Source organism: Apteryx mantelli, chromosome 1 (assembly GCF_036417845.1).
Source record: "Apteryx mantelli isolate bAptMan1 chromosome 1, bAptMan1.hap1, whole genome shotgun sequence".
NCBI lineage: Eukaryota > Metazoa > Chordata > Aves > Apterygiformes > Apterygidae > Apteryx > Apteryx mantelli.
Genome location: NC_089978.1, coordinates 4,248,840 through 4,319,258, shown reverse-complemented (window position 1 = coordinate 4,319,258; position 70,419 = coordinate 4,248,840). Strand labels below are relative to the sequence as shown.

Below are 70,419 nucleotides of genomic sequence, written 5' to 3'. Positions count from 1 at the left end.
AATAGGTCCCAGGCAGAGGAGGTTTAAAACAAATGAAGTCTAGCCTCCAATATGCCCAGGGGCTTGGAAATAAATGATAGAGTCAATCTGAGAGGAGATCTCATGACTAAAAATTAACATCTGACGCCGGCTGCATGCAGAGTTCCCAGGGAGCAAAACCTCCCATCGTTGCAAAACTGGGGGCTCTCCGGGTTGTGCCTCCCACAAGCCCGTGGTCTGAGCTGAGCTGGAGGCTGAACTACCGCATCCTCAGGACGGTCAGCAGTGGCTTTGGCAGGCATCGCTTAGGGGAGCGCAAGCTTCTACAGATCCCGCTGTCATGTCCTCTGCAGCAACCGCACTGTGTGCGTCGGGTTTCGCGCGTCACGGTGGTCCCCGTATAACGATGGAGACGCGGGAGCTGGTAGTCTGACCCTGGCAGAAGGCTAAGCCACGCTAACGCCAAGAGGCATCACTAAGTTTGGCCTCTCGTTTGTAGGTTTAGGTATTCAGGCTGATTTCACGGTAGCATGTGGTTTTGTTTTTGACTGTTTATTATGGTGTCTTGTGTGTTCTGTTATGAAAGAGAGCTGGGTCTAAAGCTGATGGATGTGGTCCCAAAATGCCTGAGAAACAAGTCTTAGTTTCTTTTAAAAAAAGAGAGGTCTGATTACTCTTTAACTTTATTTTGATGTTATGCAATCTTCCAGTTGGCATCGTTAGGGAAACAGTCTCAAATGGCTCTTAGATACAGGGTTTTCTTGGGATAGCAAAGATGAGCCGGTTCCATGAGAAACTTAAGGACACGTTGGGTCTAATTTAAAGGGACTAAACAGGAAAGAACGAGAATATGCCGCTCTTCGCTGACACCTTCCGACTGGAGACAGTGCCATTACAAACAGCTCCAACCCACCCACTGAAACTGCAAAGTAGCGTCGTTGCCGTTTCAAAAGTGCCTGAGCTAAGGAAGAGAAATCAATGTCATTTAAACTTCATCTTGCTTCTATAGCTGTGTGTTGCAAAAGTTGCAAGGACTTCAGGAGCTCAGGATCGGACCCAGAGAGAACATGGGAGTCCAGCGCAGTGGTCCTTCACATCTTCTCCTTTCCCCACTCCCGTCTTAGTGAGCCACTTGACACAACAGGGTTGTCCAGGCAGGACAGACCGGGTTTGAAAACTAGGTGTCAGAGTAAATGTAAATGTAAAGACTGGGGAATTGTTGGAAGATTGGAAAGGTCCCAGACAAACTTTCCCCCTCAACATCTGAGGCAGCGTGGGATCAAGGACGTACCCCCAGCTCGGGAGAATGAGATTTATTGTGGCTGTTGGAGGTGAGAGCCAGCGACTTGTCTGTGGCTTTCATCTAGTCCCACGAGGCTGTCTGTCCTCAGACCAAAAGCTGTCACCGCAATTTTTTTTTTTTTTTTTGTCACAGTACTTCTGTCTCAGCCTAGAAGCTCCATGAATAGCGGGGTGTGTTCAGCCTCCGCACTGCAAGTCATCGACCTGGAGAGCAGCCCCCATCCTGCCTGTGCTAGACGTGGCTTCACGTCACGCCCTGAGAATATCCAGAAGAACGACATTTCATCCACAAAAATAAAAATAAAATTAATGACCCCTACTCACATTAATTTGGGAAAGAAATCCATGTGCACCCAAACCTTCTGAGAATGTTCTGTTTTCCATCTAGCTCTTCATCCAGTCATAACTGACTAAACTATTTTATATGCCCTTGGATTCTGGCCCAGAAAATGTGTGGTTTCTTAAAATATATATGTATATGCTACTTTAATACCAGCCAATACCTTCTGAAATGTAGGTGGCCAGAAAGGCATTGGCCGGTCTTTTCCTATTACATATTTTAAAAATGAGTTGACATTCGTATATAAATTCTGCATAAGCTTCATGGAGTTTTAGTAGCAATATTGAAAGGGAATGTCAACAACTGCTTAGCTACTAATATGGGCTGGAGATAATAAGTAAGGTAGCTGGGCAAATTGTATTTCCAGGAAATTTTGTCATTTATGCAAAAATGGAACAGCTTGAAAAAAAATAATAAACTTGATTTTTTTTTCATGAAAGAAGTAAGTGCTGTGAGGTCGAAAGGAAATTTGAAAATGGATGTATAGGGTCCTAATTTACTTTAATATTTCCTGTGTAAAGTCTTAAAGTTAAAGATTGATTTTTCCAATAAACATTACAAGCATAATGACCTGGAGGTATGATCACAGATCACGTACCAGATGGAGAGCAATGGAAAAATGGCTACTGCCATTAGAATATTTTTTTGTCTTCTTTTTTTTCAGGGAAACCTGCAGTAGTTAGAAAGAATCAGACTCTGAAGTGTTTAGTAAGAAAATCTCCACTTACTAATGGGAAAGCATGTTGAAAGCACATATATCAAATTTAATTGAAATTTCAAGGGGATTTCTGATACACAAATTACAATTATAATTTGGTCCCAGGATCATAAATAGAGTAATCATTAAGTTTTGGTCAAAACTTTTATTTTCCCAACCAAAGGAAATGTAGTTTTCACTGAAATTAAAACTTCTTTTAAAGTTCTGACTTCAGCAAAATCCCACATTAAAACTGAACAGGCACATTCAGACAGTGTCTAGGGACCATGTATCTACTTTCTCAGAATGGAACGCTTTGACTTTTTTTCACAATTCTTCATGGAGCAGATGCTGCTCTTACATAAGAAAACATTAAAGATTTTAAAAAGGCTGGATGTGGAATTAAATTGAGTGGTTTTCTTAACCTCCTTGATCTTTTTGTTTGTTTGCTTGCTTTGAGTTTTTTTTTTTCTGGTGCATTTTTATGTGTGTGGTTATTTGAAGGGGGGTATTTGGATTTGGAGGGACGGGGCGGGGATGGGGGGGGGGGAGTGGAAGCAACCAAATCCAAGGAATCTAGAACAAAAAAGCCAGTTCTCATTCAGTCCCAATTTCCATTCTAAACTCATTGATAAATGCATTAGAGAGAGCCTATTTTCTGGCTGCCTCCTCTCTTTAGGGGAGAGCAGTTTGGGATGGAGCAAGAAAACCGAGGGCAGGAAAGCACAGCCTTTGGCATGGGTTAGCAGCCACGTCAGAGCCGTCACTCAACAGACCAGAACCACCATCTTCTTAAGGCAAAGCTCGCTTGGTCACTACGGGGAACGGGAGTTCAGGATCTGTCCTTGATTTGACTCTCTCTCTTGGCTGAGCGTGCTTTCAGATACATCCCTGTTTCTTCATGTTTATTTCTTGCTAGCTTCTGCCATAATGTGTCTTCCCTACAGGAATAATTACCAGTGCTCCTGGGTGCATACAGCAGGATGTACTCTTGCATCTGCCGTCCACCAAGCCTCCGATCCCACCCTCCCCCCTTACAGCTGCTGCCTGTGACTTTAACACTTTCTTTTGGGGGTTTGCAGGAGGACAACCTTGTCCCCAGACGCATCCAGCTTGGCGAGCCGACCTGCTCGCTTCCGGGACCGAAGAGCCCTCTGGAGAAAGTTGGTGTGTCCACGTGTTAGCGCTCAATGCTCCTCCACCACGTCAGCAGCTGTGCCAAGGAAACTGAGCTACTTTGGTTATGTTACACGTGTTGCTGTCCCGCCTGTGTCCTGCTGGGCTCCGGGGCCCTTTGCCCAAGACGTTTTATGGTGCATCTGACAGATGGTCCTTCCTAACGTGACCCAGGTGCATGCACCCAAGAGAGCTACAAAGGCACCTGCTCCCCTGCCTGTCGCATTTGGAGCGCTCCTAGAACATCTCCTTAGGTCTGTTTCGGCTTTTATTGGGATAGTGCATAAAATGACATCTTTCCTCATCTCATCTGACCCCCGAGCATGGCATAACGATCAACAACAGTTGTTGGACAACCAAAGATTGTGAACCCCATCACGAGAGGGAAGGATGCAGAGGGAAAAATCGGTGAAAATGTATAGTGTTTCCAGTGAGCTTAGAGAACATTTAAAATGTAACAATGGAACCTGACTCCCTCTGAAAACCTCCAAAGCACTTAAAAATGGGAATCCGGTCTCTCGCCCCCTCTCCGCCCCACATACTCTGAAGCGTATAACAATAGGAACTCTGTTCCTACAGGTTCCCCTACAAATGACCCCTGGAAAGCATCAACTGCTTCCTGTAGGCTTCTGCCATCATCCATTCCCCAGCAATATCTGCATCTGCTTCCAGATCTGTAATCATATTTCCTTAATTGAGCTGTGAAGTAGGATTTACGTGACTCCATTTAGATTTCGTCGCTTGCCAATAAGGAGATAGTTATTTCAAATTAGATGCAAGGAATATGAGATTCTGATCTACGGGAGAATCTAATATCTGTTAATATGTGCCTGGCTATAGGTGATAATTTAAGATGAGTTTACGGAGCCCCTGTAATTACATTTTCTATGTGTGCTTTGTTGTGGTTACCAGGTAACTGCAAAGTAATTACATGAATATTTATGCTTGGCAGGGTAGACACTGCTGATACGTAGGATTAGCATCATTTTTTCCCTTGTAATTCTTTGTGCTAATATCTGGGACTCATATCGGGACAAAGGCGCCTCATCAGCAAAAAAACCCCACTAACGCCATGCTCCTTATCTCAGGCATAAATTGGCTTTTCCCTGAAGCATAGGTGCACTTGTGTTTTGAAATACAAATTGGTCTTTCCTTCCTTCATGATACATCCAGGGCTGCCTTTTAACCAGGCTGGAAATCTCTGATCTTGCCTTTCATAGAGGTTGCTCAACCTGCCATGCGTGATCAGTTCAGCCCAACCAACACAGCTCTGCACGTGCATGTGTGTGCATACGTGTTCCCGTGCGCGGAGGGACACTGGCAGCGGTTTAGCCAGCAGAGCTGAAGTATATAAATGCAAAAAGGGTACGGACACAGGAACAGTCACCGTGCGGGAAGCTAGGGTGTGGGTCACGCTGCCCACGTCCATGCTCTTACCCTGTGGTAAGCGTGAGGTAATGGGAGGTGAAATCATGCCCCTTAATTAGAGGGAGCAGAGCTGGCTCGCATCCGCCGCGGCAGCAGAACGTGTGCACAGCACCTTCCCGCAGATCACCAGCGCGCTGTGAGCGCACGCCCTCGCTGGCTTCGCGGGAGCTTGTCCTCACGGGGCCTCCAGCCTAAACCAGCATGATATCATGCCTTCTGACAACTGGCACGAAGCGATGTGTAACGTGGGCCTCTGCAGCCATCATGGATGGTTCCTGCTCCTAGCAGTTGTCCTCCTAGCAGCGCTGGTGGCAAAGAACAGCAAGGAGCAAGGGGTGTTTGGGGAGAGAAGCTGTGTGAGGCCCTTCTGTCTGGTTCCCACCTAATCCCCAGCCTTGGGATCATTAAATGGCCGTGGGATGTAGATCTTCAAAGCATGAACTCGAAGTCCTAAGGCAGTCCTGCTCCCTGCCACTATATTAATGGGCAGCAAGAAAAAAACCTATCTGCCTCTGACCCAGAGCTCAGGGTTTTCCTCTGCAGACCCTTCTTTTGGGAATGTGTGTCACCAGCGTAAAAATGGGAAACATTTGCCGGGCAGCTCAGCTTGAGGCCTGTGCTGCTCCTCTCAGCCCCTTCCCTACTCAGTATCTTCTAACACTCACAGCAGGCAGGAGAGGATACGGAAAAGGGTCTACAGAAGCAACGTGCCCACAAAACTACAACTGACAATGGAGAAATGACATTTTTCCCTTTGCCCCTAATGTCTACATCTCTGGGCTATTGCACGGCCCAATGCAACTATCCAGTTATCAAGTGCATAAGGCTAAAGTCTTCCTTCCCCTAAAACAGAGCCGCCCCTTCCAAACTACTTACTGGAAAAGGGTTTAGTTGCAAAAAAACCCTTTATTTTCTGCAGAGAGGGAAAAATTGAAAAGAACAACGTAAGGGAACCATCGGGTTTAATGCTTGTGGCACAAATAGCTTTTCCTTCGGGTAATCTGGTCTTTTCTCTTGTGTAAGTGTTGCCCAGTTACTGTACCTGATCTCAGTGATAACTGCTATTAGTCACGGACCTGCTTTTCTTCTCGGCATCCTTCTAGTGTATTTGTGCAAGCTCCCTAAGTCAGGAAGAACAGCCCAGTTGCGCTCCCAGGTTGGGAGAGAGGGAACAGTGCTGAAAAGGAGCTTGGGCAGCAAGAAAGTTCAGATGTGACACTAGCCGCAGAACCGATAAAGGCATTACACAGGGCGTCAGGCACTTTCCCGTTGTTGTTATAACCCAGATTTAATCACGCCGAGCTTAAGCAGGGATTTGGTGGCCCGTGGTTTTAGAAATTACTTTTATTTTGCAGGTGTTTGTAGGCAGGCTGCTATTTGCACATGAAAATGATCTCGCAAAACACGGGTCTGAAGAATGAGCAGTGGGGCTGAATGCTTGGGATCCAATTTACTTCTGAGGGCTCTGGATGGAGCTTTTGGAGTGTGGAAACCTGCACCAAAGAAGGAGGTAGTGATTTGAAGGCAGTCTGCTTTAAAGTTGAAAAGAAGTCATTTGTCAAATTTTTAGATACTGTTGATGTTCTCAAATTTACAGCATGAAAAGAAATCATTTTTAGTGGCAAGGCTGTGAGCAGGAACCATGTCTTTGATCTTTATCTGCACACAGTGGGGTGGGGTCCATGAATTGCAAGGAAAATAATGCGTTGTCATTCTTAAACAAAAACACACTTGCTAATTAAATTGAGGCCCAGTGACCAAGTGACTGGTCTGTGATTTTGGAAATCTCTATTCTATGCAGCTCTGTAGCCTGGGGTAAGTCACTTAACCTCTCTGTTTCTCAGCTCTCCTCCCTATAGCCTCCCTGTCTACAGATGAAAAATTAAGTTGTGTGAACTCCAAGCTGTGTGAACGTATTTCCCTTATCCTTCAGGACTTGGATTCTGATATTAATCAGATGTGCACCCCCTGACGTAGTGTATGGTTGGCCTCCACAGGGTCTCCGTCAGTGAGGCTGCTGTCTGGACTGGCTGCTCCTTGAGGTCACTGCTGGTCATCACAGATTCAAAGATTTGGAGACCCAGGCTTTGGAGGACAGGGGCCAGGCAGGGAACGTGATCCCACAAGACCATGGGAAACACTTCGTCCAGCATTCCTCAACTCCCACACTGAGACATTCCAGCCAGAACTTCCCCAAATGGCGTCTTGACTTGGCTGGGATCTTCATATAAGCAATATTTACACCATCTAACATTAACCTAACTCATCCTGGATAGATCAGATTGATGGCATATGTGTATCTGGCTTGTATCTCTATAGTGGCCATCTGATGGCCAGCAATCCTCTGTAAGCCATGGCTTTCGGTGGGCTGCTGAATAACTGGAAATCCAACAGATCATTTATAAAAGCGGTATATCAGCTTTAAAAACAGAAAGAACAAAATCTGGCTCATAAAATCAGTAAATTACCTCAAAAAGCAATAGAATAACAGATTATCCCCACAGCAATAAAATGACAGATTATCAGTGAGACAACAGATACCAAGTAAAGCAGACAGCAGTAGATCACTTTAAAAGCAGTAGTTTGCCAACCAGTTCATGCGGGGGGAGCAGGGGGGGCGGTTGGCCAATATTGCTTTTTGCTATTGTAGTAGAGTGACTGGCTGATAAAAGGCCAGACAGAGAAAATGCCTCTTAGTCTGTGGGAAGGTTTCCCCACCACATGGAGAACTGCAGTTTCACCACAGAAGGAGGTGCCTTCAAGCCTTGGTCATTACCAGATGGTAAAATCAACTTTTGATGTCCTCCTAAAAGCTGTCTGCTAGATGTTCTCAGTCCATGTCCAAATCGTAGATTTTCAGGGGCTAGTATCTCCTCTTTTCCTTCCTGGAGTGCCCAGGAAGGCTAAGGCACTGAAATAATAACTCATGACTTTCAATCACATGAAGGAGATAACAGTTTAATGGTGAGAGGCTTCTGTTCAGCTGCAGTGCTTGGTGGCCCAGAGGTAGGACTCAATTTCAAATGCAGATGCCTATGTTGAAATGTCCAGCTGCGCTGGGTGTTTCTACTCCCATTTCAGCCACTGGGGACCCAGTCAGAACAGTCAGCGGAGCATGGAGAGCAATTTACCTCCCTAAGTGTAGGCATCTGCTTTAGGGCGAGCTGAATGGCTTTCTGGGTTCTTCTGTACTGATTAGGTCTCTTCTGCCTGCAACAGGACCTCGGCCACCCAATGCAGGTAGAGACACCCATGTAGACCCCCCAGTGTAGTTGTCTGAAGCCCATAGCCAAGCAAAAGCATGCTGTCCATGAATCTCCTGGGAATCACAGACTCAAGATAGACTTTCCAATGTTTTCCAAAGCATCTTCAGCTTTAGGCTAGCAGAAACCTGTCAAGGGCTTATGAGCAGCCATCAGGGGATGGTAAGGTCGTGGTCCAATGTAAGTTTGTGTTTTTACTGGGATATCATTCTCAGGAGCACATGACACATTTTAGCATCAGGAATGGGAGTCTCTAAGGTGAACTCACACCATTAAACAGTAATGAGCTTGAGCCCTGGACCCACTGATAACCCATACCACTTCACTGTCAGCTCACTCTCTGACTTTCTTTCAGCCTCCTCCATCCTGTCTTTTCCAAGACAAACCTGCACTGAGGTGGACTGTTCCTTAGCAGCAGGGACACAAAACAGTTTATGCTCCTCAGCCTTGGGGCCAGTGATCAGGACCTCACTCTCTTCTATTTAGCAGTTACTGCACAAGACTCTGATGCCTGGATTCATCGCTCCTAAGTACGATGGGACTTCCTTGGTTAGGACTGTGGCTGCTCTAGGATCTCTCTGTGGTCATCAAAGAAACCTTCAGCAAGTGATTCAGGCTGTGCCACTGCAGAAGTCTATCTTTTCCCATCGGTTAGGGAGGAGCCCCAGAGCAGCTGCAATTCTAAATTTGGTTCCTTGTTTAGATCAGATGCATCTGTGTGGAAGTGAATAAGGAGCACCGATTTCCAACAGATTTTCAAAAGGCTCTTTATAGCCTCACCGGGTGCCTTGCAAAACTGCAGTGCCAAATGCTCATTAGAAATGAATGGGACACGGGTAGTTCAGAAAACTGCATTTCTTAGTTTGATCACGGCTTTGTCCTCCTAAAAAAAAAAAAAAAAAAAAGAGTTTGAATGCCTTCCTCGCCCACACACCCAGACATGTACATGCCCCTGGAGAGGAAGCACATGGGGGCCAATATGCACACTGCAGATATGTGGAGACACACGTACACATGCAAACGCATGTCTACATGTACGAATACGTGTCTCTGCTTTCCTGTCAAACAGGGTGCACAGCTGCATGCTAGGATTTCTTTAAAGAGTCACAGAACACTGTAGGTTGGAAAGGATCTCTGGGGCCTCTGGTCCGACTTCCTTCTCAAAGCAAAGTCAGCTGGATCAGGCTGCTCAGGGCCATGTCTGGTGGATTTAGGGACACCTAATTGGATTTTCCCATATTTCAGCTTGGGTCATTGCCTGTTGGCCTATCACTGTATGTCTCCGAGGAGAGTCTGGCTCTGGCTCCTCTGCACCATCCCAGCAGGGAGTCGCAGGTGGCAGTGAGATCCCCCTTGGCCTTCTCTCCTGCTGCACAACCTCAGCTCTCAGCCTCCCCTCGTACGTCCCGGGCTCCAGCCCTGATCAGCTTGGGGCTGCGCTAGGCTTGCTCCAGCTTGTCACCAGCTGCCTGGGACCAGAGAGCCACAAATTGGGACCAGACATGGTCTTGCCAGTGCTGAGCAGAGGGGAAATGGATCAGGTCAAATCTGGCTGCTCCCCAGGCCCTGTCCTTGAGCCACACACGAGGAGTGAAGCTGCCCCCATTCGCAGTTCCCATCTCGGCTATGTGCAATGCAAGGATTTGCTTCTTCAGCGGCATCCCCGGCCAGCCCCAGCTGCGTGCAGGTTTGTGTCTCCCTCTTATGAAGGCCTCCTCTTCTACCTCTCCATCCCTGAAGGTGGAGACCTGGGTAACACCGTTCGCCTTGGGCTATTCTGGCAGTGTTGACGCCTGCTGTGCCACCGTGGCCATGTCACACTGGAATGAGTGACAGGGGTCCCCAGTGCTGAAGAGGCAATCATGGTGCTGGGCTGTATCTGAGCAACGCGCTCTTTTCCTGGGTGCATTTGAGGTCCTCCTCCCTGGTCATCACCCCATGGCAGAGCTTTGTGGACTGACCTGGTGGCTGTTTCTTCCACAAAAACTGCATCAAACCTTTCCACATCCCACTGGAATGATGTGCACAGCAAAAAAAAAAAAACACTCCACAATTTCTAGCTCCGAGAAAGCAGCAGAGACCAGTCCAGGTTTCTTCTCTCCATCCAAAGCCAGAGACACCCTGGCAGAGCTAACTGCACCCGTGTAAATGAGATCCGGGTCTGGCATGCAGTGAAGGGAGCTGGTTTGTATTATCAAGTCTCCTTGCACATAGCTTGATTTATTCATTTTGGGAGCAATCTGTGCAGGAGTGTATTCACTGAGCTAATTTTAAGTGCCTTTTTTAAAGCAAACAAACACAGGCGTTCAGATATTCCTCCTCCGCTGTCTCATCTCCAGCCGACAACTTGCTCCAGCAAGAAAATATGACCCCACAAGGAGGGTGTTTTACCACCGTGTATCAAAACAAACATGCACACACACACACACACACACACACACACACACACACACACACAAAAAGGGACCCAACCGCTAACCTCAAGCAGTTTCATTTATTACACACAGTGCCGTCTTTTAAAGGAAACTGCCTACCCTGCTGTGGCCAGCTCTTTCTTCCCCATCAGAGCAAAACCGGTGAGGACCCTGCAAGCAGCCGGGCGCAAGGCTCAGCTCGGCTCGCGCCTCTTGCACAAGGCGACTTTGTTCTGCTCGCGAGCGTCCCGGCTCCTAGCTTCCCGCGACCTCAGCAAAGCAGCAGACATCCCACAACACTCCTCGGGGCACAGCGACGGGCTGACCGGGTTGGGACGGTGACGGGACACCCCATGGTGTCCAGAGGCCTGAACGCTGCTGAGAAGACACGTCCAGGGGTGCTCTGTGGCACCACGTGGGTTGGATCCATCTTGGCTTTCCTGAGGAATGGGCTACATTGCCTGGAGTAGAGCAATGGCTGCTGTTGGCACAGGGATCTCCAAACACGAGGCCTTGCTAGAAGGCACCCAGCTGTCCTTGTGGCCCAAAGTTTTGAGAAGTTTAAGCCAGTGAAGGTCAAGTTGCTCCAAACTTGCATGAAATTACAGTGCTCCTCCAACCCTAACAAGCTGAGAACATCTCAGAGGTGAGCCTCCATCAGCGAGGCCCTCACAGCTATCTCCTGCTGAGGACCATGTCATGGCTAGCTCCTCAGTGAGTCCAAGGATGGACTTAGATGCTTGGGCTCTAAAAGCATCATCTCTGGAGCTAAATGAGAGGGTTAGCTGGTAACTGCACGGGGCTCGTGTTAGGAACCGAAGCACTTGCTGTTCCCCTGTGTTGCTAGAGGACCAAGGGGTTTAGTAGGGCCTCCAAAATCAGACCATTGATTTCCATGCTAAATGTGACCCTGCCAAGCCCCATTGCAATGGGGCTGTTTCTAGCACCCAAGCCCAACACAGGGGCAAGTCTCTGCAGGAGCAGGGCCTGACTTAATGGCACCAGGTAAGCGCCTAATTGGCATCTGCCAGGATGTTTTTTTTAACGTCAGCAGATGTCCCTTTTATCTTATCTGCTCCTGGTGCTGCATAAATAGTAACAGGTGTGGATGGATGGCAGCTTTGTTTGGCTTGGTGACAATGCAGGGTTGTTTCCTGGAGTGGGCAGGTAGTTGTAATGGGAAACAATGGCAGCTATGTGGGGTAATCTGACATCTGCAAAATTTCATTTTCACGAAATTGATGTTTATTCCAGAGCAGCTTTAGAAACAGAGCCTTTTCACAGAAAATGTGCACTGTTTTCAACGTAAAAATATATTAAACCTTTCACGTGTAAACAGAACCTCTCTGAGATCCAGCATCCTTTCTTCCTTTGTTTCCTCCTTCCTTCCTCATGAAATGCAAAAATACACCAATTTTGATCTTTTCTGAAGTCCCTTGCAAACATTTCACGCAAATCTTTCATGCAAATAGTTGCAATGAAAACGAACCTCGCGGTCTCCTCTTCATCATCAGCGCCGCACTGAAAAGGCTCTGGGGGCTCCTGCGAAATCTGGACGTGGCTCTCTGTTTTCTCAGACTCTCCGTGGATGTTTTTAGCTGTGGTTTTACCCCGAGGCTGTCAGCGGGGCACATCGTTGAAGGAGGAACAAGTAGCCCGTGCTGCGGGGACAGTCAGGAGGAGGCCACACACACGCTGATTTATAAGGGCCCATTGAAATGTGTGCCCTGAACAAAATATCATATTCCTGCCTCCGCAGACACAAAAACACCCACAAAGACAGGGGATTTTTTTTTTTCTGTCATTTTTATAACTGAAGGGTTTTAGATAACACCACGGAGGTGCAAGTCAGGACTCACAGCCCGCGGCAAATGCTCAGCCCTGCAGAGACACAACACAGCTCCCATGTCTCTTGTAGGACGTCCCCTGTCACTGAAAGACATCAAAACCAGGGGAAAAGACCCAGTTGCTTAGAGACCCAAGCTCTGGGCTGAGGGGAGGGAGAGGGAAGAAAAAAGAAAGAGGAAAGGAAAGGAAAGGAAAGGAAAGGAAAGGAAAGGAAAGGAAAGGAAAGGAAAGGAAAGGAAAGGGAAAAGGGTAAAAGAAGGGAAGGGAAGTGAAGCAAAAAGTGAGGGGAAGGGAAAAGGGGAGGGAAAAGGGAAAAGAAGGGAAGGGAAAGAGGAAGGAAAGGGAAAAGAAGGGAAGGGAAAAGAAGGGAAGGGAAGGGCAAAGGACGAGGGCAAAGGACAGGAGAGCAATTCCGTGGCAGGTGGTGCGGGTGTCTGTCCGAGCGGTGATTTCAGACCCTCCGAAGAGGCGCCGGTCCGCAGCCCCAGGGGGAGGCCCCGGTGCCGGTGCCAGTCGCGGCCCCTCCGGGCCCCGCAGTTCCCCTCCCCGCCCCGCCGGCGCTGCAGCGGCCTATAGGGTTGTCGCGCACAAACTAAGCAGGCGGCTCGTTGGTCTAGGGGTATGATTCTCGGTTTGGGTCCGAGAGGTCCCGGGTTCAAATCCCGGACGAGCCCTTTTTGCTTTAATGCAAAAATCTTTCTTTCTTCTCCCCGCCCCCGCTTCCCCGCTCCGCACTGGGGCTCCGCGGCGGCGGCGGCGAGCCCCCAAGCCCGCCGCAAAGCCCGGCCTGGCCCCTGCCCGCGCCGCGCAGCGCCTCCGGGCGGTGCAATCCCCTGCTCCGAAGCGGGGCTGTTTGTTTCCCCTTGCGGGGGAGCAAGGGGTGGATCTCCAAGGGAGGATTCAAAACCGGAAGGAGAAAAAAAAAATCTGCCCACTCTTTTTGGGAAGGGGGGAGAAAACAGGGCTCGTCCGGGATTTGAACCCGGGACCTCTCGCACCCTAAGCGAGAATCATACCCCTAGACCAACGAGCCGATACATATGGTTCGCCCCCGCCACTATTCTATGCATACGAATGTGACGTCAGCGGGACCTGCGCGGCCCGTGTCCGCCGCCACCGCCGCCGCCGTGCAGCGCGCGGCCCCGCGCCCCGAGCGTCCGCTCCGCGACACCCACATTGCGCCCAGCCCTGCCAACACTTGCACCCGCTCTGCAACCACCTGCTTCCTCTGCACCCACCTCTGCAAACACGTGCTCCCCCTCGCGCCCCCCCTGTAACCACTTGCTCTCTTGCACCCACTTTTGCACCCACTTGCTCCCTTTGCCGTCTGCAGTAACCCCCTGCTCCCCTTGCACCCACCCCCACAGCCACCTTCTCACCTTGCACCCCTCCACAACCGCTCGTGCCCCTTGAACTCACCCCTGCACCCACTTGCTCCCTTGCACGACCCACTGCGGAGACCGGCCACAATCTCTGCCCTAAATCTCCATTTTGCTTTAACTCAACGGTGTAAAACTTGGGTGAGAAACTCTGCCTTTTGGAGCACCTGTGAAGCAAGGGGAGAGGCGGCATTCGAGGCTGCTGCTCAACTGTCCCCCCGCATTGCATCTCCCGCGGGTGCCTTCGCGCTCGGCCCGTTCTCGCTTCAAACACACTGGTTATGCGCACGCTTCCTGAGTAAATAGTGTCACGTAAATATTTACGCCTCGTATGTGGTCTCCTAACTCGGGGGTGCACATACAGCCCTGACCCACGGCGGAAGAGTTTGATTGACCCCGGCGGCGCGATGTGATTTGTGGCAGGGAGGGGATGGGCGGGCAATTTCAGCCACATGAAAAGGATGCTAAAATAGGCTTTTGGAAAGAGGCTGGGGATTCTTTAAAAAAAAAAAAAAGACAAAACAAAACCGAACCTGACGGCAGCACCAGAAAAATAAAAACTCGAGCTCAAAAGTGGTATTTTAAAACTAAGATACGCTTCAAAGCCCCCTGGGCGTGGGGTCCCAGGGTAGCTCCCGCTGCTTGATCCTTCTCTGAAGCGCAGTCGCGCCTTTATTTTATGCTTAGACAAGAATGCGTCAAACGGTGCCGTTCGGACGTTGCTGGCGCTCGATGCACACGTGACTCCTGCTTGCGCAGAGGCCGTCGTTTGCCTTCCCTGCCCTTTCCGCAGGGAGCCGTTTTGCACGTGGCGTGTGCGTGCGCGTGCGCGACTACCCCTCCCCACACGGGAGAAACCCAGTCACACCATTTTAGTACTTGTCCTTTTTAAAAATACTCCTCCAGGGCTGTTGAAAAGCCTTGGCCGGCCCTGGAAAATGGACTCATCTTGTAGCCGCGGGCCAATTTTTGTCACGCTGCCCCGTTTTCTGGCATGGCGCTGCAGGAAAAGGGAATTGGCTGCAGGCTGCTGACATTTGGGGCGAGCACCTAAATCCCCCGGGGACGTCGTGGGCGCCTCGGCCAGCTCTTGGCTTCGGAAATAAATGCAACGGGAATAAACTTTGCAGCAGGCCTTTGGCTGCGTGGATGTTTGACCTGCTCCTGGAATTTGTCCCCGGGGCCTCAAAACTGGAGAGTTTCCCACGTCTGCCACTGCCCTGTGCTGCTAAGGACTGTCCGTCCCCGTGCTCGGAGAAACAACCCCGGGACGGGGCTGTCACCTCTCCGGAGCAAGAGGCAGGAGAGCAATTCCCACGAGGGCATCCGCCGCCGAGGGAAGAGGCGTTTCCTTTGGCGGCAGCGGGAAGGATGCGCCCCAGCTCGTCTTCCTAAATGCCAGCCCCTTCCCTTGCTCCCCATCCAGGGGCTTCTCTCCTCTTGGGACCTCGCGGGAACAGGGAATGTCCCACAGAGGGAGAAGCACAACCGTCTTAAAATCCTTCCCGGTCAATCCATGCCCGCACTTCCTAGCAAAAATCAACCGGTGCGATGTCCAGCCTCAGCTGGGGGCGAATCCGGGAGATTGCCTCCTTCCTGCAATCGTCGGCTTTGCTCCCCGTTAAAAATCCCATCTCTGCTCAGTAGCCACCGCTGGACAGATGTTGCGGTGCCCCTCACTGCTGGATTTGCTCTCTTCTAGCTCAGGCGGATGCTTACCCGGCACCGATACAGCGTTACACCTTCTCTTACATAAACCAAAAGCCAAGTTTTCCTCCTGGAAGGAGACTTTTCCAGCCCTTCAAATCACACCCGTCCCATTTGGCCTCTCCTGCCTTTATCCCCCGGCGGAGGCTTTCGGCGAAGCGCCCGTCCGCCGCCTTCCCGCGCCTTCGGCAGGGCGAGCGCTGCCGTGCGCCTCGGCGGGTATCCGGGGATCCCGCGGAAATAATCACCCGGCTGCCGGCCGTGAAGAAATGAAGTTATGGGCTGTATGTGGCCGGCGGGCCGCGGGTCCCCCGCCCCCGGGGTAATACGTTTCGGGATGTGGATTTCTGTCGACAGAGCGAGACGGCCGGCTCTCTCCTCCTGATGAACACATCCCGCGGGGATAATGATACAGTTCCTGCTAAATTTTTACCATTGACCTTTTCTCTGCCGAGGAGTGGGAACGCTGCGCCGAGAGAAGTCTGGGGACAGCAGAGACCGTGTTATAATGCTGGAAAATGTGACTCGGCCTTTGAGGAATGTCATTTTTTCCCCCCTCTTTCCTTCCCTTTCCCCCCCCCCCCCACTTCTCCCCATGTTAGAAAAACGCAGCGCTGAAAACTCAAAAATTCAAAGCAAAAATCTCAGCGAGCGGCAGTCTGCTCCCCCTCCCGCCGCTGCCGCCTTCTTCTTCCCAGCTCCGTCTGAACAAGCAGCCAAGCTGTTAAATGCTTTTACCTGCTGTGTCCGAGTCAGAAGTTAAATAATGTGTGAATGAATGCGCAAGGAAAACAAGTGGCAGAGCGGGAGCGCGGGAGGGAGCGGATGATCGCTGCATTGCGAGAAGCAAGCAACGCGCGTCTCTTCCCCGCGCCCGTGTCGGTGGCATCGTGACGGGTCCATCTGACACTACTCAGGCGCCTCGCGTTGCGTTGCATTGCGTTGCGCTCCCGCTCGGGGTCCGCATCCTGCCAACGCTCCCCGGGTTTGCAGCGGGGCCAGGGGTGCGGAGAGATGCGGCACGAGAGCAACGGGGCTCCGGTTTGCTCCCGGAGGTCAGGCACGGCCGCAGAAACGTCTTCTCCGAGAGGCTGGGAAATAGCGACCGCACACGCGCGGCGGGCTGGATCCCGGTATCCCAGGACTTCCCTTTCACACGTGCACGGAAAGAAAAGCCGGCGGGAAGGTAGCAGCCCTCTGCAGGCCTGCCAACAGGAGAGAGCGCTATTAGTCCCGCTAACTAAATAGTGTAATTGCCACATCCTTTCTTCCTGGGCCTTCTTTGCTGCTCCTTGACATGGGGAAACATTTAGAAGATGTATACCATAAAGCACCATAAAGCATCTCAGTCTATGGACTACAATTTGAACGTGACTAGCTCGGATGGAGGTGAACATGCTGATGAATGCGTTTGGTCAGATGGCACCTGCCCCGTGCGTAGAAATGTGTGGTGCGCTCATCAAGGATGCTAATTAAGTCTCCACCTTGTTTCGGTGTTGCTGTTATAGTGCTTAATGTTCAAAGAGGTGAGGAGTGGAGAGGTTATATGGATTTTCTTTCAGGCTTTTCCCCTGAGACCTAGATTTGTCATGCTGAGTCTGCGCTTCTTAAATGAAGGGACCAAAGATGGGAGACCATAAACATACTGTACAAAAGTGCTCTACATGGGGCCACCAGTCCATCCCCTTTGGCCTTGGGGCCAGAGATCACTTGCTAGCCCTCTGTTACCTAGCAGTATAGACATAACCTATGAATCCCAACTTCCAGCCTCACTTCCAAGTGCTTATGTGCCTCTTTGCATGGTCTTTGCCCATATCCCGATGTTAACCAGCACTCCTCGGGGGAAGAAGTCTGGCTGCAACCACATCACCCAACTGTGCAACTGATAAGAGTGGAGGTGCGGGGTGAAGCAGTGCCGAAGCCTTCCCATCTGCACTTCAGGGGAGTTTTATTCTGGACTACCTCTAGCTTGGTCCCATGGTCCCATTACTGCTTGGTGCACAGTAGGTGACCTCCTGGAGTGAGTCTTCTGGTTTAGGTTTGTTCTGAACTGAAGCATCAACACAGATGCACTCTCTCCTCTTAGAGAGATGCGATAGTGAGAAAGACCATGAAATGCTTTTTCCCCCCCAATTCCAGTATGTATTCTTTGACTTTTGCTTCAAGTTTGAAGTTCAAATAAAACCAGACTTACATCTTGAAAGAAAACCTCGTCCCAAAGTTTCCCAGAGGCAGTTTCACCCTTGCAGCAGCAGTGGGACCACAAGCTGCTCACTCAGGGCTGGTGTATCTTGCCCTGCTCTTTCAAGACCCCCAGTGGTTTGACTTTCATCTCAAACACCGAGTCTGGATGAGCCTTGTCTGCCCAGCATTTGGCTAGTTATTTGCACTGCTCTAACAACGACGTTACTCTTCCCCTGGGCGACTTTGTCACTACAAATGAAGGTCTCCTAGGAGTTTTTCTCCAAGGATGAGTTTCAATGGGGCCCTTGGGGCATATTGCTGCATCCTCGTGTAAATGAGGCCTCAGCCACCAAAAAGTGGAGTTACTCCGATGTCAGACAAAACGTGAGCAGGATCTTTGCCGTTTCAGCTGTTACTTCAAGGTACACCATGGATTAACTACGATCACGCTTTCTGACTTTCTAACTGGTTTGAAAACTCCCACAAAGAAAATAATCAGTCACAAGTAAATAAGCAGTGCCACACACTCCACAACAAATTTATGATCTGGATACCTTCAAGGCTTCTAAGTAAAGACCACATATATTTTTTTTTTTCAAACATTTTATTTGGCAGGTGTTCCTGGAAGACCAGGGCCTGGTGGTGGGGGTGGGAACGGACTGATCAAGACCGCTCATAAGCCACGGTTATGAGAGTGCACACATCTTTAAGGTTCTTGGAGAAAAAACAAAACAAAATAGTATGGAATTAGGTTGAAGGTAATTTCTCAAGTTTTTTTTTCCCCCCCAGAGTAAAAATACATCACACAAGACTTGTCTTTCTATAGCTCGCAAGTAGAAAGGAAGGTAACTTGTTTGATGTTCCCTCATCTGAATGGATCTGCTGCGAGCCTATCCTGCATTTTTAATATCAGTCCTAAAAACATTCCAGGTACAGTTCTAGATGCTGGAGGGATTTGAGAAATGCTTTTGTGCTGCTGCCAAAATGCTAAAAGCAGTGTGTCATCAGTTTTCAATCAAGCATCTCTATGCCTTTTTTTTGTAAGTTGCTAAAAAAAGGTACACATAAAATGGAGAACAAAGACTTTTCATATAGCTTAAAAATTAGGTTCCTGATCACAGCTGTTGCAGGTGGTTGGTTGGAGGTGTTCTACAGGAGGACCTGGTCTTATGTGGGTACGTAGGGCAGTGGCAACGAGAAGAAAATGCCGTTGCTCGGCTTACTTTGCACGGTTGCGCTGTTTTGTACCAAATTTGATCACCATATTTTCCAAATCAGTTCCCAAGCAGGAAATCTAGACTATGGATCAGTGGCTGCCCTAATTTTTATTGGCAAATGAGGATCTTTATTGGTGGAATTATGAGCTAGCTGGACTTTACAGTCTTTGTGCAATGAAGCCAATATATTTACTACCAGTGTGATATTTTAAATCTAATCTAGCAAAGAACAAAGCTACCTTTCTTTCTGTCTCCTTTTTTCTTTTTCTTTTTCTTTATCTTCCTTCCTCCTCCTTTCTCTCTCTCTCTTCCTTCCTTCCTCTCTTTCTTCCTTCCTTTCTTCCTTTCTTTCTCTTTTTCTTTTCTTTCTCTTTTCTTTTCTTTCCTTCTCTTTCTTTCTTTTTTCTTTCACTCTTTCTTTCTCTCTTTCTCTTTTCTCTTTTCTCTTTCTTCTTTCTTTCTCTTTCTTTCTCTTTCCTTTCTCTTCCTTCCTCCCTTCCTTTCTGTTTTTCTTTTTCTCTTTTTTCTCTCTTTCATTCTTTCATTCTCTCTCTTTCTCTTTCTTTCTCTCTCTCTCTTTGTCTTTCTCTTTCTCCCTTTCTCTCTCTCTTTCTCTTTTCCTTCCTTCCTTCCTTCTTCGTATGTTGAAAGCAGAGCAGCCATTCTAATAAGGATACACTTACATTGGTAAAAGTAGCTTGACGCTAGAAGAAGAAAAAGCTAACTTTATTGAGATATTATGTTTATGCTGCATTTCTCTCCAATACATCATACCGATACATGAGACAGAGTCCTAAATCAGCACGACAGATCACAGATACAAAAGTCATTCCAGACTCCTTTAGTTTTCCAAATCAGAGATCCACCTTTCCAAAAGCACACTCCAGCATCGGTGATTATGTCTGTTAGTCCAAGATAGCAAATGCCTATTGAATTCAAACCCCCTGCGGAGGAAGGTTTGGTAGGGACCGACTGCGCTGTCCGTCACCTTCGGGGGACGTGGAGCTGGCTAGATCAGTCACTCACCTTCAAGAAGGCTGGAGATGAATCCAACCCTGTACTTGATGTTTTTTGGGAGAAGAAGACCGTATCAGCCATGACCTGGAGCGCGGCAGGTCTCAGCCAGAATGCCAGCTCCCATGTGCTAGGAGCTGCACAAATCTGAGCTGGCAACAAGTCTGCACTGATAAGGGATAACTGGTCCCATTAGCCACTGCAAAGCCAGCAGCTGTCGATAGAGTTAAATCAGTGAGAGAGCATATTTGTGGTATTTTGATGGCATTTTGCACATTTTGCTGGCATGGAAGTGTAGCAGAAAAGCCTCCCCATGGGCAGCCTTGTTGTCCAGACAAGCATGGCCCAAGGATGGGCAGGGCCCGGTGGACGAGCCGGCACAAGAGGCCAAGGCTCCTGGGCGGTCAGCAGAGACCGGCAGGACCTCATCTCCGAAATGCCCCTTGGAGAACCCTCTCTCCCTCCCCAGCTATGGAAGATCAGAAAGATCTCAGACAATGAATATTAAGTGCCTAAATTTAGCCAAGGTGGATAACCCCTCTCCTTTCACCTTCACGCAAGCACTGCCCCAAAGAGCGAGACTCGGGACTGAAAGGTCACGGAGAGGGAATAGGGACACGGGGTGAAATCACGGGTTTTGCAACACCCTCAGGGTGCCGCTGGAGAAGGGGCTGCAGCCCCAGCATCTCCCTTCCTCAGCCAGCACCAAGCCCTCCAAACCACTCGGCAGAGAGAAACTCCAACAGTGCTTTGTGTTTTGACTCCAAAAATTAAAAAAAAAAAAAAAAAAAAAGCCAAACACCAGCCCTCTCTGGGTTTCTTTTCAGGCTGGGAAGAATCACGGCGGTGCTGTGCGGAGAACACGCCGCCTCCGGCCCACGGTGCTCCCAGAGACACCGCCGGAGCCAGAGCGAGCACATCTGGATTCGCAGATCCTGGGACGGGCTCACAGCACCAGCGGCGAGAAAAAGCCACATTTTATTTGTAAACGGAGCAAAGTTACGATGATGTCACCGAAGCGCAATAAACATTGAATCCCACGATGCCGGTTTTATAGGCTCTGTTCAGAGCAAAGCCTCGCTTTAATATTGCGTCCACATAATCTTCAGTATGTAACATTTACTTAATTCTTTATTGTTAAAAACCCCAGAGGAAGAATATGCTAGTCCTAACCTCTTCTGGATCACAGTTCTGAGCTATTAATCTGTCATGTCAGCATATTTTATTAATACCGTTTTCCTGCGAGCTATCAGTAGAATACATCATAAGTCACTTACCATCTGTTGTGTAAGTGCGTTGCAAAGTATCTTTCTTCTGCAGATTATTGCTTTGATAGATTAGGGGTTTGTGCAGCCCTGATACTTCATCCCATCAATTTTAAGCTCTCAGGAGAGCCCTTGTGGGTATCCGATCAACGCAACAGCCTTTAACGATATCATCCTCAGCATGCCCCCACGGGCTGGAAAAGTGCTATTGCACCAGCTTTACATATGAGGAAACCGTGGTCCCGTTTCATGCTGCATTGCTTTAATTAGGAGCATTTTCTCCCTCTGCTCCATCCCTCCTCAGTGGGAAAAGATAAGCAGGTCCATAGGGGAAGGGCCCATTCTGCAGTCTGGATCGGTGAGCGGGCATGGACCTGGGTCTGGAAACTTTGCCAGAGGTGTCCTGTAGCATCGTAGCCCCCAAACTACTCACTTTTCTCTTTGAAGCTTTGCCTACGCCACGGGGGGGGTTTGGCACTGCTGCAACAGTGCGACGGGTGACCTACAAACCACCCCAGGGCAGCAGCGTCCCAGGGCGCAAAGCTCACGTTCTGGCTTCAAAATCCACCCCGCATAATTTTAGCTACATTTAAAAGCTGCGTTTAAAAGCCAGGTGCCTAGGTATAAAGAACTGTCTGCAGAAAAAAGGAGCAAGAGAGAGGCACCGAGAAGGAACAGTTCATTCCAGTCTAGAGAAGGTATCTGAAGAAGACGGGTGAACTGGAAGCAGCTTGCTTGCTCCGTCCCAAAATAAGTGTGAGATGTTGTCACTCTCATTGCATTTTTTTTTTTTTTTTAACATTTACAGAGATGGGGTATCCGTGGGCAGCTGACACCTCACCTAATGCAATGTGTCCTGCTGGCTGCTATTTTTTTCCCAATAAATCACTACCCACAATGTGCTCAGCTCTGTCGAGTCCTCGCCTGGGTTTTTCTCCTTGAGGAGGTGGCTGAAGAGCTCTCTGAGCTGGTGGTAAAATCTGGGACGCTGAATGGATGAGTTCTGCCCCGAAACCGGCAGCGCGGCCGCTCTGCTCACATCTCTCCTTGCTGCCCCTAAGGGCCGTTCTCTGGGACCTCGGCACGCTTGGCTCCCCAAAGCCCTTGTCCACGTCAAAGCAGCTCAGCATCCTGAGAGTTAAATCACATTTGGTATCCAACCAAGACCTGGAGGCTGAATTTCAGCCCAGAGTGAGTTTTTTTATGATCAAATTATAGACCCCAGAAAAAGAAGAAGAAAAAAAAAAAAAAACACCACCAAAAAGCCAACCCGAGGTTTATAATGGAAATCGTGACGGAGCCATGATTGTAGTAGCAGGAACAGCATCACTGTAATAGCAGGAACAGCATCACCATAATATGGTCATAAACTGGTACCGTCCTGCGGGGTATTATAAAAGGAAACAAAAAAAAGGTGTCTGAAGTGCACTTGGTATCCCCAGCAGGTCTGGGGAGGTTGGTGCCACTGCTGGCAAAGCTGGCTCGTGGTGGGGCCCTTCGGAGCAGGATGGGACGGCGTCCGCCTGTGAACCTCCGCCTGGGCCAGCTCCGTCCCTCTGCACCCTCAAGAGGGGAAAAACTAAACATATTCATTTCCAGGACAGACGGCACCAGCTAAATGCAGTGCAGCCCAAATTATGCTGGGCAAAGCGGTGCTGGATACAGTAATTTTTCATGGTGTTGGTCTAATTCAAAAGTTGAGGCTTTTCCAACATTTCAGGAGAAAACAAGCTTCTGGATCTCATCTTTATTATTATCTGGCCATAAAGAGAAGGAAAGCGTTTGTGAGCTTCTTGCAAATCCCCAGTTCTGAACTTCTGCTCTAGATCCTAAGTTTGCAATGAGTTTAGCCCGTCCTCTCCACGATCTCTTAAAAAACACAGAGCAGAAATTATGTTTGGCTCCAGCAGAAAGTGAAAACTGAGAATGATCCAATAAAGAAACAATGGTCACATTTTATTGCCTTACTCGCCCATGGTTTCTTGAGCATGACTTACGGAAGCTTTGATTTACGCTGGTGCAAGCTTTATCTGCTGCTGTCTTGGCCAGCTCATTCTTAATACCGAGACCTATGGGCCTCTGCTGACTTTCTCGGTTAAATAAATTAAAGCAAATATAAACGTTAATGGAAGCCGCTTTATTTATGGCTAGATTTGAGTCCTGTCTCTTGCACCGTGGGTCCAATCCAAAACCCATTAATCCGAAGCCTACTGACATCACTGCATCAGGCCCTATCTGTGCTCTTTCCCTGCGCACTAAGAAAGGGGCAGCTAAAAAGTAATTTTCAATGAGATTACATTATCCCGCAAAAGCCATTCTGCGCAAAACTTCCAACCCTTGGCACCTCTGGGGAGGCAGAACACGCAAGATATTTTAGTGGCTGTTGCTTGAAGGCTGAAGATATTCCTCCAGCGAGGCTTCCCCCTGCTTTCCTCTCCATGCCAACCATCCCACCCTCTAAATATCTCCTCGCGAAACATTTTGCAATGCATCACGCGCTGTTTGTGGCCAAACACATTTTTGGCTCCCATATATGATACAGAACCTACTTCCAACTCTTTAGACACTTTCTCAGATTGTTCCTTGCCAAACCTTTATTTTTTTGGCTGGTTGGAAGGAAAGAGCTTTCTGCTGCTTTTGTTATTATTATTATTTTATTATTATTATTATTATTATTATTATTATTTATTCAGAGATGCTTTCTGCCACATGTACTTGGAGAACTGCTGGCTTGCCATCCAGTGTCTGCCTTAATGCATTCTGGTATGCATCTTCGCCATGCCCCTATTTTCACTTCTGGTCAAAAAAAAAAAAGCAAAGCAAGCAAACAAAACAACACCCAAGCAACCTAAGAACATTTACGTGCTCTTTTTGTGCTGTGGAGAATAAGATCAGAAGAAAGGGGCAATGCAAACGGTGAAAAAGTGGAAAAATATGGGAGTTGTCCTGCAAAGTATTAGGATGAGTCAGTAATTGAAGCTGTTGTTTTTGCACATGGAAGTAGCCAGTTTTGGATTATCGTTGTAGCATAAAGTCTTACTGTTATCGCAGCCATGGGAGGGATAAAAGGAGAAACAAGCAGCAGGATCAGCTCCTCAATGAATACGAACTGTTATAGCTCACCGAGGCTCTGGCTTTTCCCGTCTGATCGTGTCCTGCTGATATTAATAGAGCTTTTCCACCACGTTCAGTGGGGACTGGATTTGGAGGCTTAAAGGCAAGGAGAGACCGTTCGGTCAGACCTCCATCACGAAACAGGCCAAGGTATCTCACCCAAACGGTTACTACCGCAAAGTACCTCCAATTTCTGGGTGAGCATGAGTGTGTCTTTTGGGAAGGCGTCCAGGCTCGCCAGATTTATAGGCAGCACGCAACAGAGAAACTTGCTTCAAACCTGATGTGTTCAAGCACATGCACACCCAGACATGATATTCATGTCTCGGCAGTATTAGGAAGTTGGCAATCTAACAAATCGAGGTAATTCTAGGAGGCCTGATGCCTTTGCATCCATTCTGGTCTGCATTTAAAAATAAAGAATACTATTTATATTGCGCCGGCAGGGCTTGGGAGCCCAGCGGGCTGGCTTTCTCTGTGCCAGGCACCTTGTGCACACATAGTAGGAAGGATTTTGTGCCCATGAGAAGCTACCAGCCCTTGGAGAACAGTGGGAGAGGAGAAGAGAAATGAAACTCTGCCCACAACGGGACGGGGAGCTGGGGGAGTCCTCAGATTAATCAGTTCCTCCATTTCTGTCCTAATCAGTCATCCCAAATGCTTTAGAGAGCCCGCGCCTGCAGGGGGATAACCCCAGCAGGGGTTACCTTCCACCGGCCGCGTCCTCCAGAGGCTCCCACGAACGCAGCGAAGCCTTCTTGGTCGCATCTCACAGGGCTTGGTGGGGACCAGGGATGGAGACGGGGACCAGGGATGGAGACGGGGACCCAAGAGGGGATTTTGCACGCCGTCCTCCAAGACTTGCAGCTGCTGCGCGTGGAGTTCAGCGTGAGAAAAGCATGCTGTTATTTTGCGTTCTTTCTTCACTTTTGACAAATCTTGGGACTCTTTTTCTCCCTCCCCCTTCCCTTTCCCCTCGCATGAGGCCTCATTCCCTCCCCAGCTGCTAGCTCACTCGCGGCAGCTCTGAGCGGGCTGTGGGATGTGTCCCTGTACGGGGGATTAAACAAGACCCCTATCTCTCTTCCCCAGAATTTCCCCTTAATGAACTACCTAAAATTTCCCTGTCAAACCCTCATCTTTCCGAACAAAGTGAAAAGTGGATTTCAAATACGTCTTGCGCTTGGTTGAAGAGCGAGTAGGCTTTGTGAATATTTACCCTACAGATTTCCTCAATTAAAATAGCTTCATGAATATTTGTTCTGCAGATTCCATGCAATTAAGTGAATAAATTGATACATAATGGCCTGTGTTTTCCAAGAGCAGGACAGCATCCAAGCGATAGCATAGCAAGGAGGCAAGAGGAAAAATGCCTGCCTTTGGTACTATGCCATCCTGTAATTTACCCCTGGGACAGCTCTGGAATAAACTTCATGTAACTCAGTGGTGAATCAGGCCCTGAAACCATACTACATCCTCCAAAAAGCTCTGCCTTGGTCAGCACCTATTTCACAAACTTTTGGCACGTGAAGCAACTGTGAAAATGTTGAAGTCCGTGTCAGTCAGGCTCAGATTGTTGGAAGTGGTGTCATGTCATCACGGATGGACGTGAACTTCAATATGCAGTTTCACTGAAGTAAAACAAAGGTTAGGCAGCTTGTTTAGAGGGATGTGTGTGTTTTTGCACGTGTGGGGCATACACACATGCGCGAAAAATGAATGAAATAAATAAAAAGAGAGGTTTTTTTAGGGTTCCGTACTCTGTTGTGTAATCCTGACATCTGTAAGAGGAAATAAATAGCATAATCAAATCTTTGTAAGGAAGCAGAAACCCTGACTAAACAGTCAAAGTGGAATCAGAGAGAAAACACACCACACTCAAGAAAAGAATCACTGCTGTCAACAAAAAGGGTTCCTCTCCAATATTTTCCAGACAGTTTTATATAACAGTGAAACATCCAACCTCGATGTTTCTTGGAAAGGATGAAAGGTTTTCTCAGCATCTCCTGGAAGACCTTTCCGTAATAAAACCCAGAGAAAAGGAAGATGACTCAATTCAGATGGCTTTAAAAGAAAGTCAGAGACCAGGTTTTCAGAAGCTGGGCTCCCAGCAGCGCGAGCAGACGGACGTCTCCCAGTGCCAGCAGCTGTGACCCTTCTGGACATCTTTTCAGAAGAAACCAGCATCCCGTGTTGAGACAACAGCCATGCGTTAGTGGGGACTAAATGGGGGGCAGATGCTTGAAAATCAGCCCCCGGGTCAAAGGGAGCACTCAACAGAGGAGCTGAGGAGCTTCAAGCCCACGTCTCCAAGAGCTGGGGAAGGGGTCGGTGAGGCTGATGTATAAAATGTCTCCTAAGAAATGCAAGGAAGTTTTAAGTAAGAATGTAAAAGCCTGATTTGTTATGTATCGTATATAATTACATAGAGCAGGGTGCATCTGGGAAAGGATTTCCTCATCCAAATGCTTCCAAACTGAGTTTCGAATTATGACATCTTGCCTGTGTTTCTAGCAGCTCTTGTCATGTTAGGTTATAAGGTGATTATGCTCTGCTACCGTTAATCCCCTTGCTGTCCCCAGACTCCACAGAAATGCAGCTTTTCCTTAAGGTTACAGAAAGAAACGCTTGGCTGAGATGGGGGGTTGTGGGTCACCTTGGGATCCTTCCCTAGATTTGGGACTGTAGGTTCTCCATCCAAGGGAATGGGCTTCCTGCAGGGCCAAGGGAGGAGGAGAGGACAGGGTCAAACCTCTTCCTTTCGCCTCACTGGGGTGTCACATGCCTATGTCACATCTTCGGGGTTTTTTTTGCTTCACCTTGATCAGAAATGTGTCCCTTCAGCATAAAGAGTTGTGTCGGGATCTTCAGAAATGTTCAGCACCTCCAGTCATGGCTGGGTTTGCAGAGGTGGTCAGCTCCCACTTAGGGAACCAAAAATCAGATTTTCAAAGGGTGCCCACACGAACAGCATTGAAATATTTGCATCTCTGACAGCAGGGACAGCTGCCTTGAGCACTGCCAAAAATCCAGTAAGACAATCTTGTCTGAAAACCTCTCTCGAAGCTCTTTGAAAAACCCGGCCCTAATGCTGCCTGCATGAGATGGTCCCAAGACCTGCTCTGTCAGAACAAGAGCTGGCAACACTCTCTCCTGGTCCACACATCTCATCACAGAGACAGAAAGAGTTTGGGGATCAGGGACTAAATTAAAAATGGGCAGAAATAGGGATGTCTAACACATGTCTTGCTCCCAGACGAGGTGTTTTTGTCTCTTGGCCAGCATTTGCAAGGCTGCGATCACAATGGGAGACGTTTCACTAAACAGTTTACATTGCTCCTCCTATTCCAGAAAGGTTACTGAGGCATTTTGTCCTTTCCAGTTGGTCTCCATCTCTCCACTTCCGCAAATCTCTGTTTTTGATTACACATCCATCGCTAAGCCCCCTGCGAGGAGGCCTCCCAGTCCTGCACCTCGGCAAGGGAGGGGTTACTGGATTTCTTTGTACGGAAGAGAAAGAGCTACCCCACCCTGAAGGGATCATGCAGCCTGTCAGCTTTGGAGAGAGGAGCTGACAGCTGGTTTTTATTAGGATGGAAGCCTTTACAAGGCAGCATTTGGGGCATGGGTGGGACCTTTGGTTTGGGGGAGAAACATGCTCTGCTCGGTCCCCCAGCTGCAAGGTCGTGCATGCATGGTCTCCTGCCAAATGGCACGAGGGTCAAGAGACTCTGCCTTTGATTTTTCCCCTGGCTGGTGATGGGATGTGAGGGATATGGGGTGGTGCGAATGAGAGAGGAGCTGGCTTCCCCTGTGCTTTGGAGTGAGGAGGAGGTGTGCTGAAAGGTCGTGGGTCCCCCCAACCAGCAGGCACAGTGGGGAACCCTCCTGAGGACCATCTTTTTTAGGGTCTGTTCCTGCCTTTCCCAGGCTCCCCGGACGCAGAGGGCTCTGTCTGACGTGGGGATGGCACATCATCTCAGCTGGAAATGAAAAAAAACCCTCCCGGTGTCTGTGCAGGAGTTTGTTTTCACAGCTAGATGCTAAATGCAAAATGCACGGATTGCATTTGCTGGCCTTCCTTTCCTCTAGATAGAGAAGTTATTGCCAGTCTGGGTAAACCGAGGCACAGCAGCAAAAGTACTACACAGGCTTTTCCAGATGCAAAAGCTTTGGTGAATAACTGCAATCTCATTGTCCCTTTGCATCCCTCCACTCCCACTTTCGTTGTGGTCTCTCTTTGTGGGATCTCTAGGGAAAAAGTTTGGTTTTGTTCTGCATTTGTCCAGCACCAAGTGCAATATAGGACTGTTTTCTCACAGCTGGGGCTATCCTGTGCTCCTGCAGGATAGCTTATGAGTGATGATATTAAAGACAAGGTGAGGGAGACGAATGTTATTGACATTTGGGGAAGGTGAATTGAGGGTACAGCCCCGAATCCTGCCCCTTCCAGGCAGGTAAGCTGGATATTAGTGCACAAAAATATATGTGTGTTAGGCACCAGGCAGTTCACATATGGTCTTTATAGGGTCCGCCCACTGTTGCCCAGTCCGGACGCTACACGGGGGGCCGAGGAAGACTTGCTGAGCTTCTGCCTCACTTGCCTGTCCCTCAGGAGCGTTGAAACTTGCTAGGAGGCAGGCTAGAGAGGAGATTCCTCAAGTATTTTTATTATTCTTCCTTTTAATTTGGAGCAACCTCAGGGGCTGAGTTCTTCCTTATATACACAGTCCTGCTTTCCAGCATTTTGCAGAAGATTTTAGCATCTAACGGTCAATGTTTGTTCTCTCCCTCAGAAGACAAAACTTTTGGGTGAATATTTAAACCCAGTGTGCTCGTTTGGGTTTTTTTAATAGGTGGAGGAGCATTAAAAAGAAACCCTATCAGTGCCTGAAATAGAAACTTAGAGGCCCAGTAAAAAGCCTATGTTTGCCTAAATTAGTAACTACAAGGGCACCAACTGGGTCGCTCATCTATAATTTATTGTTAATTGGCATTGCTCGCCAGAAAACATTCTCCAAAGTCTGGGCAGGGCTTGGGGGATATAAGGCTCAGAGATGTTTCCCAATATAGAGTTTGGATATGCCCACCCTGCTATGGGTAAGAGGGCTTGGCTTTGTATACCCCAGCCATGCTGAGCCAGTTGCATTAGGGCCCGTAAATAGTTGCTGGCCCGTATTATTTATTCTTACAGATGGAGCCTGGAGCCCATATCTGAAGACTGCCAGTATACTCATTGAAAATGGAGGAATGGCATCCTGTCGCATACCCGAGCGCCTCCCAACCACCAGTCCCAGCGAAATAATTAAAACCTCCGTAGAACATTTGCAAATGGCTCTTTTTAATGATGTCCCATGCAGAACATACCCTAACGTCGGGCAGAGTCTTATCCTCACCCCCCGTCTGTGTGATGACTTGCATAGCTCATTCATAGCACACAGCATCTCGAAACTCGCTGATAAAACCGTAATACCACACCCCACAGTATACATAACTATGTCATATTAATAAATATTTGCAGAGTGCCCCGACTTGGCACGGTGCTTTAGGGATTTTTAAATAAAGGAACATGGCCCCCTGCTCTAGGAGAGTTTATACTCGGGTCCTGGTTCTGCGTATGTTTTATGTTATTGTGATTCATCCACAGAGGGTCTTCTTTCTTTGGGTGGGGGATGGAAGAAGAAATGTGGGTGAGGAGACACATGCATAAAAATGAATGATAAATGACGCTCCAAAGGCAGCATGGGTGGGCCCAGGGCGTTAGTAATGGAATATGCCTTTTTTGCACCAATGTTGTTGGTTCAAATCCAGTTGAGCTCCTTAGCATCTAAATGGCGTCCCTATCGAAATGGCAGTGTATGGTTTATGCAGCGCGACTTTGGTGAGGTCAGTCTGTGAGATAATCAGGATTTTTGCAGGGGGATCCAGAACTCTTCCCCACTCACCTCCAAATTACGTCGGAGGATGTAGGCAGGTGTAGCTGCGGTCCAGGTGAAGTGAGGCTCACCTGTGTTGCCTAAGGTTGCTCTGAAGACTGATGTCTCACCTCTGTATGCCCCGGCAAGGACTGGCTGGCAGATTTGGATGGGTTCCAGTTTCATTTACATTAAGTTATACCTACTGTAACAAACAGCAATAAATCCGTATTTTCCAGTCCAGTACCATTGTGACCTGCTAATTTTTTTTTACTGCCCCAAAGATATTTCTAAAGGTTCACCAGCTGATTTTCCAAATAATTTTTGAGTCTAATAATTAGATCAATTAGGGAATGCAATCCAGAAAATACTGACCCACTGTCTCCAATTCTGATAGTGGGTGGCTACATTCATTCCTCGCATAGACAGAGTGTCTTTGCAGGCTGCAGTTCTGAAGAGGGTTATTTGCTCCACAACCATTTACTTCCCAGGGGGTTTTTTCAGCTGACTGTCTTAAATGCTTTTGTAAAGTCCCAGCTCTGATTTATTTATTGTCACACTAGCACAGCCACTTCTCTTTCATGAAAACCTCATGGAAAATGTTGAATCAAGTTGTCTTCTGCTGATGAAAATGGTAATCATTTTGGCCTACAGAAATGCCAAGAATCCTAATGATTGCTAAGCTTTTAGATTCAGACCCCCTGGTCCAGCACTCGGGTCCTGTGAAATAAAACTCCACATGCCCACCAAGACAGCGCCTCACTCCCCACGCACCCGAAGGGCATCCAGGCTCTGCCACTGCAACCAGCCAAGTCCAGGCCCAGATGTTTGCGTGAGAAGCAGGAGACAAAAGACCTTCAATATTTCAGCAATGACGTTCCCGATCCAGCAAAGCACTTGGAGCACAATGTGTCACATAGAGATTAGGAGGATTTAAACACATGCTGAAATGTTTTGGCATTTCTGGGCCTGTGGGCTTGTCTACACAAGAAAGTGTCCCAGATTAAAGGCTCGGGGTGGTTTTAAAGTCCCCTAAGCTCTTCCTGAATTACTCCCTATACGCCTGTGGTCAGCCCAGCATCTTCCTTGCCATTCCTCTCCTGGTTCCTTGTTCTGTATCCCACCTGCTTACTCCTGCTTCAGCCCAGGATACCTGTTTCTATTCCCCTGCCCTTCCAGCTCCTTCTCCAGGTTTCACTGAACAAACTGGGGCTGCTGAATCTAGAGAAAAAAAGACTGGACTGGGCAGGATAATAGGCTTGAAATATGGCCACTGCAAAGGGAAAAAGAAGAATCTGTTCTTCGTGTCCATGGCTTGTGAAGGAGGACTTGGCCTTCACAAGGAGCACCTCTACAGTGGTAACCGGACGGATGCCTGGGAGCCATCTCCTCATGTGGATGTGGCACCTCGATCACATCCTTGAGAGCGCAGCTGACAAACAGCTCTTGCAAATGACACAGGGACTTGATACGTGTCCTCCTGGCACTGTTTTTAAGAAACTTAATGAATGGGTTGGGTGCAAGACAGCTCTTATGGTACAGCATGCCTTATTGTATTTTTTGTGCAGCTCCAAGCACATTAGGGTCTTACTGAAATAACATGAGCATTATAACCACTGCTACTATGACTTCTACTATTACTGATTAATAACCACAGCACTTTCCCGATGGCTCTTTAAAGATTAAGCTAATTTGGAAAAAGGCTATTCATACTGAAATCAGGGCATGTGCACGGGAGGCGAGACTGCAATAGATATTCCAGGCAACTTCCCCAAGTAAATAAGTCCTCCCTGGAGAACCCCGACAAAATCTCCTCTGAGGAGACACACATTTTGGGGGGACAGCAGGGTGGAAGAGGGCTGGAGAAATGGGAATCTCGGACAGTTTGAGTACTTACGTGCAAATGTCACACAAAGAAAAATGGACACACTGTGCAAAGCTGCTGGCAAAACTGGGTCTTAAACAAATAATATAGTGGCTTTGGGAATTTGGGATTGTGTATTCAGGGTTCTTTGCAGTTCGCGGAGGAAAGCCCATTAGTGACCTGTGTACATGAATGCAATCTTTCCAGCATGGGGACAGACAGATAAAAGTATTAGCCCATATAAATAGCTTTTCCGAAAGTAGACCTCTAGGAAAATTATTCTGAAGAATAGGTCCTAAGACTATAGTGTCTATAGTCTTCTCTTCTTTCACCTGAAACCTACAATTAAACTGACTGAGCAAAATGACACCAATTTGTTCACAATCCGTGGCTGCCACAGGAGTCTTAAATTCAGACTTGTGGGGTTTGTGGTTGACTAGACAGCCATACTTTTCTTTCCTTTTTTTTTTTTTTTTTTTTTCTTTGGGAGGAAGCATACAATCACCAAGCCTCAGTCGCTGAGACTGGCATAAAAGGAAAAAATCAGATCTCGAAAGCTGGACTTTCCGCTGATTAAAGAAAGATCAAAGGAAATGCGACTGTGAAAACCGACGGCTGACAGCAGGATTCAATGAGGCAGGACGTGTATTTGTGTTCTGCGTTACGACTGTCATGTAGTGATTTCTTAGCCTCGGAGGGAAAAGAAATCCACCTGACAGACCCGTGCATGAAAAGTATCTTTGTCCTTTAATTGGCAAGTCAGTCGCACGGCCAAGCAAACTCTAATCATCCTCTGGAGAGGTAACATTTAAAGTTTCCGGCGAAAAATATTAACTAGCCATTTTTGCGAATCATTAACTGCTCGTTAGAATAATGCAGCGGCAGTGCCAGCGCTCGCCCTCCGCTGCAGCCACAACCGAGTGCCTTGTAGCCCCCAAAGCCGGCGGAAAACCCCGCGGAAGGTGCCGGCCCCGCCGGGGGAAGTGTGCCCGGCGGAGCCGCGACACCCAAAGCGCAGGTTTTCGAGGGAAACGGGCTTATTCGCTTGCACCGATTTGTCAACCCGCCGCCGCGCCGTGGCTCTGCGGGCGGGCGGGCGCGGGGATCCCGGGAAGGGGAAGGGGGAAAGGAAAGGGAAGGGGGGAAGGGAAAGGGAAGGGGGAAAGGGAAGAGGAAGGGAAAAGGGAAGGGGGGAAGGGAAGGGGAAGGGGTCCCCGGGGGAGTTTTCCCCGCCCGCCCGCCGCCTCCTCTCGCGCCGGGCGCGCCCCGCGCAGCCCGCCCGCCCCTGCCGCTGCCCCTGCCGCTGCCCCTGCCCGCGGGGGGATGCGCGGGGCGCGCAGCCCTCCTCGCGGAGCCCTTTGTTATGCTAATGCGGGCTGACATCACGCCGCATATCAAAGCCGCGGGGGCCGCATATAAGGCGGCTCCGCGGGCCGCCGCGGCAGAGGCGCCCCGGCCCCCGCGCTGCCGCCCGTCCCGGCCCGTCCCGGCCCGGTCCAGCCCCGCCGCGCCCGCGCAGCCCGGCGGAGGTAAGCGGAGCGGAGCGGCCGGGCAGGCGGCGCCGGGGGCGGCTCGGCTGCGCGGAGCGGTGCGGGGCCGGGGGCGCGGCGGGGGGGACCGGACCGGTCCCGGCGGGAGCCCCCTGAAATGCCGAAGGTGCGAGGGCGAGGATGGAGGAGAGCCGTGAGCCTGCAAGGGAGAGGGGAGACCCGGGGGGCTGCACGGCAGGGAAGACCCTAGGGGTGTCAGGGGAGAGGGGAGACCCGGGGGGCTGCAGGGGAGAGGGGAGATGTAGGAACCTGCAGGGGAGAGGGGAGATGTATGAACCTGCAAGGGAGAGGAGAGACGCGGAGGCTGCAGGGGAGAGGGGAGATGTATGAACCTGCAAGGGAGAGGAGAGACGCAGAGGCTGCAGGGGAGAGGGGAGATGCTAGGGGTGTCAGGGGACAGGGGAGATCTATGAGCCTGCAAGGGAGAGGGGAAACCCGGGGAGGGGCTGCGGGGGAGAGGAGAGACCCAAGGGCTTCGGGGGAGAGGGGAGATCCCGGAGTTGCAAGCGTGAGGGGAGATCCTGGGAGCATCGGGGGAGAGGAGAAACCCGGGGGCTGCAGGGGAGAGGTGAGACCCAGGGGACTGCAAGGGAAAGGGGAGACCCAGGGGTATCAGGGAGAGGGGAGATGCAGAGGAGAAGGGGAGACCCAAGGGTTTCAGGGGAGAGGGAAGATCCAGGGAGCACCTGGGGAGAGGGGAGACCCGGAGGCTGCAGGCTCCCTGTCCCTGCTCCCCGTCCCCGCTTCAGGACCTGGGGGTTTGCATTAACCCCCCCAAAGAGCCAACCGTGCTCCTACTGACAGCAGCAGCCTGGCAGCAGGCTCAGGTGGATGTCTTTCCTCCTCGGGTGGGAAAGCTGGAAAAAATGCGCAACGGATACTCACACACCGATATAGTTCACATTGCCTGTTGCTGTCCCTGGGATCGGACTCTCGGAGGTGTCAGATGGGGGCTTTTTCGGCATGCCAGTGTGGGTCTGGCTGCAAACAGCCTCGGGTTGAAGGGAAAAGGGAGCTCTGAGGGGAAAAAAAAAAGCAGTTCAATTTCTTAGGAGTCCGCAGGCCACTTGCTGCAGGTTTGATCAGTGACCCAGAGCTCTCCAGAGCTGTAAACAGCACGTCTGCCCCGAAGAGTCTCCCTCCTTCCCTCCCCTTGCAAATTCCTCTTGCAAACGTAACCTGTGCTGGAGCGAGTGGGAAAAGGCATTATTACCTCCCCAAAAAGCAGGGGTGCCATCGCAGGCCAAACTCGGAGCTCTCGGGGTGGGGGTGAGAGGTTAGATCATTCCTATCCCCCTTGGGGAAAAGGCTGTGATTTTTTTTCCTGGGGGAGGCAAAGCAGAGGACGGTGTCGGCTGATCAGGGTTAGCGAGACCATTCCAGAGCGTTAGAGACATTTTACACCCAAGTCCATGTTGTTCAGCAATTCAGGGGAGAAAGATAAGGGGTCTGAAATATCTAAATGGACACTAAAAGGCATGGGCAGGATTAAGGGCTGAAGGTTTCCAGTGTCCTCCTGAGAGGTGGGAGGGGAGAGTTTCCGAAGGCAAAAAGATGCAGAAATAGCCTGAAACAAGCAGTAAGCCTGGATGCTCGTGGGAGCGCTGCCTTCCCCTTCACGGGACACATCGAAAACAAATCCGAGAGGGCATTAAAGAAAAACAACCCGTGGCGAAGAAATCCTGCCTCCCTTGCAGTCAGTCGGAGTTTCGTCTCGGACTTCAAGGGAGCCGGGAACTCACCCCTAGAGGTTATTAAAATCCTTTGTAATAACAGCACTTCTCTAGTAACCCTTTACACCAGGCGCTGGGGTTGTGATAGCCAAAGAGCAGCCTGGGTGGAAAAACACACAGCAGATGGCAGAAAATGCCCCCAGAAATACTCTTTCTCCCTCCAATTAATTGCTACCTACATAGAGGTGTTAAGGCAGAAAGGTGCAATGGGGACAAAACCAGACGGGCTCGGGGTTGGGGGTCAGGTAGGATCGGTTTGCTCCAGGTTAAGGACTTGCAAAGGGGTTCCCCGAAGTGATACCAGCCTTTCCTAGACGTGTCCTGCACGATGGGCTTTAGGACTGCAGAAACGCGGAGGCTTTAGCAAGGAGTGGAATTTGCCCGGCATGTTTTTCTGTTTGTTTTGCTGTTGGGTTGCTTTTGGGGTGGGCTACACTCGGGAAAACCGCTGCAAAGACCACAAAGAAAGGCCCGAAGCGTCATCTGAAATGAGTAACTGAAGGGAAACCCATTTACTACTATTAATACTGTTGTTAAAATAAGCAAGCCTTGCCCCGGGGACGGAGGGGACCCCTCAGACTTTGAGTCCTGCACCTGGTTTGTTTGCTGGTTTGTTTATTTGTTTGGACTGGAGAAGGGAAAAAAGGGGGGATCCTTGAGAGCTTTTGTCTCCTCCTGGCTGCTCCTCGGAGACAAAACCGGGATTGTGTGTTTACTAAGTCGCAGCCCTTTCCTTGAGCTCCAGGTGCCTGAGGACTTGGAAGAAGTGAGAGGCAGAGTTAATGAGGTGAGAAGGAAAGCAGAAGGGAAAGAGCAAAACCCATTTGTTGTAACAGATCAGACAGACTGAAACATCTGCAGGGCATGGGCACCTGCGTTAGTCGAGAAATGCAGTTTTTATAATTTGTCTTTTCTGGGGAAAAAAAATAAATCCGTACGGCTGGAGAGAAGGTAGGGAGAGATAAATAGCTATAGATTTGGGCTCATCTGGAATTTATCTTTTTTTTTTCCTTCTTCTTCTTCTTCTTCTTCTTCTTCCCAAGCAGTTGCACAAACCTTTTTTTGAGGAGGGGGGGGAAAAAAGTGAAACGGCGAATGAAGCCGTGCCATATGCAGGGTTAAATGGAAACACACAATCAGACCATAACTCAGGGTGTAATTCAAGCCATACGTTGTGTCTGTCTGTTGACTCTAAGGGTTCTGTCAGGAGCTGGCGAGGGAGGGGACTGCGAGGGGGGGATCCAAACTTTTTCGTGATTCATAAACCACTCCTTTGCAATTCGGATAATAGATCTCCCTCGCGCGACGACTCGCTAAGCCTCAGAGTTTAACGATAGCCGGTGCTCTCTCTCTGCTTTCAGGTTGCTCATCTCCGAGGAGGAGCAGCATCCAAGCTGAAGGAAATACCTCGCTCAGAAAATCAGGAAGACTCCTTTTTATTTTTCCTTTGGGAAAGCTGCTTGCCTTCTGAAAGCGGGTGACGGTGGAGAAAATGAAGCTGAGCCCGCAATTTTTGTTAGCTGCTTTTCTGTCTTTGATTCTGCAGACGGGGATTTGCTATGGAATAAAATGGATGTAAGTATCTGTCTTATCTCTCTGCATTTTCCATCTTTGTAGCCATTGCTGTTCTGCTACAAATTTATGCAACTTTCAGCGCGGCACTGCTATTTGAGGCGCGCTGTAAAGCCATTTAAAGAGCAGCGCTGCATTTCTCGGGGCATTCATTGGTTTCAAGTGTGTGTGCTGGGAGCTTGTGCTAACAATATGCCTCGATCTTCTTTCCAAAATATGCATGATTTAGGCTTGCTTTTTCTTCCCCTCATTGATACCAAAGGAAAGGCACACACTTGAACGCTCACATGAGCCACTTAATGAAGTTTCTAACGTTAGCTCCGACCATGCTGGGAAACTCTCCCGCTGGGAGCACTGATCATGCTGAGTACGAGCTGAGAGCAATAGGGACAGCAGTTAAGATAATGCCGCCAATCTCCAGGCACAGGGGATGCTTGACAGATAACATGTTTTTTTTGTGGACCTTTTAACCTTTGGATTTTGCGAAGGGTGTTAAAAAAGAGGCGGGGGAGGAGGGCGAAGAAATACCAGGGAGTGTGGTCAAGTCTGGATCGAGTTTCCTTGGAGGTAATGTCACTGCAGCATTTACAAACAAAGTGAAAACATCACTGACTTATTTCTTGGCTTAAGCAAGCAATCAGTTAGTTGCTTACTGCAAAATAAACAAGCAAGCCCCCTCCAGCACCCCTCGGGTTTCACGTCCTCGATGAGTGATGAGTCTCTTCTACTTTGGTTTGAAGCTGGGCACAAAATAAATAACAGGATGTGGGTTAGCTCCAAATGAGCATCTTTTACAAAAGAAAAGGCAAAGTAAAATGCGATGCCAGGACAAGTCTGTTGTGTTAGGACATAGTGCTTCGAGGTGAGGATCTTGGGGTCAGGCAGGGAAAAGGGGACAAGAAGTTCCTATTTCATTACTTTTTCTGCCACAGACCCTGTAGTATGTTTAATTCCCATTTCAGTGTCCGAGACGTTGTCGTTTGAGGCTACACTTGCACCACCTGTTATAGAGGTGGGATTTCTCTCTCTTAATTTTGGAAGTCTAAAAGTTGGGCATCTTGCCCGAGCCAGTTGCTTCGCTGCCCTGTACGCAGTCAGTTGAGAGAGGCACTTTCAGATGGTCATTTGCCCTCTCCAAAGTTAGACAACCAAGGCAAGAGTCTGGGGATGCCCTCTGGAGATGCCAGTGGAGACAAGCCATCCAACTTTTGTGGGCATCCAGAGAAGCGTGGTGAATCCCACTGGTGGGTGTTTAAATGCATGGGGTCAGCAAGAGGAGTGATCACCTACTTTAGGGCATCTTTCATGCGTCATGTCCATACTGGACATTTTGAAAGGATCACTTTTCAAGGACCACCTTGAAAGCAGAGGAGAGTTAGGATCTGATTTACTCTTCATTGTATTGGCATTACACCCTGTAGCAGCCATCACAGCTAAATTACGTCCTCCCCAGTGGGTGGCCTTTGCCTTCAGCTCCTCACCTGAAATATTAACTTTTCCTTTTGCCAACTTTCTTGAGTATTTAGGCTGTCGGCTTTGCGTATATCCAGCACCTTGCATGGGGGGGCACCTTTGCTGGAATCACGTTTAGCAATGTGTGCGTGAGCCCAGCAGAGCCCAGCAGAGCCCGGATTCATTTGCAACCCTTATTTGTGCTCAGCACATCTCGCCGGCTCCGGCTTCTTCGTGGTTCCCTCATTCAGCAGAGCACTTAGCGCGGATGCGCAGCCCAGCACTCTGCTCATCCAAGGGATCACTCGAGGGCTTGGTGCTAGGGCCACGATCAAGTAGGGTGCTAAATCCTGAGCATCAGGGCTCATCACTCGGATGCGACGTGTTGTCGAGCAGAGGACACACAACGCCTCTGGGACAGGCTCCTCCAAAAGGCAGGAGCTAGATTAACTTCAGAGGGAATCTGATTGCTCTGTGACAGATGCAGATGTGAAGAAAGGCTGGAAAGCAGGGCAAGGTTCGTAATAGCACTGCTGGCAAAAGCAGCCTTTTGGCCTGGAAGTGGTTAAGGGGTGAGTTTTTTCTTTTCTTTTTTTTTTTTGGAGGGAGGGGAGGGACAGTTGAAGGAAAGACGCTGAGGTTGCTGCTCCTCCCCTTCCCAGCAGACATATCCCCCTATCACAAACCAAGTGGGGAAGATGAAAGCTCAGATTAAAGTGGCATTTGAAGTATGAACGACATCCAGATGCACTGCCCGGCTCGACTCACACCTGTTTAAAACCTGGTGGAAAGCCGCACTCCCTGTCTGAGGGCACTTTTCATAAGCGGCACGCTGCCAGCTGGGATTTTACAAAGCAGTATTTTTTGCATTCACCGTCTCTCCTTCCTTTCCCACCCTTGTTTTTCTATATGAAGCCATGGGCCAATTTTTTTCCCCCCCCTTGCTGTATTTCTCCTAGTGCATCCATGAGGTTGCACCAGATTTAGGCTGCTGCCAGCATTTGGGCTAAGGGACCGTTCCTGGAAAGGGTAAACCCTTGGCAAATTGCGCCCGTTGCCTTGGAGCTGCAATCACAGCCCAGGACTCCCAAGTGCAAAAAGCCCCTGAACCTTCCCTCCACTGCGCGCGCTTGCAGTCAGCCCGCAAGACTCGCCGGTAGGGAGGGAAAAGGAAGGTACAAAGAAAGAGGAAAGTGCTAGGGAGGAAAGCGCGAGGCATTTTCGGCAGTGGGTTTGTCTCGGCGGTCTCTCCGCTGGGCCGTTGTTGTAGGCATGGTGCCAAAGGCGAGCTTCAAAGAGGAATGGGGGGAAAAAAAGATAAGGAGGTGGTTTTGCCAGATGTTTACAGGCCCCTCCTGAGCATGGAGAGCGCCGTGGCAGAAAGCCTGGCGGGCCGTGTTTGGAAGGCTGAGGGAGAAGGAGCCGCTGATATGAGGGGCGATAGGAAATTCAATTTTGATTTAATGTGTGATGTAATTGCAGGGGGAGGGGGAGAAGAAAAACACCCTTTTCAGCTATTTAGGACTTCCCTGTAAGACGAATATCCCCTGTAAATTAGTAAAAACAGGCGGAGTATAAAATGTAGCTATTTGTTTTATTTTATTTGGCTTATTTTTTACGAGTTCTGTGGTCCAGATCCCCAGCTGTTGTAAATCGGCACCGTTCCCTTCCCTGCAGCAGAGGTTTGCACTGCCGAGCATCCCACATGGTACGTGGAAGGTCGGTGTCTTGTAAACCTGCTCTTGCTGTGGGAGAAACTTCACGTTTTTGACCTCTTCCATCTGAGCTCCAGGGATTTACGCGGGTGTAAAGTCGCGGGTGCAGACAGATCTTTTGCTGGATCAGGGCCGTCAAAGAGAAGCAGCTTTCCCATTCAATGCATACAACCCCCTGAGTCTTATTTTTGCAAGCTGTTTTTTGCAAACGCCGTCACCTCCTGAGAACACATCTTTTCCACGCTGCTTTGTGGTGCTGGTCACATCACGGCAGATGAGGAGGCGAGGGGTCACCGTTGGTTTCAATGGGAGATGTCTCAGAGCCAGAGCATGTAGGGACCCTCTTGCTTTACCCACCTCCTTTGCATCCCTGGCCTTTTAGCTCCCCAGATTTGCTTGGGTTTGGCCAAGCCGGTTGCCGGATCGACTTGTTCACAGTAGTGCTGAAAAACAGGTGAGCACTAGAGGGAGCTCCAGCCAGATGAACATCGCACGAGTCTCTCCATGATGGGACGTTCAGGCATGGATGGGTTTTACAGGCATTTACTCCTCTCAGGGGTGCATCTCCTCTGCCCGGGCACCAAGGCAGAGGAGTTTCATGTTTGAGTTTCATCCTCAATGCAAGAGCGGTTGCAAAGAGGCCGAACTGAGCAGTGGCTTTTTATGGCGCTTCAGATTTAGGGAAAGATCAGCCTTGACAGCAAGTGGTGGCATTAAGTATCTGAACATTTTGAGGTGGAGCTGGATCATTTTGGGCAGTCTCTGCCTGTCCCTGGTGTGGTGGCTTGGGTATGTCCCAAGCCCTCTGGAGCAATCCCTGCCTGAGCACCATTTTCAGGCCCTTCTGCAGGCCATTCCCGGGTACGAGGTCAGTTTTGCAGCAGTGATGGCCACACAATTTCCACGGTTAAATCACAGCCCTTTGGAAGCAAATGGCAGCTCTGCTGTGCATTTCAGTGACCCCAGGATTTCCACCAGCTCGCTGACCTCAAGCCTGCCTGCAGGATCAAGGCCTTCCTGAAGTCAGCACTTCATTCCCTCAGCTTCAGACCACTTGCTTTCAAAAGGCAGGGGAAAAAAGGAAAGATTTTGTGCTTTCCATCAGTGCCTGCCTCTCTCCTCAGGCCGAGGTGTGGCCGGGACGGCAGGGCACAGGTGCCTGCAAGGAGACAGGTCTGCCTGGCAAGGGGGCTACATGATGAGCTGCCGTGAAAGGACTGCAGGATCAGGGCAGCGGGAGCGGAGAGGGGTGGTGGTGGTGGGGCACTGCTTTGAAGTGTGCTCTTCCCTCCTGACTCCGTAGGCAGCTCAAGAAAATTGGACAAAGCTCCACGGCCTTCTTCGGCAGTAGGTGAGCCAGCTCGCAGCTGGCATCAACTTCAGTCAGAGCTTGGGCTGGAAGTCAATGGCCTTGTGCCCACTGCTGCCAGTGCTGGATTTGGCACCGTATCTGAAAGCAACTCTTATTTTAAGCTTTTGCTTCAGAGCTTTTTTTTTTCTCCTCTCCTTCTTCCTCCCCACCTCCTTATTTCTTCTTCTTCTTCTTTTTTTTTTTTTTTAACTATATAAATCCTGCTCGTCTGTTTGAAAAGGCTTTGGGTATTCACTCAAACACTAGAACAACTTCCTAGGGGATGTGGTGGCTTTCCCGCTGCTCGTGGTCCCAAAGCTGAAGGTACTCCCCAGCAGCCCTTTTCTCACTCAAACAGCAGCGGTGGGCTGGGCTTCGGGGGGGGATGGCATAAGGCTCCCTGGCCTTGACTGCCAGAAGGTTAGACGGGGCGGTCAGAACAGTCCTGCAAGCCTTTTCCAACTGAAAGCCTGAGAAAACAACGCTTCTGCAGATTCAAATTCTTAAATGAGATCTAATGACCACCCCTCCCCCCATCACTGCCTCCCTTTTTTTAAAGTTTACCCTACGCTTCAATCTCCACAGCCATGTCATTTTGTGTAGATCTTTGTGTTTCAACCAAATCTCTGGAGGATTAAGGGGTTTAAGAATAAGTATAGAAACAAGAGTTTCTTTACAGAAAGCAAAGTAGACAATTTGGGGCAGAAATTCTCAGTTTCATCAGCAGTCCTTCTGTGATGCCTTCTTGGGTTACATCACACAAGGGAGGATGGGGAAGATGCGCTCCAGAGAGGGTGCATATCAGAAAGAGAAAATCTTTCCATGCTTTAAGGATGTTTTAAAGGGTATTAGCCCTGTACCATTCAATTCAATGAGTATTTCTCCCTTTGGCTTGAACTAGGAGCAGGGACCTACGCCCAGTGGTCCTGTAAACCAAATTGTGTATGCTTTTCACTGATGTCTGCTCAGCTCTGAAGGTACTTCTCCCAAACTGCTTCTCCCATGAATAGTCTTCTCATGGAGCCCAGATTTGCAGACCTGGGCCTATACCTCTCAAAGGACCAAACACTAGGGCATTCATGTTTTCAAATGAATTTATTAACTGCCCGAGATAATTAAAAGAGTAAACGAAAGTCATGATCCATCTATGCATCATATTTCCTCTGTAATTACATTTATGGTTTTCTGTCAGTATCCATAACTTCAATTGAAAGCCTTGCTATGCTATATATAAAGCAAGAGGCGTTTGGTTTGGAACCTGTTTATTTAAAGGGATGGGTCAAATATATATTTTTAAAAAAACAACCACCCCTCAGTTGTCCTCAGCTTTCTGGAGAATGGAGGATGGGGAAGGAGAGTCAAGGGAGGGGAACACAACATTAGCAGGAGGCAAGTGTGAAAAGCGGCATTTATGGAATGGCATCGGGTAAAACCGCACGTGCCGGTTCTCTGATGCAGTGCATAAGTCCAAAGGACGATATTTTTTCAGGGCTTTTTTCCAGCTTAATGACTAAAGGCTGTTATGTCAACTATGCCCCTGAGGGTTGCTTTATTTGGGCTTTATTATGCTGCTTTAGCTCTAGTCTCCCTCCCAGTGGTGGCAGCTGATGGAGACTGGATGGAGAAGGGGTAGAGACCCAGCACCATCACCAAATCTTGCTATAGACAAGACTCTTCTAGGGGAAGGGAGTTTCCTTTACGTTCCCCAACAAATGGACTTTGCTCCCCAGTAATGTCCTTTGTGGGCGAGTGGATGTCCCTCCATGATGCTGCCAGAATTTGTGGAGCAGGGAAGGCTGCGTTTGCTCCAAGTGACCTTGGTGCCTTTCCGTGGGCATGGTTTAAAGTGACAAGGGGGTAGGGGAAGACATTTGTGAATGTATGACAGAGACAGAGCAAACCTGGGCTGTCAGGGCATGGACTAGATGACCTAATTGCTCTCACATTCCTCATCTGTGATTTATAAATGCACTTTTAGGTCTCAGCAAGCGACTCCAATAACTGTGAGTTTTCTTTTCCATCTCCATTACCCTTTACTTTTTCCTCCTGACACTTGGAGATGTTTCCAATTATAGGTTCTCACAAGCAGAGGCATGAAGTTCAAGCCTGGGAGATGTTCAGAAAACACCTTCCTGCATTTTGCATTTTTACTCTTGGTGGGGTCCCTAGAGATCAGCTCGTTTGACAAGAAACAGCCATTGCTGCCATTTACTGAATTTTCCCCAATGGGGCTGCAGTACTTTCTCTCTTGACTTTTTGGCAGATCTTTGCCCCTCTTTCATGAAGTGAATCTCTTGTCGTGTTACAAATCTACTTCTCTCTGACGGTGATCATCTCAGGCCTTATGTGGTAATGCCGTTGTGCAGTGGTTTCTTCGTACCTCCACGGTCCCCTTTTTTCACAACCAGGGATAGCTTCAGGCCAAATTCAGCTTTCATCCCAACCTGAAGATTGCCCTTCTGCTGTTCCTGATTTGTCTGTACTGGTGAAATGCAGGTGCCTGAATATGACTTCCAGGTCCTTTAAAGATGCTCAAGATGTCTACACAGGGCTAGCAGATGCAGGCCCTGTGAGAGACATGCATCCTTCTGGAGGGGCAACCAGGGCCCAGGTGGGACATCCCAAGGCCTCTGAAGTGTCAGTAGGTACCTCTACTTAGGCAACTGAGTTGCTCCCCCACAGTGCAGTCTCTCTCAGAGACCTGAAGTGCTCCCTATTTGCCTGAAGTTCAGGGTATAACGCTCTCTCACTGCATCTGCCTCACCCTGCCTGCTTATTTTGCTTCTCAGGATGCACTGTGCTGGAGTATTTATCTTCTTTACTCTATTAGTGGCGAGCTGTGTTGGCCTCTTGCCTGATTCATGTTTCAGCCCTTTCCTGAGACTTGCTGATAGGCTTTCTGGGATAAGTTTTCACGGGTTTCTGGTGCCAAGTGCTAGGGATTGGATTCATCTCACCCAACTCTGTGCTTCCACAGTGCAGACGTTTGCACTTGGTGCCTGAGCTCGGTGCCTGGGTCCCTCTACAGCCAGTGCTGAAAATGAGCACTTCCAGAGCATGAGTCGTCTTCTCCTACTATAGAGCTCAGAAGTAGGTCAGATGAATTACACCGTAGACATGGCTTTTCCTTTCCATGGGTTAAAGAAAAACCATGGAGGACTATCGTAATGGCTCCACTGTGGAGGTTTGCACTCAGGTGACATGACTACTCTCCCAAGACTCGTGCCTCTAGCTTGAAGGACATAATACTTCCGAGCTACCTGAGCACCCAGAATATCACCAAGTTTTGTCTCCACCAGCTCAAGCACAGCACTAATTGTCATCTAATGTGGGGCAAGTTGCCTTCAACTGCCTGCCTGCAGACAGGGAGCATTGCATGGGTTGTGCCACAGTCCTGCCGTGCAAGAGACAGAGATGAACATCGAGTAGAATTTTTTGTCAATTAAATATTTCACTTTTTTTCTTTCCCTTGAAATTCACTGGCGAAAGCTTCTGTTCTCTGTATATTAAATGAACCTCTTTAAATATATGTATGACGTATGTATTTATATAGCTAGCAGAGTGGTGTTTTCCCTTCCAAGTTTGCCACTGATTATCTAGTGCCAGTAGTGCCAAATTCCAGCCGCCTGGGAATTTTTCAGCTCAGACTTACTCAGCCCTAGCAGGAATCGTAGCTCTTCCCTGTTCAAAGAGGGGCTGGGGTTAACAGTTGTGTGCAGCCCAGAGAGAGCGCCAACATACACACTGGCTGGTTCAAACCAATCTTGAGGGAGTCTGTGGAACATAGATGTGTTTTCCTGAAAAACGGAGATCAGAGCTAATACACCCGATCTTGGTTTGCGCTCAATTTTAGCTCTGTTTCCATCTCATTTAACTTCTGAAGGACATGGATGTTACAGCAATAAAGTGAAATTTGCCCAGAAATGTGTCTAATAAGCCAAACTAACCAAGATGGCTTAGGATGAAACTAAAAGGCAGCACATTTAACAAGCAGAGAAGGAAATATGTGTTAAGGCAGTGTGTTGCCAGGATCATATGCCAGTTGCTGGTGCAGCCAGCTAGAAAGTTGTTTTATGGGAATGAATAACATTTATGACTGCCCTAAGCAGGTCATAAAGATACAGAGGGAGTTACACACCAGGCTTCGGCTGATCACTGTGGGTGCTTGGGCAAGAATAGCACAGCTCAGTACGATGCACAGCACCATTTGCTTGTTTTTCTTTTACCTGGAGCATGAAACGTTGGCAGTTGCACACTAGAAGAACCAATGGTTTATGGGTTGTTGTTGGTTTCTTACATGGCAATATATGTACTGGTGCTAGGGGATCCGTTCTCAGTTTTGACCAGGATACCCTCTTTGCACACACTTGCGTTGTGCTTCTGCACTAAATTTTTGGAGACTGTGGAAACAGCCTTATCTTAGTGCAACAGCAATGGACTTGGTGAAGCTTGGCTTTAACTCTAAGGGAAAGCATCTGTTTTGCAAACTTCGTGGCTTTTTCCTAGGCCTTGCAGGGGATTTTCTCTGTAATTAATTACATGACATTTAGTATAATCCTTAGAGAGTGTGTGAGACAGATGCTGAACGCAAAGCACTGATAACACCAATCTCACTTTTTCTCTGAATGCCACAGTCTTGGAAGACCCAGATTTCTGTTATCATGGAACTGATGGGTCATTTTTCACTCTGCTGGGAGGTCTGTCCCCTTTATTCTTCAGCAAAAAGCCTTCCCATGAGGATTCACACATTCAATCAACTTGTCATGCTCCCCAGGAGCTCTGTCCTGGCTTCTATAGATGATGGAGAGAACTGGGCACTTTCAGAGGGTGATTCTTCCCTCCTATCTTAAATACCTACCTTAGATGAGATAAATCACTCTTAAAAGTTGTCCATCTTTCTCCACTGACCATAGGGATGAGCTTAAACTAGGCACTTAATTTGCAGAGGGCTAAAATTAGGTTAGATCAACAGAGGCCAAAACGTTTGCTGGATCAGAGGTAGTGGAGAAATTAATGCTGACCTGAAGATTAACTTTTTGCAGGTTTTAATGCCTTTTTGCATGTGTTCTGTCTCCTCAGAGCTCTGTCCAAGACTCCTGCAGCTTTGGCTCTGAATCAAACCCAGCATTGCAAGCAACTCGAAGGCCTGGTGGTTTCCCAGGTGCAGCTGTGTCGAAGCAACCTGGAGCTAATGCAGACAATCATCCAGGCAGCACGGGAAGTGATAAAGACCTGCCGTAAAACTTTCTCAGACATGCGGTGGAACTGCTCTTCCATTGATCTGGCTCCTAACTACCTGCTGGACTTAGAGAGAGGTAAACAGCACTACCGGCTCAGCCGGGGACATGAGTGAGTAGAGCCAGCCAGCGTGTGTGTATGTGTGCTGGGGGTTGGGAAGGGTCCTGCTGCCGTGAGAGGACATGGAGGGATTCGTGCAGTGTAGTTGTTCAGTTCTCTGAGACCACATTTGTCATTGTGGTACCTGTCACACCTAGGAGCTTTTGAGTCCACCACCTGGCCTTCCACAGCTCTTAGGACACATGCCACCAGTCTGGTTTGCTCATCTCCCAAGGAGTTGTGACTCACTCCCTCACAGCCATGGTGCTGTTGTTCAGAGCATGGAGACCTGTCAAGCAGCGCACGCTAAGCGTGAGGTTGCACAGTCGGCTCCCCTGTGGGTCAAGCTATCCTCGTGTGCACCAAGGTGCACTGCAGCTGCACGGTCTCCCACCCTCTCCCACAGGTCTATGCCCTGCTGTCAAGCAGCATCCAGCACAGGGGTTAAAGCAGGGAGGAGAAACCATGGTGGCCTTCCTCACTTGCCCCAAGAGTAGACCTGTGCACCTCCCTGCCCTGCTAGGATGCTGTCTCACATGTCAAAGAAGAGCTCGCTTAGGAGATTTGCTCCAAGCTGGTGATGCCATGAGAGGTCTCAGCTGCAGTGAGTTGGCGTGTTTGGTGTTCTGTGGGGCAGAAGCTGTGCAGGTCTCTTTCTGGAGAGCATCTAGTTGTCCCAGGAGCTGAGCTGTAGTTCTTGTCTCTTCCAGGAACAAGGGAGTCAGCATTTGTGTATGCACTTTCTGCTGCTGCCATCAGCCACACCATTGCCAGAGCCTGCACCACCGGGGACCTCCCTGGCTGTTCCTGTGGTCCCATCCCAGGTGAGACACCTGGACCTGGGTATCGATGGGGAGGATGTGCAGACAACCTCAACTATGGTCTTATCATGGGGTCCAAATTTTCAGATGCTCCCATGAAGATGAAAAAATCAGGATCACAAGCCAATAAACTGATGCATCTGCACAACAGTGAAGTAGGGAGACAGGTAACAAATCCACGAGAGTTATTGTAATTGTACAATCATCTGTAGTGGTTGGTCGCTCTGTGAAGTTCACTGTTTCTATCAGCTAGCGAAAGGAGAAAGTTTCTCCAAGATGCTCTGAACTCCTTTGGCCTGCTGAAGGCTGTGGCTGTAACTCACGCTGGGACTCAGGAGGCCTTGAACGCTATTATCAGCCCTATATAGCCATGGGTGGGATGTCTCATTGCCACCCTCTCCACAGCCAGGCGTGGCTCTGGCCTGCTTACTCCAGGAGGTGTGGTGGGGACGGGTCCAGCAACGCTCTGCCAAAGGCATTGCATATGCGAAGTGCTGTGTAAGCGCGGCGGATTATCATCTGCCAAACGAATCCAACAGCAGCTGCCTCCCAGCCATTCCTGCAGCCAGGAGGGCTGATTTTTTTTTTTTGTTAAACTGCTTTGCTAGTGAATATTCCTCTGTCTGGCAAAAGCAGGTTTTAACAGCTTGCATCCAGCCAATGTGCCAATGGAGGGTTAATGCTTAACATGTGCACAGCACTTGGTGTGCACCGAGGAGCAAATCCCCGCCGGAGCCCTCCACACAGCTGGAGAAATTGGGGAGGGGGATTGTAAGGGTGAACTCTGCACCTGTCCTTGAGGCTTCAGTGGTTCCCTAGGCTGGTCCCTTTCTGGGGGTACCTCTGGGTGAGGTGGAGGACAGGGGCTACAGCTTAGTCCTTACAGGGCTGCCTACACTTGGAGGCTGGATCTGGGACAGATAAGACCTAGAGCGTGTTGAGCTCGTTGGCAGCTTATTGTCTAGCTACAGGCTCAACTCACCTTTACAGAGCACCACCATGCCAAACTTGCCTCCCCTGGGTGCTTTTCTCTACCATTCCCTGCACTTCTACTCTCTGTGCTTTTTTTTAAATTATTTTTGTAATGTCTTAAGTTTTTCTTTTAATTGCATCGAGCATATTCCTATCTGGGACACAGTGTCGTCATGGCTGGTGCATTCACCCCGTCCTGGCGGCATTCCCTGCCGTGTCCCACAGAAAAGAGGCTAGTGCAAAACCAAAGTAAAAGGCTCACTTGGCCCATGACCAGCAGAAAGGCAGGGTGAGGGTGCCCTGAATACTTCAGAGCCTTGACATATCTGTTACCCAAAGTCTAAATCTGCTGGAGGCAGTAGTGTTTGTTAATTATCTATGTATGGATTGCTTTGATTTCCAACTCCTTAGAAATGTAGAGGGTGTAAATGCAGCACTGTGTAGATATCTGATCAAAATTCATAATGCTGTTTTGTCTGTTTGCTGCCTACAGAGGTGCCCTGGTGAAAATAGTCCCGGGCTGATAGTGATCACCAGGGAGCTGCAGGGTTTCATTCCCTTTGCACAGTAGCTACTCTAGTGTGACTGTGCAGAAATCAGAGCAGCAATCCCTTTCTATAGCAGTCTTCTTTAAGACAGTACCTTCTTTAGAAAGCTGGTGGGATGCTTGGAGGTAAGAGAAGGGCATTTCTTAACTCCTGCATTCCTTTTCGCAGGTCTTGAAAGCCTCTCTTGAAATGAAATGTAAGTGCCATGGAGTTTCTGGGTCATGCTCTATCAAGACCTGTTGGAAAGGCCTTCAAGAGCTGCGAGACATTGCATTGGACCTCAAAAACAAGTATTTATCAGCCACCAAGGTCGTTCACCGGCCCATGGGCACACGCAAATACCTTGTGCCCAAGGATATCGATATCAGGCCGGTTAAGGAGACAGAGCTGATTTACCTGCAGAGCTCGCCCGATTTCTGTATGAAGAACGAGAAGGTGGGGTCACACGGGACCCAGGACAGGTGAGGGTTTCCGCAGTGGGTGTTGATGGCACTCTGAGCCCCAAAGATGGAAGGGGCAGAGGGGATCGTGTATAAGTAAAAAGCAAGTAACTGTGGAGGTAGCACATGCATGCAGGTAAAGGGTAATTGTAACTTAGAGTATGGTCCACAGCTGCCCAAGCCTTTCAGTGGTGGCTGTGGCCAGGACAGGGCTGCAGACACCTTTTGTGTTACACAGGCAAGCACAAGGTACCTTTTGAAGGTACCTCCTTCAGGAAAGTCATGTAGGCAACTTGCATCTACAGGGCTTGTAATGATCAAGCACTTCTTTTTACCATGTTGAGTTCCTCTAAGTCATTTCTTACAATCTTTGCTCGTGTGATGAAGGCTACTCTAAGTATGTGAGTGTTAACTTCATTAGAATCAGTACTCCCAGGAGGCCTTAAAAGAATACGGTAGGCTATGGTGAGGAGTCTTTAGGATTTTTGATTCCATTGCATTTTAAAAAGCAAGGTATGTTTGAACTGCTAATGTCTCCCCAGAGGAATTTCTTCATCCCATTAATATTAGGGATTTAAGATCATCACACCCAAACCTCCACTGGGCACAGTGCTATCCCTTTCCCAGGATGGAGACATGCCTGTCTCTTCTCATGATCCATTTAATTCCCTCCAAGACAAATCAGTTCCCCCTTCGGTAGTCTGAGCATCTCTGGGTGGGTGGCAGACCCTTCACCAGCTGAACAGTTGCATTATTTCCAGAATTTTGCAGGTGATGTTATCTGCCCAGAATTAGCAGTGAGCCAGTCCTCCAGCTGGACGTGCCTTGCAGGAAGTGCAGTTCTCTGGATGAGATGCACAAATAAGGCCCAGGCTGTCTGTGGCTGTTAGTATCCCAGGACATTTAAGTGAGGTGCAATGGCTGGATTTCAGGCTGGCTTATTAGTTGCTGTCTGTCAACTTGGTTTTCTTCAGCTGCTTCCTGCATTCTTCCTTGCTCTTCATGTTACCTGGCGGTGCAGTCTCAGACAGTCATGTTACAAGGTGAAGGCACCTGCTGTTTTGCAAGGTCTCTGCATGGAAACTCTTGTTAGCCATAGAGGTCTTTCCACTGTGTATTGAGAAGTTCAGTGGAAAGAAGATTTTACTGTAACAGAAATGAAGTAAATAACCCAGACACATAGATACATCCTCCTTGGATAGCTTTGATTTATAGGAAGTGTTTGGTGAGACAGTGTTAGATGATATTCTTTGACAATGGCCATTTAATCAGTAACCACAACCCTCTACAAAACGCATCTGTGTTTATCTAGTGAAACTGACCTGGAGAAGATGGTAGTTGAGTGACAGAAGGCAGAAGGTGACTTTCTCTGTACAACAGCGCTTATCTAGCAGCTCCACGGCGGGAGTGCTGGGCTGCTGTTCATCGTTAGTCCAGTGATGGAACAGTAATTAGCAAGTGAAGACATTTATGAGTCACTGTGGATCGTAGGGAAAAAGCATGTGCTGAAACTGTTTTCTGAGGGAAAATGTCATTTCAATGGAAGCAATGGTTTTGTGGATTTGTGTAGATTTTGATGAATTTGTGTCTTGACCTCTTTGTTGGGCCGCTCTGTTTTGCAATGAAAAAATTGTGAGGTTATTTGGAAACTGATTTTAAAGGAATTGCATGAAATCAGCAGGTTAAGGTGTGTCAAAACCAAAATAAGTTCATTACAAATTTGCCAAATGAAACATTTTCAATGAACTAAAATGCTTTTTAGAGAGGAGGGAGTCATGACTTCTTATTCACCTAATTCCAGTTTACAGCAGGTTTTGCCTTTTTTATCCGAGCTAGGTCTTGAATGCTTTTTTTTCCTTTTTTTTTTTCCTTCTTTTTTTTTTTGAGGATAGGAAAATATGTGTTCCAGGCGTCCGTTTATCCCGAGCTGGGCAACAGCAGTGATTGTGAGCCTGCCAGGCAAGGGTCCACAGGAAGTGAGACTGAGTGAGGATTTAGAGGACCGAGATATTAAGGCAGGAGGGGATGACTTTAAAAAGGAACCTGTCAAAAAATACTCCTTATTCTCAAACATGCAAGACGCTGTTGGCTGTGGGAGGCGAGGAGAGAGATATAGTCCCATGTTGAGTCGTAGGTGTCTCTCAGGCCAAGCTGTAAGGTCGTGTGTACTTACAGTCATTTTCCTTGTATTTCGCTGACCAGCTCTTGAGAAGATGCCTGGTGTCTCAGATTTGGCACGTGTAACACAGACCGTAGCAGCTCATTTTCTGAATTAAATTAGCGGAGGAAATAAGTGTAAAATCCACACGATATGTTTGCAGATCCATCCATTCTTCCCTGGGGGAGCAACGAAAAGGAGGGGAGCTTAGCTAGCCCTGGCTTCCCCCTTCTCCCCTGGATGCTTATTTTTCCTCCTTAATTTTTTTCTCAAGGAGAAAACATTTAACATTTCTTAAGCACGGTGGCTCTGTTCCAGCCAGACACGGGGTTGCAGAGATAGCGCCTAATGACAGAGATGAGGGGAACGGGAACACAAAAGAGTTGCTGTTAGAGAGGGCAGGAAAAACGCGCTTGCACTTGCTCTGAAGAGATGTAAAACGCTCACAAGGAAATAGCCCAAACAAGTTTTTATTTTATAAGTCAAGTCCCAGGGGCATCTTAACATTTGATCCTTGTGCACGTCAAAAATTTGGGGAGATCCTGCTGTTTCCTGCTAGGCTAATTTTTAAGGCTTTTTTACAGCAAATGGAATCAAAAAGAGATTTTAAATGATTATCCCTCAGTTTGCATCCCATGAGATGTTGGGTCTGGGCAGCTTTGGCAGCGTTTCAGCACTGCTTTCTGCCCGGAAAGGTGTGTGGAGGGCAGGGGACCCCGCAGCGCCCATGCTGAAGCCAGCCTGCCTCCCGCATCCTCTCTTGCAATATTAGGTTGCATCTTGTTAGTGACCTGCCAAGCTCTCAGTTGGAGAAATAGGCGTTCATTTGTGCTGCTGGCGGAAGGATTTTACTGAAATCAATAAGGCAAAGCAAAAGGAGGAGGGTGGAAAGCAGGATCGCAACCACGGTATGGTGTGCTGATGATTTTAAACAACCCATTTTCCCATTACACGCAGGATTTTAAAATTCACATTGCTTTCTTTTGGTTTTTAATTTTCTTAAAGAAAATGAGTTATTTTGCACCATCCTCCCCTCTCCCCCCAGGTCCAGTGCTCACTCAGAGCACGGTGGAAAGAGGACCGAGGTTGATGGCTCAGTTGCAACACCCTGAAAGTACTGGGTTTCAGTGTATGCTGTAGGGAACAGTCCTGCGCTGGCAGGTGGGTGGAAGGGATAATCTAATCGGCCGCTTCCATCTCTATCCTCTCTAATTATCCCTCGCATTACTTGGACTTATTGTGCACTTTTCTGGTAGGAAAGGGAGTCGAGTTACCTTGTGGTGGAACCGCGTGAAAAGTTCCACTCAGAAAACATGAACTCAGCTGCTCAAAAGCCTTTCAGAGCTCTTTGCTGAAAGGCTTTCAAAGCCTTCTTTGGAATGAACCTGAAATGTTTTTTAAGACACCTTGGCCTTTCTTAGCTTTTTGTTGAAATTCAAAATAGTTTGGAAATCTGCATGCCTCCAAGCGGTTGGGGTGTATCCAGATTTCAAAGCCAGGGAGTTAAACCCGAACCTGAGATTTGAAGCCTCACGACTCTTTGATGTGCTCAAAATCTGATTAAGGAGCCGAGTTTTGCAACTGTTGTCCAAGGCTTCTGCAAACAGGCTTGCTACAACCCCAGCCCTCATCAATTCCAGCCAAACTATTTGTGCTTATTTACCACCATCACACTTTCATAGCCAATAAAAATGGTCTGGAGACCAAATCTAAAGAAGCTGCTTCGTGGAACTGCATGTGAATTGTATGACTTTCAATACAACAAATCTAACCGCAGAGGAAAAAAAGTTATATTCCTGTTTCAGAGCTTTCTTGGAAGAAAACACCCTATAACTCATCTTTTAACAAGGTAGTTCAGTTTCTCCTGCCTGAAGAATTCATTATCAGGTTCAAGTAAAACATAAATAATAGCAGATTATGAAATTGGGATCTCTTTTGTGAGAAAAGAAGTAAAAGTATTAACCTTCTTTATCAGTAGGGTGCAACGTATCATATTTCAAAGGCTGTTTAAGGTCCCTTAAGGAATCCAAGGAAAGGGAAATTCTGCCATGCATGCAAAAGCCTCCAGCTCCTGAAGTCTTGCAGAGATTACTGAGCTGTTTATTACTGATCTTTCCCAGAGCAGCCTTGGAGCCAAGTGAATGCTTCTCCCTCTGTGCTGAAGATGGAAAGGAGCTTTCTTAGGCTGCAAAAATCAGGCCGCAACATTGCAGGCAGCAAGGGGTGAGCAAACCACGACACTAAGCTGGGCTGATGTGCCACCACTCCTCAGCTGGCTCACTTTGGCCATGAACGTGGCCATTCCTTTGGAGGTTGTTCCTTGCTAATATATTTGTTCATTTCTTCAATATAAAATACTAGTCCTAAGTGTCTCCCAAGGTGTCTTACGCTAATATATTTTATTGGATAGGAACCTGCATGTAATTACTGAGCATGCCTGTGCTGATCAGCAGTAACTTGTTTAGCTGCAGTGCCTGAGTGGAAATGAAATTTCTTAGCAGAAGCACTCATATTTATATAGGGAAGAGTGGTAGTTATGGGTAAACGAGATCATTTGATGTTTATTTCTTTTTACTGCCTCTTTAATCAAAGTCCCATCACTCAGGGCACAAGAAACAATATGCTGAACTTTGACTTTGATTTGGTTAAAATTTGTATGATGATTTAGGAATTTTTGAAACCATTATCAGACATGCCACCCTTCACTCATGAGACCCAAGAAATAATGAATAACAAATTCAGGGAAGTTTGAACCCGTCCCACTCTGACAGACCTGGATTTGACAGTAAAGTTTCCTGAAAACATTTGTGAATAATGAGGTTATTGGTGGAAAAAGGAAGTTCACACAGAAAAATTGCAACAGATGGTGAATTCAGAGAGAGAGAGAGAGAGAGAGAGAGAGAAAAAAAAGCCCCTAAACCAGCTCTCCTAAAGATATTCACTCCCTTTGCATTAAAACAGCACTGCAGTTAGAGAACATCAGGTCCAGAAAGGACTTTTCACAAAATCTAATCTTTTTAGCAGTGAGACTGAATTGAAAATACCTGGGCCATTACTGAAGATATTTGTCTAAGTGGTTCTTAAAAACCAGTTTCCCTAGACAGTCTCCACACTTTCCCTAGACAACCTATACCAGAGCTTTCCTATCCTTAGAGTTATCATGTTTGTCTTAATCTGAATTTTCCTTTTTTTTTGTTTTTTGGAAATCAGACTGATCATTTCTTGTCCTGCCTCCTCTGGATATGAAGAGCATTCACTTGCTCTCCTTGTTACCGTGACATTTACTAGATGGGAAGGCAGCTCTTCTTACAGACTTTTCTAAGCCAGCTCCTTCAACCTTTTCTAGTTTCTGAACTGCTCCTCTGGCTCGCCTGAGAACATTCTCACATTTATTTTGATATTTCTCAAAGCATGATGCTTGCTTTGCATTTTAATTCACTTTTGCAAAATGCTCTCAGCTCCTTTTGGCCTAACATTATCCCACATTTTTGAAGCTCACTCGCTATTTCTTCATTAATGAAAATACAGGCTGGTTCTGGGATCTCCCTTGATACCTCCTCACTGACATGAAGTATTGATAACTCTCTTTAGTACAGTTGTTCGCTGTCTGTCTCTAGTTGTTCCCTGTGGATGAGAAAACAATTTAAAAATAGTTAAGATCCTGCTCTTAAAATCTTATATGAAAGTTGTGCACTTTGATGTATTTTTAGCGAAGTCCATTGTGTTATATGTTTCTTGGGAGAATCAAATGAATTATTATTCTCTCTCTTTTATATACCACTATGTGTCATGACATTACCAAAACAAGGAGCACTAAAAAAACTAATATAAATTTGGTTTAAAAGAGAAAAAAGGAAGTATTTCTTTACCCAGCAGTAGCATCTGCTGGAACTTGTGACCACAGGAGTTTGTGGAGGCAGTTTCCATGAGTTCAATGAGTTCAGAAAGGGAAATCCATGGACAACATGCCCACAAAGGAGTACCAAAAGGTCCAGGCAGGAACATGCCTTCTATCATCCCTAATGCAACAGTTTTGGATGCTGGTGAAGTACGAAGGGATGGACCGTAGAAAGTGGCCAGATTCGTGGTTTTCTCCCTAAACAGCATTTCCCACTGCCATTGTAGAGTCCTGGGCCAGGCAGGCAGTTACTTTGACCCAGTAGGACATTTCTTACTTTCCTGTAAGCATCTTCCACAAGATCGACAGGGCTGGTGGAGCACCCAGTGGACATCTCGTCCACCTCATTGTCATGTGCCATCATTGTGGCCAACATGGTAGGCAGAGTGGACCTCAGTTTGGCTCTCCAACAGCAGCTGTCAACAGGGCAGCCAAAAAAATAATCTATGCTTACATCTGCTGATGGATCAGAAATGAACTGGGATCTACAGAGAAAATACACGTAGCATCTCCCAGTAGCTTTTAGTGGGGGAAACACCATCTTATTTAGCTTTAGACATTCAAAAGTTAGACAAATAAGCTGGTAGGCCACTGTTTACATTCACTGCACAGTCAACTGGTACCTCCAGAGGACAGTTCATCCCATTCCTCCATCCTGCATAGGAAACCGTCTCTAGTACGAACCAGAGAGTACCTGTTTTCTTGCATGTTGCTGAGAGATGTGAAACAGCTCTTGTAATTAGGATGGTAGAAGATGAATAATTTAGAAGTAGAGAAGGAGTCACTGACCTTAATTTTGCTTACTAGACCATCTTGCTCAAATTCTGCTAACACAAGACTCAGATGGTTTTAAGGAGAGCTAGAACATTCTGCCTGTCACCTTGTGCTTCTGTCTGGGGTACTTAGATTTCCAGTTGGGAATCCTTCTGCAGGTCCCTATGGAACAATGCAGAAACCCTGCTCCTTCCTCATCTGCAAGAGACTATAACTGGTATCTTAAGATGAAAATTCCCCAAGAGGTAACTGTGAAACTTCTTAGCCTCTCCATCTGGGGCAGGATTCTCAAAAATGCAAATATCTCCTTGCCCATCTCTGCAGAGAGGCCACCCCTGTGGTGTAGCTGTTTGGGCTCAAGAGGTGATGTACAGCAATGTTTTTGCAAACGAGGGCTGGTAGGGTGAGATTGTGGACAGACAGATTGAGTAGGATTTGTCCAGTCACTGGGGCCAACCTCCTCCCATCTTGCATAAAGAAGGAAAAAGCATGGTGGCAATCTGAAGGCATGTTCCTGAGCCAGGACCTTGGCCAGGATTATGGCTGAGGCATCATTTTTCACTGGTCGTCCAAATGCTTTTGGAGGTTTGGTTAAGATGCAGTCAACTACGTTCATATTTTCTCTCTGAGACTCTGGAGAAGGGCATTTCTCTGAGTTGCTGGAATTGTGCTGGACTGGGCCCAAAACAAACGAGATTGAACTTAACCCATCAGCAGGGAGCCTGGTGAGATTGCAGCTGAGGTCTCTGACAAGCAGACACTCGGGGGTAGCTTCTGTGGGTAAACTCTGGTCTTTGGGCTTCTTTGTCTTTACCTACTAGCTCCCTGTACACATAGTTACGGCTGAAAAAAACTATCTTTGTTTTGGCTTGTTTAAAAGAAGTTAAAGATTATTCATCCATCCCTACAATTTAAAGCAGAAAACAGAATATCTAGTTAGCGGCATTGTCAGGAAAGTTTTCTAAAAACACAGTTAGGGTCAGGATGGGGTCAAAAGCTTTGTTTTGGATATGCAACCCCCCTCCTTCTGAACGTCTCTGTTCCTCAATCCAAAACTGAGGGAAGTGTGGGGGATTTTTTAAAAAGTTCTGTTTTTTTCCTTTCTTTGTTTCAGATCAAGTGGGATGGGCTTATCTGTGGGAAAGTGAAGTAGATCAACTTTTTTCTTTTTTTTTTTTTTTAAATGTGTATGCATATCACAGGAGTGGATGTAAGGAGAGGGAGATTCCCAATTCCCAGACAACAGGTGTAAGAGTTTTGCTCTGTATTTGAATTGAGTAAATTCAACTGCAGGGTGCTTTGTACATCCGGGGAATATCCTTGATGGCGAATTGGTTGCTTAGCACCAGGTGGCATGGATGCATCGTATACCCAGTGCCGTGCTTCTTCAGACTCGTGCTCCTCGCTAGGTGAAACTAGGGGCAACAACCTTTCCAGCCACCGGTAAAGCTGAGTAAGGTTTTCAAATACCCTCCCTTCTCCTAATGTCAACATTCCTGTATTTGAACCTTTGCTCTGAGTATTTAATGCATTTACTAATACATTTATGAGGAGTCATTCTGAGGTTTCCTGGTGGAGGGGCCCTGGTTCGCGGGGGTACTAACAGCGCTTTTGGTTCAATGTTAGGCAAACACGCTCAGTGTGGTTGCAGACTTCGGCTTCGGTAGAGGCTTTCAAAGGTTTGTAAATATTTACACACACTCCCGAATGAGGGGAAGAAGGGGGGAGCCTTTAAAAACCTGGAGAGGAATGTGAGTCAGAAATAACAAACAGGAGGCCCGCCTGAGTCAGAAATAAATAAGGGAAGAACAAGAACAAAATCTCAACACCTCATTAATCCCACAACTTCTCCTAAAGCATTACCTCAGGAGGAGTTCCTATAAATCTCATGGATTTGTTTCCATCTATTGATGGAGTACTCAGTTCGATAGTCCAACTCATGCTCCTCTCTCCTTTCCCTGCCCAAAACCAGCCTTAAAATGTTTCTGTCCAAAATAACTAGGCGGAATAATATTTAGGAGAGATGTCAGTAATTCCCCACAAACTCCAAACTGCCTTTCTTTTAATAATGTCAAGAGGCTCCATCAAGTTCGCAGTCTCCCTAAGTTGAGTGCATAATGAGATCTTTTACCCTAAGGTGCTAGTGTGCAGTCAAGCATCTGACCAAATGTGAACATTTCCACCCTGGGTTACCTTTACAGCAACTGGAGAAATGGCATCTCTAGGACATGGTTCGTCTCATCCAAAAGTCAATGCATGTTGCTCTCGGTCAACTGTGAAGGCAGCCCAGGGTGACAGGCTGTGGTGGGGTTGTCTGTAGCATAGAGCGATGTAATGTACTCTAACATCTAAAGTTTGGGGAGATGAATCCCTCCTGGTGAGAAGGTAGAGGACAAGAGTCTCTGGAGGGCCATAAAAGACAGAGTGCTTGAACACAGGATCACTTTTTCCTCTTTTCTGCTTTATCAGGGCAGTGTGTGATGTCAATGAGTTTTTCATGTGGATGTGTGCTTCCCACTGTCATTGCTGACTATGTTTTCAGAAGCAGCTAGCCATGTTTAATGACATATCTTAGGATATTTCCAACTTAGGATACTTCCAACTTGAAGATCTTAGGAGAATGGGGTAGCTGTTTTTTGAGAATGGTTGAGCATCCAGTTTTGCAAAGTCAGGTCCCTTCCAAAGTTTCTCAGCACTGGCGATCAAAGAAGGAGGTTCCCCAACTCACGGGTTACTTTTGAACACTCAAGCCAGCCACCGGAAAGCAGACAAAGTGAGGGAACCCCATACAATGACAGACTTACCCTGACAAGTCTGTATTTAATTAAAAGCAGAAGCGAAACAAGCAGTAAAAGTCCATGTGGTATTTGGCGACGTGTCATCCCACACTGTGTTCCTGCCGTGCTGCCTGCTCCTGGGTCAAGACTCGAGGTGGTGCACGGCCAGCTCCCCTGCTGCTTGTGCCGGGCTGGGAGATACTTGGAGGGGAAAGTGCAGAGCCCTGCCCTGCTAGTATCGGTAGTCATTTCCCTGATATGGTCAGGGCTGGATAATGGCTGTAAGAGCCTGCTCAGGAGCTTTCCCAGCCTGGGATCATTGGCACAGAGCCTGTGCAAATACTCTGACTGCAGGGTTCCTCCTCCATCCCTTTTCAGGTTAGGCAATGTTGGGCAAACATCAGTGTTTGTCCTTTAGGGGATCTTCTTCTCCCAGCTCCCTTCAAACAGCTTTGGAGCCAGCCTGGGAATACTCAGCCTGAGGACTATGAGTTTTTGTTTCAGTGGAGGTATCACCATTGCTTCTCTCCCTTGCCCATAAGGGAGCCAGGGCCTGGATAACAGGCAGCCTGAATGTCACTGAGCCTGAACTGAGACTTATAACAGGAATTAAATGCTATTTTGGGTGTCAGAGCAGGTGATGTGAATCCTAGCTGGGGTTTCAGAGCAGGTGATGTGAATACAGCCCCAGGGCCCTCCGTGTCTCCCTTGCAGATGTAGAAGGCTGCCTGGCCAGGTGCCCACCTACCGCTTGCTTGCTGCAGCTGAGGCTTGAATGTGCTGGTCTCACCCGGTGCCTTGCAGAGCCGTCAGGCCCCAGCGCTGTTGCAGGCACTGACCCATCCTTGGTTTCCAAAGCTCTGTGGGGATTTGCGCTTGCTCACTGCATTTCCTTTGTTCCAGGCAATGCAACAAGACCTCCAACGGGAGTGACAGCTGTGACTTGATGTGCTGCGGCAGAGGCTATAACCCCTACATGGACAAAGTGGTGGAGCGGTGCCACTGCAAGTATCACTGGTGCTGCTACGTGACCTGCAAAAAGTGCGAGAGGACTGTCGAGAGATACGTGTGCAAATGAGACCCCCCTCGCTCCGACCAGGAGCTGAGACGCCAGCGGCACCCAAGCACTATTCACAGAAGAGAAAACATTTCCCCGACTAGACGTCGCTTATCTTGTAAAGACACAGACTTGAAGAAAGATGGTAGGAGGAAAAAGCAATCACACCAGTAAAAATAGGACCCTTAAAAAAAAAAGCAAATGTAAAAAGTGGAAGGTTTTCCCCACCAATAAAATGTTCTCTGAGAAGACAAAAACTCATTTGGGATGGTATCTTCTTCCAAAATATTTCCTATGGTTGCCAATGACGTCCAGCCATCAAGTGCCTTAGTATTTTGAGAAACAAAAGTAGAAACTTTCCCCAGGGGAAGAAAAACAACTCTTGTTTGAAAACGACTAATGCCTACACCTGCTTATGCCTTCTAGTGTGGGTATTGGGTCTGCATTAGGACCATCCCAGAAGGGAAAACTCGACAACTTTTCAGCAATAACTCTATTTGTTGCCAAAGACTTAATTTTTTGCATGGAAGCATCCACTCAGGATGGCAAAGGTGGAAAGATTTTCAGGTTACTCCCCTGAAACAAACCAGTCATTTTAACCTTTCTTTTATGCAGGTCTGTGACTTCAAAGCTACCGCTGCGGGAAAAGCCTGTCTTATCAGAGCTGGTTCCAAACTCAGCCATTCAAAAAAACCCCTCGGATACCAAAGGCAGTGAGGGTAGGATACCCTGCGAAAGGCTTTGTGGGCACGGGGTCCACGGGATTGTAGTGGAGCAGGTAGGATGCAGAAACAAAGTCAAAGAGAAAGTAACAAAAACAATTTCTGCTTGCTTTCTCTCCTGCCTGTTGGGTATTACGCCCTTAATCACTGTCACTTTGCTGTGCTGGGCCACCCAAGGCCTTTCAAATCTGCCACCACCTTTTTTCCCCCTGCCAAGCCGTTGACCGAGCCCTGAGAAACTGCAGAGTCCTCAGCACTGCTCAGCCCCGGCTCTCGAGAGTGCAGGCACGAAGGTTAACAGCTATTCTCAGCAGACCGAAGTGGGAACATGTGAATCTTTCACATGGCCCTGCCCTGACACAGCAAAGAACCACTATCTGTGGCTGTACATATTTTCTTTTGTACGCGAACATACAGAAATATTTATGATATATCTCGTGCTTTCCTCTATCCTACTTTATACATAAATATATCTATATATTATAAACAAGCCTTAACAATAGTATGAAATAAATGCTGAAGTTACTGGTGCAACAGCAAAATCCTAGAGTTATTATGTTTTGCTCAAGGACATTGTTTCTTACTTGGAAAGCTACTCTAGTTTCCCTCCCAAAGAAAGGATAAGAGGCATTTACTGGCGTGGGATAGAGAAGTTCCACTATTCCCTATCTCCCAAGCCTGTTCATTTTCAACAGAATTAGCCAAGATACAGCTGAGGCAACGAAATGGAGCATTCAGAGAAAGTCACTGCTCTCATGCTGTTCTTTATATCAACGATCATTCTCGTCACTAAAATATCCTGGTGCCCTCAAGCAGCATATTAACATACGTGACTCGTACCTGTCATGAGCGGTTTGTTCCTCGTTTGCGCACGGGGAGAAGAATTGCTGTGCAGTAGAGTTTTTACCTCTGGTTAGCTTCCCTTGGTGTCTCTGTTTTGCCGTGGACATCCAGCTCTGCGTGTCCGTTGTGAAAGGCAGCGCTGGAGAAGGCTGTCTGCTCCAGGAGCAGAGCCTGTGAAGGCCTTCAGGACTTTTGGGGGGACCGTGTTACCCGGGCGGAGTGCTGTAAGCAGCTAGCAAATCTCCTCTTCGCCGATGAAACTTCTTGTTGACCAAAGCGTTCACTCGAAAGCTTCCAGTGTTACTGTAGATCCCTGGATCCAGGTCTCTGAGCATCTAGAAGATAACCAAAATGTTGCCTCAAAGCCACTGCACAGAGAGAAGAAAAGTGTGACGTTCTTGTGGCCCATCATCTTTTTGAGGAACGCCATGGCCATGATTAAGGGCGGGAGGAGTTTCTTCCTCGCCAAATGTATATACAATAAAGAGATGGCATGCACAGGCCAGTCTGTGGATCTCTGTGAGGAACGCTCTGGAGCCCACCATAAATTCAGTTTCTGACCCCCTGCGATGTCCTGGCACCCCAGCGCAGTACTGCCCTTCCTATGAGGCCTCCTGGGTGCAGTCAGCCGACTTCTCCATCCTCTAAAGTGTGTGGGGGACAGCAGGCACTTTCCTTGAGTGAAATATGGCCATAACACCTCTGTTCTCCCCTGAACCCTTCATTCTCACCCAGCCAGTCTCTGGGAAGCAAGTGCCTCTGACATGTCGCTGCACAGCCCTCAGGGATTGGGAGAAAAATGCCCAGCATTGCGGGCTATAGAGCAAAACTGGAGATATTTTATTCTCCTTGGCTACTCTTAACATTACTGTAACAGGTCTGATCTCCTCGCCGCCCTCCCTCCCCCAATATGTCCTGCCAAGAGCAGGCGAAAGGAGGCCTTTGGTAGGTTGTCAGTGGTTTGTGTTATTGTCACCCCATAAAAGCTGGTGGACTCCAATGTCTCTGCAGTGCGGTGTGATGAGCAGTGGGTGTCTTCAGGCTGACGCAAAGACAGGTTGGTGGCAGGAATCCCACTGCTCTCTGAAGCCAGAATTTGGCTTTGTTCGATATGCAAAGACATGGTCAATTTTTATTCTTTTAAGGCATTTTCTTTTTAATTTCAGTTTCTGATGAAGCCAAAGAGGCAGGGATGTTATGACTGAGGGAAAACTTAGGTGTTTCAATTCTGTTCTGTAAGGACTCTTTTTCTTGCTCCCTTGCTGATGTCTTGAGTCTTTCAGCTTGGCAAAAAAACAGTGAGATGGAAGAAATGCTCTATATGCACATTGTTTTCAGCTGCACTTCACTCCTCTGGTGTCAAACCATTGCTCCTCAGCTGCATTTCCCGTGTCAGAAGAATCAGTATCATTGCAAAGCACGAAAAGACGTGAGTAAGCCTATCATTCACGTGCAGTTCCTCAGACCAACAGGTGGGATCTCTAAGAAAGCATTAGCTAGGGGGTACATTACACTTAGTGTTGCCCAGACAGCAGTGTGTTACTGAAGATGGGGAACGAAATGGCTGCAGTCTTTGGAGGCTTGCAATTTGAGGGATCCAGGCTCAAAACCTCTGCTTGCTCCTCTAGCAATCCATCACTGATTTCATCTCAATTTTGCCGACTTAGAGTCAATGTGGCCCCAGCCCGTGTCCTCAACTTTTGATCCATGAATCAACACTTACACTACTTCTGCCGTAACTCCCAAATTTCAGGGGCTCTTTTCTTCTGTGGAGGGGCTGCCCCTGGACCAGGGCATTAGCAATATGCCCAGGGTGACATGACCAAGATGAGAATCATACACAGGTCCAGCAAATTACAGCCTCCCTTGTTACACAGTTCTGCTTCACCCAGCAAGGTAGGGTCATCCTCCTCCTGATGGTCCAGCATTTTCTAACTTTTCAGAAATGTCATTCCATGGGGGGGGAAGCAGTGGTTTCTCTCTCTCTTTTTTCTTTTTTTTCCCCCCTTTCAATACAAACTGAAAGACAAGAAGTAAGTCTATGACACGAGACCACACTTCTGCAAAGGCTCAGAGTGCATCATGCTCCTTGCAACCTGAATCTGGTGCTTTTTTCCTGGCATCAGCAGCAAAGCACAGAGAGGTCAGAAGAGAGAAGTGTCCTTGTTCGTAATTGTTATATTTGGTGCAACGGTAGTCCGCACAGGTTCCCTGAAATTTAGCTGCCAAATGATTTTCTGTGCATGTGTGGCCTGAAGGATACTTGAGGGAAGATTTGTCACAAACCAGTTTTGCAGGGTTTTGCTAGGAAAATGTATCCCGAATAGCAGGACAAGCCCTTCATGTGCCTTTCTCTTTCCCTCCCCCAACCCCTCAGTAACCAGCTTTCAAAGTTTTGCACCGAAACACAGAGGTCTTTCAGCTTCTGAATGAAATGGCTTTGATAATTGTGAATGTCTCTGTCGGGTGGTGCTACAGTTCCCTCTCTCATAACGTGCCCTGCCAGATCCTAACAGCTGGTATAATTTGGCCTGGCTCCACATACTACTACACAGCTCTGTTGATTTACACTAGCTGGGAAAATACAGCTGATATATTCCCATAAATATTATTGTTTCAAAATATTACAGCATTATCCCCCAGGGGAAAAAAAACAAGCTATCTTGAAAAGTATTATGTCGGTGGCTTTGTAGCATTTATTCATTTGAAAAAAATATTCGTGATTTAATAAAACAGTTTGTACTTAATGCCGTTTCCAAATCTGAGGATTTAGACCTTGTGCACATCCAGCTGGCTTTATATATTTTGATGAATTCCCCCCCATCCTCACCCTGTTCCAGTTTTATATCAATTAGGTTGCTCCCCATGGTAGACGGACAACATTCATTATACAAAACTCCCCTCAGATTGTTTGTTTTAGTCTACAAAATGGAATCTTAATCACGCTAAAGCAGGCAGCTTCAAGTATGGATACAAAGGGCCTTGCTGAAGGGGAGGGGAAAAAAAGGAGGCAAAAATCTGAATACAATTAGCAGTGCCTTTGTCAGGAAAGTGATAAAAGAGCCCCTGAGGGAACATCCCTGTTTCCTGTTAGAAAACAGATCCCTGTGGACAACCATTAACATCCTCTGAGTTCACCGCTCTTGTGCTGCCCGCCTCCGGGCTACCTGCTCCGGGAAGAGGTGGGACGGAGGCTCTGGAGGTACGTGGGGAACGAGGAAAGTGCGGAAAATTCAGCCCCTGCTTTTCCTTTGCCTGCTGCAGAAATACATCCAGCTCCTCCTCCTCCTCCTCCCCCTGCCTCAGCCGTGCTCTCTGGGGCCGATGGCAGACGCGTTTCTAACAGGATCGTTCATGACATCAGACAAGATCTAAGCAGGAAGGAGCTTAGTGCAGTGAAACTATCCTGCACTGTCTGGAGTCATTTTTTTCCCCCCAAAACTGGTCTCACCCAGCCTTTCTCATTATCATGCACTCTGCAACAGCCCCGGATAGCTGGTCCTCAGCACCCCGCCACGAAAGATTTGCCTTTCCTGGGTTGGGAAGAAGGTCGTGAAACACCATCGTTTCATTTCCAGGAGCGGAGCTTTCATCGGAGCCAGCACGGGCATGACTTTGTCCTCTACATGTGGGACACGGAGCAGAAAATGAGATTTGGGAAAGGGGGGAAAGAGCAGGAAACTTAAAATCCACCTGAGATTAATGACTTTAACATGTACAACATGTTTTGTTTTGCTTTGTTTTCCCCTCAGGACCAGTTTCGTCAGTCAGACAGAGTTTGATTAAATATCTCAGCAGAGCCATGGTTTATTCATCTAGAGCGAGTTATCCCCTGTTCAGGGAAGCAGCATTAGCTTTATTTTCTATCCTACCAGCTAATTATAATAATAACACTAATAAAAATAATAACAATGATGTGCATTGTGGATTCTTCTTATTTGCTTTGTAAAGAGTAAGTGGACCGTATTTGGTCTGTATTGTAATGATCAAATGAGTTATCTTAAAGATCTTTTCTGACCTTAAAGATCCTATCTGGGCTGTGTGGAGTTTTCTGGAGTGTAATTTTCCAAATTTTTCACCAGAATCACATGGACTAGACATTTCTTTAAAAACAAAAAAAAGAAAAGGCAGAAGAAGGTCTCACATAACAGCAAGACTCCAGGAGCTGGGACATGAAGGGAAATGCTGCAAATGTTGCATAGCTTATGGGAAAACCTTGAGATTTGTAATGCTGCGCCGAGGAGCTCGTGCTGCCATCTGCACAGGGCTGCATCTCACACTTAGAAATTGTCATGGATTGGGTTACTTTGAGAGTCTGCCCGTTTGTACAATACGGCATCAACTTAAATGGGGACTGCTCGTACGCTTAAAACTAAACATGTGTATAAGTGTTTTTCTGGATCAGGGCCAAAGCGCTGAAAACCTTGGAGAATTGAATCCTATAAAGGCCAGTTATCGATATCTCAGATCTCTCTAAGTGGTAACTGCTGACAAACATGGGCTTTTTAAAATGGAGACCCACATTTCTTTTAGATTTCCTATGGCTAACCCTGGGCCCCAAATTCATTCAGTCTGGGATCAGATCTGCTAGGTGGTGACAAGCGATGAATCTGGGCTGGAGCTAAGGTGGGACTTTAAAGTAACAACAGGTAAAATCCAGCAGGGGGTCAAGGTTTACTTGGTAGGTCTGATTTAAGGAGAAGGAAGAGAAGGCATGAAAAGCTGGAAGGGAGAGAAACAAATGAGCCTTTTAAATATCCTTTATTGATACGGGAACAGTGATGGGGACACCAGTGAGGGCTGGAGTGAGAGCTGCATCTCTCCTCATCAGGCTGCTCATCAGTGCTCACAACTCCAAATTTATCTTAACCAGGATGCCTTAGCAGTGTGTGTCGTCTCACCTTCAATTTCTTCAAGGATCAACTACGTTTTCAAAATTCATAATGAATTTCAGAAGAAACAGAGATTCAAAATCCACCATTGTAGGGCCCTTCCTTCTTCCCCAACTTTCTCCATACCACCATTTTTTTCTTATCCAAAACTGCAAGTTCTTTAGGAGAAGAAGATGTTATAATCTGGGTCATTATAACAGTCATTAATAACAGCAATTGCAACAACAAAGAAAACCAACCGGTGGACATATCTCAAGGCTAGGGCCCCCCAAGCCCAGGAGGCTGATCATGCAAAGGGAGATCCAAACCTAGCTCTGTTACATGCAGACACTGAAAACCTGCACTGCCTGTGGCTACTTTCCAATCAGCTACCCATTTATTATGCAAGCAATTTTACAAATTGCTGTACCTGTGTCCCTTCTTGGAGACGGTGTCAACCAGGGTCAGGCTCAGTCAGGAAAAGTGTTTTCTTTTCTAAACTCCAGATAGACTGAATGCTCTACCCGGAGCTGCACTCCTCATCTAGCTTGGGAAGATTAAAATACCACCTCCTTGCTCACCTCTGCAGGTGTTTCCTTTCTTGCTGCAGGCAGCTTGCAAGCTGCGGGAAGTGTGGGGCTGGAAGTATCTTTGTATCTGGGGAGAGTGGGAAATGATCACTAGAAACTCTCTGCATCTTCACACATGAGGAGCAACCCTTGGTGTGACACAAAGGCATCAAGTCCAGAAAGGTCCATCATGGGCCAACAAACTGGGTGACACTCAAAAATGAGCTCTGCGAAGCCATCTGTGATCCAGCCACATCTCAGCATCGGGACAGTCCTCTCTCGTGGCTGCTACTGACTCAGGCCAGGTCAAACCCCCAGGTTCAATCCTCAGAGCCCCAAATTACCCTGAGGGGTTTCTGAGCTAATTAGGACCTTAGGGAAAAGTCTAAAGTTCCTGAATGAATTCCCCTCCTGCAAGCTGTTTTCAGCTCCCTGCCCTGTCAATAAAAAGGTATTTCTAGAGTGCTGGAAATCTGGCGTGCCTCCAAAGAGGGGATCAGGATTTGATGAATTGTGCCCATTGGGAGTTAGTGTGACCCTTTTCATATAGACATCCATATAGCAGGTGTTGAAAGTCAGGTGAGATTTATCCATATCCTGATGCCTGGCATATAGTCCCTTCTGTCATGATGGTAGGTCTTGTTATAAACCAGGTTAATTAGTTGTTAAGCCAAAATGGACTGTTAGAACCAGAGCATGACCCCATCCATGTCCAGGATGGTCACAGTGAGCATCTATTATTTTATATAAATTGCTTAAATAAACTTCCAAATAAAATGAAAAAACTCAGTGGATCAAATAAAATATTATAAACATCTGAATGCAGCTGATTAGATCTTTATTTTCCTTTTCTCACCATTAGAGGGAGCATTTTTATCCTGGGACTTGCACGTAACTCTGAGGAAACTAGGGAGGTACTTTTCATGGAGCTTGGATAAACCATCCAAGCTCACTGTCCACTTCGCTGTCGCAACAAAATCTCAGACTCGTTGCCCCTGAATTTGATCCATATTGTTAATTGCTTTGATACAAAATAACTTTTTTTGCCAACCTTCAAAGAGGCTATTCCAGATGATAAAAATGTAGACAAAGAAAGTTCAAAGCACAAATGAATGCCATACAATAACTGTGTTTAGGATGAAAACTGAATTGCCAGCAGAATTTTTCTCCTTGCGAAATATTTTCCATTACTTTATGTAGTCTGATTGTTAATATCTTAAGTACCCTGGCTTACCTTCAGGAGGCTTTGATAAGCTGAGAGATCTTCCTGCGTAGAAACACTCTGATCTACTTAATTTCATCCTTTGTCTCCTCAACATGTTCTTGGCCATTGTAAAGAAATTGATTTTTTTGTTGTTGTTGTTGCTCATATCCTTCTAAAACTTTTGGACACTTCTTTCAGTGGTGTGTGTACCAGATGAAATAGATGAGAAGAAAGGAATCCCAGAGAATGAGCTGAAATATTCCAAAGCAAAAAACTCAGCACTAGGAGGAAGGCAGTCCAAAATGCCAAAGAGTTTTAGGCACCTAAATCCGATAGTCAGGGAAACTTGAGTGCCTTAGTGGCTAACATGTCTATATATATTATATTCTTTGTAGTCCAGAGCACTTGTTCCTTCCTGGGTTTACATCTGACTAGAGACTCAGACAAAAGAGTGAGTCCAAGAATTCACTGAGATTTTTATTAAATAAGAGTTCCACATGCTTCTAGTACAACCAAACAGGATTTGACAGAGCTTGAATCCCAGGTAAGTTTTTGTTGTTTACCACAACTCATGGTGCTTAGGGTAGTTTTATGCAGCCAGGCATCTGGAGTGAGAATCAACTCATCCAGCTTTTGGTGAATGCAACAAAGATGTGCACATCTGAGCCAAGTCAGTGTCATCTTTCTGATGGAAATTCAATTTTCTGTCAGGGATAGATGAATCCATGGGATTGTTCAGCTCAACCACTCCTTGGACACGCAGGGAAAGGACAAATTGGCTACATCCAGCCTCTTATTCTGCCTGTTACTCTGGTCTGGGATAGTAACATGTGAATTGTGTTTTACCTGGTTTGTCTCTGAGGTCTGGCCAACTTCACCTAATTCTGGATTACAGTCAAATCCAGAACTGGTTCTTCTGGGTTTCATGCTAAGGGATTTTTCCCAGCTCTAGCTGGGGATGGGTAACAGAGCTCTGATATGCTAGAAATCCAGTGGAGGTGATTTTATATTTATCATCACCCCATAACTAGAGCTGACACAAAAAAAAGATTAAAGTAATAAAATCCGAAATAGAACATCTTCTTCCAAGTTTTCTTTAAAGGGCCAAAGTTTTCAACTAGGATTTGCCTTGACAGGATGAAGTACATTTTCAGACTCAGCTTCTTAATGGGCTACATCTGCTTAATGTAATTTTGCATTTGAGCTGTGTGTCTTGTCAGACTCAGGCACAGTCTGAGCTGTGTTCAGCAATACTCACTTTCCCTGGAATCAGATAAACTCAGCCCAATAAATTAGTTTTACTGCTCTCAGTATCACCCTGTTATCATAGTGAGTGATTTAGTCTGGGCTTCCCAAACTGAAATGAAAAAAACTGAGCTCTCAAATTCAACAAAAATCTCTCTCTCTCTTTCTCTCTCTCTCTCCTTCTCCTGCCCTCCTTCCTTTCTTTTTATTTCTCTCTTTTTCTCTTTATTCTATTTTCTTTTTCTTTCTTTCTTCCTTCCTTTCTTCCTTCCTTCCTCTCTCTTTCCCTCTTTCTCTTCCCCTCTCTGTTTCTTTCTTCTTCTCTCTCTTTTTCTTCTTCTCTTCTCTTCTTTCAATGATAGGCTACATAAAGTAATTCACAGTTGCATTTTTAAAAACTTTTTGCCCAAAAGGAAGCTATTTAATTAGGAAGTTGTGACCTGGTTCTCAGCTGGTGTAAATCAGCAAAATTGATTTATACCAGCTGAACATATGAATTCTGGTGTTTGGTAGCAGGTTTTAGAGGGCCTGCCTTGTAAAGTGCATTGAACTGTGTATTATATTAGCTACAAGAACATTTTGTCAAAACACAGTTGTATCTTATGCCATATTTTTTTCATATCCTTTATATCCCCAAGTTGCTTGCATGGTTAAACAACACAAGAGGAAAGATGGCCTTGTGGCTGCAGAACAGACCAGGAATT

The 70,419-nt window shown here is 47.5% G+C and overlaps 1 protein-coding gene, 1 long non-coding RNA gene and 2 other non-coding genes across 5 annotated transcripts; 3 read left to right on the top strand and 1 right to left on the bottom strand.

The window, feature by feature from the left end:
• Positions 1–13,049: 13,049 nt before the first annotated feature.
• TRNAP-UGG (transfer RNA proline (anticodon UGG)) lies at positions 13,050–13,121 on the top strand. Its single transcript has one exon. It is a non-coding gene; the product is annotated as a tRNA-Pro (tRNA).
• Positions 13,122–13,408: 287 nt separating this feature from the next.
• Positions 13,409–13,480, bottom strand: TRNAP-AGG (transfer RNA proline (anticodon AGG)). Its single transcript has one exon. It is a non-coding gene; the product is annotated as a tRNA-Pro (tRNA).
• A 20,731-nt stretch (positions 13,481–34,211) lies between these two features.
• LOC136994050 (uncharacterized) lies at positions 34,212–36,791 on the top strand. Its single transcript, XR_010886284.1, has 3 exons — positions 34,212–34,224; positions 36,135–36,176; positions 36,751–36,791. It is a non-coding gene; the product is annotated as an uncharacterized lncRNA (long non-coding RNA).
• A 24-nt stretch (positions 36,792–36,815) lies between these two features.
• Positions 36,816–62,529, top strand: WNT11 (Wnt family member 11). Of its 2 annotated transcripts, XM_013956419.2 has the most exons (6): positions 36,816–36,964; positions 46,559–46,794; positions 47,527–47,640; positions 47,725–47,804; positions 49,326–49,618; positions 60,108–62,529. In XM_013956419.2, exons 1-6 carry the CDS (start codon positions 36,882–36,884, stop codon positions 60,280–60,282), a joined length of 981 nt encoding a protein of 326 aa, XP_013811873.1. In that variant the 5' UTR covers positions 36,816–36,881; the 3' UTR covers positions 60,283–62,529. The 2 variants fall into 2 exon arrangements, with proteins under 2 accessions (XP_013811873.1, XP_013811872.1); XM_013956418.2 differs by having other exon boundaries at positions 47,527–47,804.
• Positions 62,530–70,419: the final 7,890 nt, after the last annotated feature.

What these genes read in the sequence shown, in the direction of transcription:
- WNT11 (XM_013956418.2), top strand. Translation starts at nt 36,882, where the DNA reads ATGAAGCTGAGCCCGCAATTTTTGTTAGCTGCTTTTCTGTCTTTGATT. An exon ending in CCTGCTGGACTTAGAGAGAG is followed by an intron (nt 46,795 to 47,526) that starts GTAAACAGCACT and finishes TGTCTCTTCCAG; the next exon opens with GAACAAGGGAGTCAGCATTT. An exon ending in TCACACGGGACCCAGGACAG is followed by an intron (nt 49,619 to 60,107) that starts GTGAGGGTTTCC and finishes CCTTTGTTCCAG; the next exon opens with GCAATGCAACAAGACCTCCA.